Source organism: Sus scrofa, chromosome 8 (genome assembly GCF_000003025.6).
Source record: "Sus scrofa isolate TJ Tabasco breed Duroc chromosome 8, Sscrofa11.1, whole genome shotgun sequence".
Taxonomy (NCBI): domain Eukaryota; kingdom Metazoa; phylum Chordata; class Mammalia; order Artiodactyla; family Suidae; genus Sus; species Sus scrofa.
In genome coordinates this window covers 11,145,763-11,211,301 of record NC_010450.4, presented here as the reverse complement: position 1 = coordinate 11,211,301, position 65,539 = coordinate 11,145,763, and the positions used below count along the sequence as shown (strand labels likewise).

General features: G+C 48.1%; 1 protein-coding gene and 1 pseudogene across 1 annotated transcript; one reads left to right on the top strand and one right to left on the bottom strand.

Moving 5' to 3' along the window:
• On the bottom strand, nucleotides 11,138-11,684 carry LOC100512726 (annotated as a pseudogene).
• Nucleotides 21,985-24,942, top strand: FGFBP1 (fibroblast growth factor binding protein 1). The gene is made up of 2 exons (XM_003128864.4): nucleotides 21,985-22,134; nucleotides 23,845-24,942. Exon 2 carries the CDS (start codon nucleotides 23,865-23,867, stop codon nucleotides 24,576-24,578), a length of 714 nt encoding a protein of 237 aa, XP_003128912.2. The 5' UTR covers nucleotides 21,985-22,134; nucleotides 23,845-23,864; the 3' UTR covers nucleotides 24,579-24,942.

Below are 65,539 nucleotides of genomic sequence, written 5' to 3'. Positions count from 1 at the left end.
ACGCCTGAACCATAGTTACTCCGTTTTGATTTTTAAGTTATTTTATATACGTCGTCAAGAAACAGTATGGACTGACACCAGATGCAGGGACCTCGGTTCAAATGCGGCTCTCCCTTGAGAAGCAACTCAAGCTCCCTTAGCCTCCGTTAAATGAGGAGGGGGTAGCATCCACCTCCCTGGGTGGGTGTGATGGTCATGGTGGCTGGCGCTGAGTAGACTCCATAAAGGGAGCCAGTGTCACCTGCCAGTGACATTGTCAGCTTCCAGCATATAGCAGAGTATGTTTCTTTGTGAGGCAGTGACTTCCTTGTCACTGGGGGTTCAAGAAAGTCTGGTCAAACTATTCTATCCATGAGATGTCATGGAGAGGTGGCTTCATCCAGTTCAAAGAGGAAAGGAAAGGGAAGATGGTGGAGGAGGAAGCGCCAGGCTCTGTCTCCGGGCTGGAAAATGAATCGCACAGGCAGAATCGGGTTGCAGGAAGTATTCTGAAACTCTGGAGTCTACTGAAGGCTGGCACATCCAGGGGAAGGCTTAGAGGATAAATTGTGGTCCCTTTCGGTTAATTAAAAAAAATTTTTTTTTGAAATCAAAGTTTAGTTGATTTACAATGTTCTGTCAATTTCTGCTCTGTAGCAACGTGACCCAGACATACACACACACACACATACATACACACACATATATGTATATACTTATATATGCACATATATATACACAGACATTCAGATGCACAAACATATATATACATATATATATATGCACATATACACACACATATATTTACACATACACTATTTTGGTCAATTTCAATTTGAAGCTCTGTGGTCACCACCCATTCCCCACCCTGGTTTGATGACAGTCAGTCAGTGGTACATGTGCCCCTGGCATGGTTTGCACACAGACTTCGGGGGCCAGGATGGGCATTAAGGACTCCGTCTTTCAGATACTGGAGGTCTGCATTTGGATCCCCGGGCGCTGGCTCTAATCGCGGAGGTGCGGACTTGGAAGGGAAGGGGCTGGTAGCACCCCTCTGAGGACCAGCTGCCCTGACGCGCATGCTGTCTGGCTGAATCTGAGACTCCACAACGCTGACAGCACGGTCTGTCCAGATGCCTTTTCCAGCCAAGTCTTTCAAAGTCCCTTCTCTCTCTGGAGGATGCTGAGAATGAGAAGGAACCAGCAATGTCTGCGGAATGTCGTGTTCATTAACCCCCTGCCAGGGTCCCTTTGCTTCTATACCTGTAAGTGATACAGATGTCCCCAAATATGGCAGAGCTTGGTCTCAAGTGCTGCTGTGGTGTGGCCCACATCTGCCACTTGCACAGAGTGGCAATTCCAGTTACAGGGTTAAATGTCAAAGGCCCCAGAAGCCATAAGCAGCCACAAGATGGCAGCAGAGGACACATGCTGTCTAGTGGCCGGAAAAGGGCAGGGCCCACCCTTAAAGCTGTAAAGGCCTTGGTTTCCTTTCAGAAAGACAGATGAACTACTCTTCCCGTCCCCTTGGCTGTCACCAGCACTGGTGGCTGCTGCCACCCAGTGGACTCCATCAGTTTTTGGCTGGGATGGGCCTTCTGTAAGGATGCGGGCCCAAGCGCCCTCAGGGTTTCCTGGGAGCCTTCTCCAGAAGCCAAAGGCCGTCCCCGGGGAGTAATCCAGGGTGATGCCATGGATCCCTAAGGATATGGCCTTCATCTAGGAGCGCTCATCTGTGGGACCAGGCTTGATGTTCTGGAAAGTTCCATTTCCATTTTTTAAGACACATCTCTTTGCCTTTCCGACTTTGTCTTCAGCTCCTCCAGGGACCAATGCAGGATGGGGAACTCTCTGGACACAACAGTATCTTACAGTCCTCTCTAAGGCATTTGTCTCCACAGGCGCCCAAGATTAGGCCAGGAGCTGCTGTTTTGTTTTGTTTTGTTTTGTTTTAGGGCCACACCTGAGGCATATGGAAGTTCCCAGGCTAGGAGCTGAATCGGAGCTGCAGCTGCTGGCCTACACCACAGTCACAGCAACACGGGATCCAAGCCATGTCTGCAACTTACACCACAGCTCATGGCAATGCTGGATCCTTAACCCACTGGGCGAGGCCAGGGATCGAACCTACATCCTAATCAGGTTCATAACCTGCTGAGTGACAATGGGAACTCCCCAGGAACTGGTTTTTAGGTGGGGTTATTGCTGGGAGCCATGTCTCCTGCGAACCGGTACCCCAAGGGCAGACTCTGGGCAGAAGCCGCCTTCCGCAGCATAGCTCACAGTGTCAGAGAGCTGGCTGTCACCCAGATCCTTGGGGTCTTTGGGGCCCCAGCCTAGGTAGCCTGTGGGACCACCTGCAGCACACCTGCTACCCGGGTTCCCAGGTAAACCTGGCCTGAGGCTCTCCTGGTCACTTTGTACACAAGCTCAGCAAAATACCAGGTTAAGGCACATACGATCTTGTCTCCAAACAGCCCCACTGAGCCTGGGCTTCCTCCCTCGGTTGTGAGGGCTTCAGGGTCAGTTGCTTTTCTTGCACTGTCTCCGGAATCAGTCTTGGAACCTCCGTCCCCAGCGCTTCTAAGACGTGACTTGGTGGCTGGGGCCTGATCGCCTCAGGACTGTTCTGACGTCCCCAACCCCGCTTTGACGTTAGTCAGTCTCTCCGTGAGCTGCTGCCTGTCCCCTGCTCTTCGGAGAGCCTCTGCCTGTGAAAGCATCCGGGCGGTCACCTCCCGGGGGGGCACGTTGGTCCCTCGGCTCGGCTCCAGCGTGGGTGACACACCTTCAGATAGTAAGTGTGTTCAGATGTCCAAAGGATCTTCCGAGCGAGTGGACTTTTGACCCTTTGTGCCAAAGAGACGGAGGAAGAGGCACGAGCCAGGTCCCAGATGAAACACTGCCCAGATGTGTAACGCTGAGCTACAAGCAGACACAAAGTCAGCCGAGGCTGGGGCTGTAGGTGCAACAGCTGAATTTTGTTTGCTATAACCGACCATGGAAACATCCATTTGGGACTTCCGCTGGGGAAAAAGTGAGCTTCCAAGGTGGGAAGCCCCTGAGATTTGGGGCTTTCGTTCCAACAGCAACTGCATTACCCTCCTACGGACTCTGCTGCTTCGCAGGCTCAGGGACTTGTAAGAGATACATGTGCCGAGCTTCGTTTAGGAACGTCAGTAAGTATTTAGCAAACTGACTGAATTAATGGATTTGAACCGATGGCATTGAGCTATATCATCTGTCATATATACTCCTCCTCTTATATTCCGAGGTGCAAAGTTTATTTCAACGTTGGGCCAGTTTGGACACTGGGCCACTTATTGACCCTTTTACCACCCATCCACCGTCTGCAGGAAGGATTTAAGAAATGCCGGAGAAGCGCATTGGGGTCTAACTGCTTTGAGTTTAATGGCTGAGAAATGTGTGAGCATGAAGAATCCCTTGCTGTGTGTCAAGATGCAAATATACACAGTCTTTGGGCTCCACAGTGATGGTAGTTTGTAATGTGCTAAAGAAACCCTCTGGCGTTCCCATCGTGGCTGAGTGGTTAACAAATCCGACTAGGAACCATGAGGTTGCGGGTTCAATCCCTGGCCTCGCTCAGTGGGTTAAGGATCTGGCGTTGCCATGAACTGTGGTGTAGGTCGCAGATGCGGCTCAGATCTGGCGTTGCTGTGGCTGTGGCTTAGGCTGGCAGCTGTAGCTCCAATTAGACCCCTAGCCTGGGAACCTCCATATGTCGTGGGTGCAGCCCTAGACAAGTCACAAGACAGAAAAATAAATAAATAAATAAATAAAAAGAAAAAAGAAAAAGGACCTTTTTTCTGCCGGGCAAGCTCAGGTCTGTGGCCATCCTGGAGGCAGCTGGGTGGTCTTGTGGCTGTTTTTAATATTTTTTATGTTCCCCTGAAGCCCATCAATGCTTTAGAAATCAGAAGAGGAAAAGATTTCATACCTCCTAAAGACAGCAATCATTTGATGCCAAGATACTTTCTTATCCCTCTCCAGCTTCAGAATCACTCACCCTGCACCCACACCTCCCCGGGAGCCTCTGCGGCCTTTCCACCGCTCCTTCCTACCCTCTGCTTCCAAGAGCCGAGCCCAGCCAGGTTGAGAGCTGAAGTCTTTCAGAATTTTCTATATGCAGTTTTAGCTCCTGTTTTTTTTCCCCCAGATTCCTGCACTCACTCCTTTGCTGTCAGGCTTCATTTGGGATTGGGGTGTCACAAAAATATGAAAACCCTTTTCTCTTGGGGAAAGAATACTGTACCCAGACAAGGAGATCTGGGTGCAGCTGAAAGGATGGCATTTCGAGACTTTAGGGAAGTCTCTGAAGTCACTTTTCTCATCTTAATTTTAAGCATAAGTAAGCCACTTCTCATGTGCGGTTGAAAAATCTAATGTAAGAGTACACGACGAAAGCATAACAAGGACACGGTGCTGTGTGGAGGTGTGGTCTGATGATCGCTCAGGTAGAAAAGAGGTCGAAATACTCAAAAAGGAAGGAAAAAACCTCCTTAGATCCCAGCTGGTCCTCCAGGCTAAGATCACCACAAGGCGGCGACATACAGTCGCCGATGCTTCTGAAAACTGGTTCCAGGAGGCTCTGATCACACAAAGGGCTGAATTAACCTGAGCAGAACTCTGAACGATGACATTTTCTTTTTCTTTCTTTCTTTTCTTTCCCTTTTTTTTTTTTTTTTTTTTTTTTTTTTTGCCTTTTTGCCTTTTTGCCATTTCTTGGGCAGCTCCCGTGGCATATGGAGGTTCCCAGGCTAGGGGTCTAATTGGAGCTGTAGCCACCGGCCTACGCTAGAGCCATAGAAACACCAGATCCGAGCCCCATCTGTGACCCACACCACAGCTCACGGCAACGCTGGATCCTCAACCCACTGAGCAAGGCCAGGAACCGAACCCTCAACCCCATGGTTCCTAGTCGGATTCATTAACCACTGCGCCACGACGGGAACTCCTGAACCATGGCATTTCACTGTAAAAGCTGGTTGTTCTAAGTTGACGTCTAAGACAAAGTAAATCCCTGAATTCATTCCGGTGATTGTTTCAAGGAAGCTGAGGAAATGCGACTGACCCCTTTTCTGCGTTGAGATCATTTCAGGTTGAAAGGAGCGGGGAGCTAGTTATGGAACCAAACCTGGCCCCCAGCTGGCCAGCCTCAGAGTCTCTTCCCCAACCCAGCCCCCTCCCCCATCACACTCCGATGACAATGTCGCTCTTGGAGCCTGACTCCCCCATATTTGAAAGGCTGTGTCAGTTCTGAGGTCACAACCCGCATGGGCTGGGGCAGCATCCTTGCACCTGTTACATTACTCTCTCCCAGCCCCAGCGTGGGGGTTTTTACTTCTCTTTGGAAGCGGGCAGCTTGTGTGCTCTCAAGGATTTCTAACTGCTGGTCCCAAAGGGCCCCAAGCAGGGGAGAGGCGGGGAGATGAGGAGGAGGAGGAGAAAGAGCCTCAGGTTTGGAAGACAGACGTTTGAGGGGTACACAGGCCATTACGTTACTACTGTGCCTTGTCCAGAGACGCACACAACATGAAAGTAGTGAGTTATCTTTTTTATTCAGCGGACAGAACTGAGGACTTAAGCCCAGGACTCAACATTTCATATGGTTCTAGAGTTTCCATCGTGACTCAGTGGAAACAAATCTGACTAGCACCAATGAGGACGCAGGTTCAATCCCTGGCCTTGCTCAGTGGGTTAAGGATCCAGCGTTGCCTCGAGCTGTGGCATAGGTCACAGACACATCTCAGATCCTGTGTTGCTGTGGCTGTGGCGTAAGCCAGAGGCTACAGCTCTGATTCGACCCCTAGCCTGGGAACCTCCATATGCCGCAAATGCAGCCCTAAAAAGACAAAACAACAGCAACAACAACAAAAAACCCACTCAGATGGTTCGGAGAGACAGTTCCGTAGAGGAAAGGGGAGCAGCCGGACATACAGGAGTTTTTGCAGCAAGAGACCAGGTAGTAAGAACATCAAAGGATTAGTGTTAATCAGAGAAAACCAGACATCTCAAGTTAAGGAATTGAGCGCTTTTCTATGTTCCAGAAGATGCAAGCGTCTGGACTCCCTGAATTCATTGCTGTTATGTGCACCTCAGCTCTCTGGGGCCAGTGTCCTGTGCTTTATCTGCTGAGTCTCCTCAGGGTTCACCCTCAGGTGGCTGGAACTTGATGGTTTTAACAGCCTTTGTTTACTGATACGGCAGGCAATGTATTTTTTCTTTTTATTGCTGCACTCGCGGGCATATGAAAGTTCCTGGACTAGGGGTCAAATCAGAGCCACCACTGCCGGCCTACACCACTGCCACAGCTGCGACCTGCGCCTCAGCTTGGAGCAACGCTGGATCTTTAGCCCACTGAGCAAGGCCAGGGATCGAACCTACATCCTCATGGACGTCGTATCGGGTTCTTAACCCACTAAGCCACAATGGGAACTCTTAGCAGGCAATATTTTGGTTCTCACAGTAGACAGTGTAGTGGTGAATTAACTGCTTTTCTATTTAAAGGCATAGTTACTGGAGTTCCCGTCATAGTGGAAACGAATCCAACTAGGAACCATGAGGTTGCGGGTTCGATCCCTGGCCTTGCTCAGTGGGTTAGGGATCCAGCGTTGCCATGAGCTGTGGTATAGATTGCAGACATGGCTCGGATCTGGCGTTGCTGTGGCTGTGGTGTAGGCCGGCAGTTATAGCTCCGATTAGACCCCTAGCCTGGGAACCTCCATATGCTGCGGGTGTACCCCTAAAAAAACCCAAAAAGACAAAAAAATAAAAATAAAATAAAGGTGTAATTCCCTGTTGGCAGTGGTTTAGGTTAAATGCACAGATATATTTTTTTTTAATAACCTCAGTGACCTTTTTTAAACTATGGCTTCACCAATCACTAGCTGTCTGGTTTTGGGTAGTCTCTAATTTCCGCTTCTCCTTAATCTGGATGATAATAGCACCTATTTCCTAACCATGGTGCAAGGATTAAGTGTGATTATCCCTGCAAACTGTGTGGAGCAACAACTCAAATGAAGCTACCGTTGTCGAATGAAAAAAAAAAGCACAACCTAAACGTTGAGAATTATGTTCTATCTGGCAGACTTTGGGACTTCGGCCTGGGAGGCACCCTCTCAGATAGCTCCGAGGGACTGCTCTGACGTGGTAAAGGAGGAGCCAGGAGACATCTGAAGCTTTTGCAACAAAAACAAGGTGGTTGCAATTATAACAATAATAATATAATCATAGAAAAAAAACAAAAAACACCATTAAATAAAAGCCAGGGAGTTCCCACTGAGGGTTAAGAATCCTACTGCAGTGGCTCAGATCCCCAGCCCAGTGCAGTGGGTTAAAGGATCCAGCATTGCCCCAGCGTCTGCTCAGATTCAACCTAGGGCCTGGGAACTCCCATATGCTGCTTATGCAGCCAAAAAAAAAAAAAAAAAAAAAAAATTGTAATTTTATTTATTTATTTTTGTCCTTTTGCCTTTTCTAGGGCTGCTCCTGCGGCATATAGAGGTTCCCAGGCTGGGGCGTCTAATTGGAGCTGTAGCTGCCAGCCTATGCCAGAGCCACAGCAACGCAGGATCTGAGCCGACTCTGCGACCTACACCACAGTTCACGGCAACACTGGATCCTTAACCCACTGAGCAAGGCCAGGGATCGAACCCGAAACCTCATGGTTCCTCGTCGGATTTGTTAATCACTGAGCCATGACAGGAACTCCAAGTTTATTGTAATTTAAAAAACAAAAATAAATTAAAACCATGTATCCCAAGTTAATGAATTTACTGCTTTTCTATGTATGTAAGATGGAAGAGTCTGGGCTGATTGAAATCATTCCTTTCATCTTAACTAGCTAAGGCCAGTGCTCCGTTACCCCCCTTCTCCCCATCCTGAGTCCCCTCAGGGTGCACAGTAGGGGGACGGCTACAGTGGCTGACGGTCTGATGGCACAACATCCTTTGTTTACCGATGAGGCAGGCAACCTTTTTCCACCAGACACTCTCACTGTCACATGATTCTTCAAGCACCTTTGTTAGATGTGTGAGTGCTTTGAGGGGAAGGTCTCCCCAGAGCGCAGATGTCCTCAAAGGGTCCTCATCCTTGGAAAGAGAGGGAGCCACTGGTTTGATTGCAGCCTCAGGTGAATTCTAGAATGCTCTCCTGAACACCTCCTCACCTACCTGATCCACACCGTCTCCCGGGCCAGACATTTAACCCCCGGAGTCTCTCCCTGCTGGGAACAGCTCTCCACGTCTTTGAGAGTAGCTGCTCCTCCTCCAAATCCAGCCACGTGTGTCAGGGGACTGGGCTGTTCATCCCAGAGTCCTGAGTCCAACGGCTGGAATGTGACTCGAGCTCATCCCAGTCTCTCCCTGTGGTTTTCTCACCTCAGCCAGAGCCGCTGGCACCCGGGTTCCCCAGCCACGTGGAGAAAAGCATTCTGAAAAAACAAAGCGCAGACGCAGAGAAAACTGAGATGTGATCTAAGAGAGACTGCAGGTGGTTCCTGAGACTCCACCTTTACAGGTCTGAGTGGTTGTCTCCATCACGGTTTTCACACTCTGTATTTTAGGCAGTTTTGACATCTCGAGGAGGCTCAGAGACGCCAGGGAGACGAGACGGCACTTCCCAGGGCTGGTGCTTCTTAAAGATTCTAAACAGCTTAATTCTGGGCATACCTCCCACGGGCGAGCCCATTATCTCACCTTAACACCCCAAGCCAATATACTTTCCTGCCTTACGTCAACCCATGGCCAGGCCCCTGTGTCCCAAGCCCCCCAGAATTATTCACACTGGCTGATCCTAAACGGTTTACTATGCCCCGCCTTTGGGTCATACTGAAATACTTAAAGGGGAAGGGGTTTTTCTCCTGATAAGGGGTCTTGCTCAGCTTTCCCCTCCTTCCTGCCTCCTGACAAAAATCAGGTGCTCCCCCGCTCCCCCGTGGCCACTGTGGCCTGGTGTGCCCCTTCTCTTGGGAAGTGTAAGTAATACGTTATTTAATGGCATTAGCTTCTCCACACCATCACCCAGTCACCTTAATGAATGAAAATCCCAAGGGTAGCTGGACAGTTGGCCCAGCACGCAGGATCGCTCCGTGTGGCACCGAGTGATATGTCTCTAGATTACTCTGGGCACCCTAAGGGGCTGTGCTGTACAGCAGGCTCTACTTGGGGGACATACTGGCTGTTGGAGCGCCGGTGCTTTACCTGCCATGGCCTTGTGCTGTGTCGGCCACATCCTTCCATCATTTTCCAACGTATGGACCTGGGTTCTTGCCTAGCATAGGTAGCGCTATCGCAGGTCTGAGAAGTCCCCAGGGAGAGGTTTCAGAGGCTTTCGGGGCTAACTGGCACCAGAGGCTCCCCCCTCCGGGTAGAATGGAAAGAGGGAGTGGTTACTCTTGGAGTGCGACGTTGAGGATGCTGACTGATCATCTGGCCTGGCAGTACCGTTAGAGCACCACCAGGGGCCGCCACGGAGAGCATTGCGCCCCAGGGGCTGCTCCCCATTTGTAACATCTCTTACTCTGGTGCACCAAGTACCAGGTGCAGGAGAGTGCCCTTCAACAGTCTAGCAGAGGCTGATGTTGACTGTCAGCCCCCAGGGCATCGTCACCCTCTGGAGACATCCATTTGATTGCAGATTTGGACTTGGAAGGGCCCGTCCCTCCTGGGCATTAGGTTAGTGTGCCGTCCCTCTGGAGATCATGGCGTCCCGACTTTAGTGCCGATTTCAGGGCAAATCTTTTGGCTTTTCCTTGCCTTGTGGTTGCCGTGATTTGTCTTCTCATAGGTGGGATAACATCCGTAGAGATGGTGGCCCAATGCTTAATAGAAAAGGATAAGGGGGGAGTTCCCGTTGTGGTGCAGTGGTTAACGAATCCGACTAGGAACCATGAGGTTGAGGGCTCAAACCCTGGCCTTGCTCAGTGGGTTGACAATCCGGTGTTGCTGTGAGCGGTGGTGTAGGTCGCAGACGCGGCTCGGATTCCGCGTTGCTGTGGCTCTGGTGTAGGCTGGCAGCTACAGCTCCGATTCGACCCCTAGCCTGGGAGCCTCTACATGCCGTGGGAGTGGCCCAAGAAATGGCAAAAAGACAAAAAGAAAAGAAAAAAAAAAAAAAAGGATGAGGGGAAGAAGCCTTTGGTTCCTCCCTGCCCCGCCCACCAAGCACCTGACGCAACTTCTCGGCTTATAAGTGGCTGTAAATCTCCTCGCACTGTGCTTGGGTACCCGAGGCTGAGAGCCCCCTGTTACAAGTGAATTGTCAAATAGCAGGACCTGCCCCCATTGCTCTTCTGGACGGAGACCCTAGTCCCTGTGACACGAATTGGGACCCTGAAAAGGGAGGCTGCCACGCACAGCCGAGGCCACTCGGGACCACCAGGAGCTTATCAGGTAAAAACCCAAAGAAAAGAGTGCAGAGAGGCAGATGGGAGAGAAAGAAAGAGAGAAAGAGAAAAAGAAAGAGAAAGAAAGAAAGAAGAAAAAGAAAGAAAGAAAGAAAGAAAGAAAGAAAGAAAGAAAGAAAGAAAGAAAGATGGAAAGAGAAAGAAAAAAAGAAAGGGAGTTCCCGTCTTGGCGCAGTGGTTAACGAATCCGACTAGGAACCATGAGGTTGTGGGTTCGGTCCCTGCCCTTGCTCAGTGGGTTAACGATCTGGCATAGGCCAGTAGCTACAGCTCTGATTGGACCCCTAGCCTGGAAACCTCCATATGCAGCGGGAGCAGCCCAAAGAAACAGCAAAAAGACAAAAAAGAAAAAGAAAAGAAAGAAAGGGAAGAATGAAAGGGAAGAGAGAAAGGAAGAAAAAAGGAAGAAAGATGGCACAGCAGAAACGAATCTGACTAGGAACCATGAGGTTGTGAGTTCCATCCCTGGCCTCACTCAGTGGGTTAAGGATCCGCCGTTGCTGTGAGCTGTGGTGGAGTTCGCAGATGCGGCTCGGATCTGGCATTGCTGTGGTTGTGGCGTGGGCCGGCAGCTGTAGCTCCAATTAGATCTCTAACCCGGGAACCTCCATATGCCGCAGGTGTGGCCCTAAAAAGACCAAAAAAAAAAAAAGGAGGAAAAAAAAGTAAGAAGGAGGAAGTGGCAGGGGAGTAGGAAGGAAGGATTTGGCTTCCTGGAGACATTTCTTTTTCTTTTTTTTTTTTTTTTTTTGTACTAAGTATTTTATTGTATGCTGCTGCCAGTGCATATAAAACAATTACCCTTGTGAAAAAGAAATTCATGAAAATTCAGAGAGGTAGATGTTAAGGACTGACAAGAGTATAAGTTTGTTTTGTATAGTAAGGCACGTGTTATATATAGAGGCTTTTATACAGGCTTCAAATTCAGCTCTCCTTGGAATATTCACTGGTTCATGAAAAGTGGTTTAGAAAACCTGACGCCAAAAAGGAACAGACTTTCTGGGCTCTGAAAGGATTCCTACTTGAAGAGACTCCAGTCAGCAGGGGCTCATGTTGAGCATTTTGCAGACAGAACTGTTTCACATCTGCAGCTGCCTTGGGAGAGCTTCACGCGGTTGAGCCCAGCCTCCAGCCGGAGCTGCTGAACCACTTTCTTCGCGGCGGCGCCGCTGCAGGAACCAGACACGGCGCCCGGGAGCGCCGGGCAGGTCGGCCGTCCGGGAGGGGTCGGCGGCGGCGGGTCCGCGGGGCCAGGCGGCAATGCGCGCGGCTGAGACATTTCATTTTTAAAGATTTTGTTTAAGAAGAAAAAATGGGAATGGGAAAGGACTGATTATAGGCAGACAGGGGTTGTCACAGGGAGAGGCTGCAGCCTAAAGGCGCTGGGCGTCATTTCCTCTTATCAGCCAGACAGAGAAGCTAAAAATTATGGGAGAACTGCTCTGTCGCTGGTGGTTCCTAGAGCCCTGGGGTGAGTGAGAGACGGAATTGTCTACTCAACAACTTGTTTTAATATTTCAGTCCAGGAATTCCCATCGTGACTCAGTGGAAATGAATCTGACTAGTATCCATGAGGACGCAGGTTCGATCCCTGGCCTTGCTCAGTGGGTTAAGGATCTGGCGTTGCTGTGGCTGTGGCATATGCCACAGCTCCTGGATTCAACCCCTGGCCTGGGAACTCCCATATGCTGCAGGTGCTGCCTTAAAAAAAAAAAAAAAAAAAAAAAGCAAGAAAAGGAAAGACTAAAGCATATTAAAAAAAAGAAATTCACTCCAGCAAATAAACTTCTAAAGGAGGTTCTATTTTGTCCTAGGCCTTAATTCAGTTTTATAAATTTACTATCTTGATCCCATCCCATAAGATTTGGAGGCCTGATCAAGGGCACATGCTCTTCTGAAACCCATTAACCAGCCAGACAATGTCCCGGGACCAGAAAATGCCCAGGCAACACAGGACCAATTTGAACCTATTTTTCCCCTGAAAAGAAAAGCTAGTTAAGTGCAACTGTACCCCATACTGTAGACTACTGGGCTCACTACTCCTGGACAAGTAGCTTTCACTGGCTTATAATCCAGAGGACCAAACCCTCCAAATAAGCCATTGTGTCACCCAAATGTGGCAAATGTGAAGACCCACATCGATCTGAGTGAACATCCACTTGGAAAGGCTGTCTAGTCTACCATCCCAGATAACAGCACCCTGACCTAGGACCTCACTGCTCAAGATGACATGGCCCCAGTGACCTGGCCCTTCCCAAGACCTCCCCTTGGGCACAGGACATTTTTTGCTCTTTTTTTTTTTTTTTTTTTTTTTTTTTGGTATTAGATATTCTATCGCGTTACTGAGGTCAGTCTGCTTAGCTCATGATGCTGGAGCTGATACTCTGTGTTCTCCGCCAAGAGGGACACATCTACGCCCCATGCCAAAGAGAAGTCTGGTAGAGGTGGCTACTGTCGCCGTTCTAGAAATTAATGGGGATCACTGCTTTCCCCAGGAGACACTGCCTCCTATCAGTCAAACCCCTCAAGCCCCTAGGTCGAGGCCCACCCGCTCCCCAGTGCTTCTCCCACTTATGCCCCCCACCCCCATCTTGTATTTCCCACCTGACCACCATAACCGGTCCTTAGTTACACATGATACCACTAATCTTTTTTTTTTTTTTAGGGCCGCAGCCGAGGCATGTGGAAGTTTCCAGGCCAGGGGTTGAATCGGAGCTGCAGATGACGGCCTACACCACAGCCTCTGCGATGCCAGATCTGAGCCACATCTGTGACCTACACCGCAGCTCATGGCAATGCCAGATCCTTAACCCACTGAGCGAGGCTGGGGATCGAACCCGCATCCTCATGGATACTAGTTGGATTCGTCTCTGCTGCTCCGCAATGGGAACTGATAGGGCTAACTGACTTACTGGTTTATATTCTCCAACAGCATAGCTGCCAGATCTATCACCTTGAACCAGGATATGTACACAAAGACATTATCGTCCAACTCTTAATGATATTGAAATCCACCAAGGTGTTGTTAGAAACCTCCCCCAATTCCACATCTATTTCCTTGGGTTCTGTCATATAAACAGCAAACCTACCTATGGGCTGGCCAAGAACTCCATATACTCCTACTTGGGTTTCTCCTGTCTACCTTTGTAACAAAATGTTTTCTTTGCTGTTCGGGGCAACTTATGCCCTACCCTCTAAAAGTCCCCATGATTGTTGTACCAAGATTTCCTTAATATGATGTCAAAACATCAGAGATGGGTTAAATTATTTATGTTTCCTATAGTCTGCATTGTATGATGTTTCAGAATCTTGCAGGACCTTATAGACTTGAGGAGAGACTGCTCTTCCCAGGGCAGTTCCTTCTGGATGATAGCAGACAACTTTACTGGGAACAGAGCTCTCGTTTGCAAGTTAAGTGCCTCTTTTATTCAGCTGTCACATATCAAGCCAATATTCCCCTGGCCCCAGATTTATCCAGGGCTGGGTACCAGACAGCTAGGGATCCTACGGCACCCCAGATTTCACTGGAGCTCTTCAGATTGTCCAATCCAAAGCTGTTTATGCTTCTCCATGTGGCCTGGCATGGCGTGACATCCTCCCATCTCTTGGGAAGCGTTATAAATTCTTCTTTCAGTAGCTTTATATCATATAGACACGTAGTAACTTCCATAAATTAAAATCCCAGAAGTACATTTTAAGACAGTGGTCCTCCACAGTCCTTGGCTTCCATGAGTTATAAGAAACTTTTAATAAATTCCCAATTTTGTTTCTGTTGTTTTTTGGGGGGGCGGTTAATTATGATTATTACAATCAGAATAATCATCTTTTTTTACGTCTCAGGGCCGTACCTGCAGCATATAGAAGTTCCCAGGGTAGGGGTCAAATTGGAGCTGCAGCTGCAGGCCTACACCACAGCCACAGCAACGTGGGATCCAAGCCACATCTGAGACCTATGCTGCAGCCAGTGACAATGCTAGATCCTTAACCCACTGAGTGAGGCCAGGGCTCAAACTCGAATCCTCACAGACACCATGTCATGTTCTTAACCCACTGAGCCACAACAGATGCTCCAAAATAATCTTGATAAATACAAAATCCATTTCAATCCAATAAACAGCAGCTCACTGCTTTCCAAGCTTCATGCCTGAGCTTTGGACTAGGGATGTCACTAGCTAGGATGATGACGGGGGCAAGCACGTGAATGAAACAAAACAAGGTGACACCTCAACTGTAATAACGGTGAAGTCTGCGAAAAGGAACGAGAACCCCAAAGAAGGACAACAAGTTCTGCCATAGGCACAGGGAGTCAGATAGAGTATTTGCCGGGGAGATAAGGGCGGACAGGAATTTTAAGCAAAGATAAGAGGTTGGCGGGGCAAAGTGTCCTGAAATAATCTGGCACGTGGGGAAAAGAGTAGATAGTAAGAGACAGCTGGAGCCCAGGGACATGTCTACGTTGTATGGGACGTGACCTTGAAGTTGGCTGGGATCAGGGCAGGAAAGACCTCCTTGTCAGACTCAGCAATTTGGACCTTTTCTGCCAGCAGATGAAAAGCATCAGAGGCGGGAGGCTAGGATGTGTCCTGTCACCATTACGACACCACCACGACAGTCATTAGTGAGCTGTAGGCTGAGCTGACAGCCTCGAAGGCAGGAATCACGTCGTATTCACCTTGCATTCCACACCCTGACGAGTGCTGCCCTCTCCAGAGAGTGGTTACTGAGTAATGATTGAATAAACACCGTTCTTTTCCCTACAGCTGCTGAGTTGTTTCTGAACCGGTTGAAGCCTCTTGAGAAATTTCCTCTGCTGCCTCTGGCTCAGTTAGGTGTCCCCGCCTGGGACATTCCAGCCTTCCCTCCAACATTTCAATTACTCCGGCTGTCATGGATGGTAACCCTGTCATTCCTGACAGCATTTCATTCAATGATCGAGAAAGGTTGGCACGTAAGGTGCTTTATGAGTGCTCTTTGGATGGATGGAGGAATGAGTGCGGGTCAGAAGAGTGACAGATTGAGTGGCAGAATGCATGAGGTCTGGTTGGGGGCCAGCCCTGTTCTTCCTGGAGCCAACCATGTCTTACTCCCACCCCCTCCCTAAGCAGCCCAGAGCAGGCGAGTGTGCTTTGCTGTTTGGGTGTGGGTACCATTTGCCCCAGTGCCATCACAGACCTTTTCAGAGCTGTTTTCTGATGCTTTTCACCTAAACCTCTTCACCTCTGCATGGGACAAAGGCAGCAAATCAAATGCCCACGTGCCCACAAAGGGCAGCTTTTTTTCTCTTCTCCAGATTCCCAGAATGGCTGTGGACACTCTTTGGGTCAAGAGACGGTGGGTTGGAGACATAGGTTAGAGACTGAATATTCCACAGGGAGCATCCCTGAGACCTTCTGCCCCAAGATACAGAGCTGGCAGTTGTGCCTGTGTTTGCAGTCAGTATATGTCATGTACCTGAGAGCGTAGTGGTGCATAGCCAGCTGTGTGCTGTGTAAATTTTATCCCAAAGAAGGAGACATCTTTAAAGGGTGATTAAAATATTTTATTAGAGTTATTTCCTTTAAAAAAAAAAAAAAAGATACGAGGAGTTCCCTAGTGGCTGAGTGGGTTAAGAATCTGGTGTGGTCGCTGCTGTGTCGAGGGTTTGATTCCTGGCCCAGGAACTTCCGCATGCTGCAGGCATGAACAAATAAATAACGAACAAGCAAACAAATAAATAAATATCTTTTTTAAAGATATGAAAAGGCTAGAGATGATCAATGAACTTACCTTGTGTGGAGACTTACTTCTAAAACACTAAAAACATTTTTTAAGAATATATAAGGCTTTGAAACAGCTGTATTAGTTGAGGGAAAAAAACCTCTAAAACCTCTAGTTATCATTATTAGTTCGATCTGTTTAAAATTGCTGAGAGTCTACCAGTTTTAACCTATCACAAAGAGCAATTTCATTTGGTTTAACTTAATACAAAATCCATGAGTCTCTTTTTAGATAGATTCAGAATCAGAACCAAGAGTTGCACATGGCTTCAATCAAAATAGGTTCAATATGATGAGCTGCGATACAAGGCATTCCCTTAAGATAAATAAGCGTTAATATATTTTCCATTTGCATCCATGCAGAGTGCAGGACCTTCAACTCTTTGCTGTCTCTCATTTTTCTAAAGTAAAACTTCAGCACTCTGTATCATTTGATTTGCTGAGCAGAAATTCTGAAATCTCATGGCCAATGAGCATTTTAAATTTGGATTGCAAATACTGTTCCGTGGGTTTAAGATGAATGCTTCTTGGTAGACTAGTTAGATTTTAGCTGATTTTTTTTTTTTGGCCAATTTCCTCATTTTTTGACAACGAATAAGTTTTGAACACACATAATTTGACCCCTGCCCCCTTAATATTGCTTTGATGCAGTGACTAGGCATTTTGTCTGTAGATGAGGTCACTTTTGAAGGAGGAACTAATTTTTGAGCAAGTTTGCCCTGGCAAAATGCCCGGTTAAGTCTCACCTCAGAATGCCGTGGCACCCACTGATGTATCTCTGGCGACAGCACCTGCAGGGGCCAGGCCTCTAGGCCAAGGGACCATAGAGTAATAGCATGCATGAGAATAAAATCAGCTTTTGCACTTCAAAACCATCAGCAACCAGACTGCCTAAGACATGTGTTGAACCACCAACCTTAGCCTGTGGGTGGTTAGTATTTGTGTTCACACTTTTCTATGGCACCCCCAAAGGAAACCTGTTATCCGTCCTTTAAATCTGAAGCAGAGAAGAATGACAGAACCCTCTCTCATCCTGAGAAAAACACCAGACAAATTCCAAATGAAACACATTCTCAAAACACCTGAGCCCCTAAAAAATATCAGGCTTGTCAAAAACAAAGAATGTCTGAGAAACCATCATAGCCAAGAGGAGCCTAAAGACTCATGTCTACTAAATATCACCTGGCATCTCCGATGGGTTCCTGGACAGAAAAGACCAATAGGAGTCGAAAAAATACGTTCATACCAAAGCCAGCACCTGAATGTTTATAGTAGCGTTTTTATAATTGCCAAAATATCGGGGCCACCAAGTGGTCCTTCAGCAGGTGAACAGATAAATAGACTGTGGTACAAACAGGCTGAATATTACTCAGTGCTAAGAAGAAACGAGCTATCAAGCCGCAAAAAGACACACAGGAACCTTAAAATCACGTTACTGAGGGCAAGAAGCCAATCTGAAAAGAATGAATTCTGCATGATTCCAACTCTCTGACCTTCATGAAAGGCAAAGCTATGGAGAAAGTAAAATGATTGGGGAGATCCAGTGGTTGGTGGGAGGGAGGGGTCAAAAGGTGAAGAACAGCGAGAGTTCCCGTCATAGCTCAGTGGTTAACGAAGCTGACTAGGATCCATGAGGACATGGGTTCGATCCCTGGCCTCGCTCAGTGGGTTAAGGATCCAGCATTGCCGTCAGCTGTGGTGTAGGTCGCAGACGTGAGTCGGATCCCACGTTGCTGTGGTTGTGGTGTAGGCCGGCAGCTGTAGCTCCGATTCAACCCCTAGGCTGCCCTCAAAAGACCTAAAAAAAAAAGGAAAAAAGAAAAAAAAAGAACAGGGGATTTTTAGGGCAGTGAAACTGCTTTGTGTGATACTGTAAGGGTGGAAACATTAAATATTTTTCAAAACCCATGGATTACACACCAAGAGTGAACCACCATGAAGACTGCAGACTGGGGTAATTATGATATGTCAGGAAAGGTTCATCAGCAGTAATGGTGGTGCCACTCTAGTGGAGAATTCTGACTGTGTGGGCAGCTGTGTTTCTGAAGGACAGGGGCAATCTGGGAATCTTCTGTACTTTCCACTCAATTTTCCCAGGAACCCAAACCTACTCTTAAAAACAAAGACTATGAATATGTATTTTTAAAAATATTAAATGGCATACCTTTACAAGATACTGAATAGTATTACCTTTACCAAATATTTGCAAAGACAGTTCCCCTGCCCTACAGCTCACCCAAGTTCCCCTATGGTTAACTGTTTGGGTTATGATGCCACATTTATAAAACTGCTGAACCAATATTGCTGTGTGTTTTGCTAAAGTCTGTATTTTGCACCTGTGGTGCAAGCATATCATTTTCCTAAGTATATCGAATTGTGCATTAATGTGTGGACACAGACTTAGCACAAGGCGGGCATGTTGTAAACACTCATTGGGAGTGAATGGTCTCTTTCTCTCCATAAACATCCATGAAAAGGGGGCATGGGGAAAGATCAGGGGACCAATGACAGACACCAGCAGGGAGGAGATGACATTTGAGCTGGATCCTGAAGGAGGAACCCATGTGTGCTGGGGCAAAGGAGGACTGGCAGTGCATTCCACATAAAGGGGACAGCAGGAGCAAAGGCAGGAAGGGGACAAGTCCACCAAGTATTCAGGAAGTGGTGGGTGGGTGACTTAGTGTGGCCAGATTGGAGTGTGTGTGTGTGTGTGTGTGTGTGTGTGTGTGTGTACCCGACTAGAAATGAGTTAGAAATAACAGGCTATGCTAACAGGGAAAGGGTTGCATAGTCTGATCTAAAATCGTCCCCTGTTTGGAAAAGAAAGTTCAGGCAGAAGTTAGGATAAGATCATAGGGAGCCTGAAGTTCCGTGGAAAGCCAATGGGGGAAGTTCCATGTTTTCCCTTCCAGACACTTCTCAGAAAAGATCCTGGAATCCCCATGTTTCCTTCTCAATTTGCTTTGTGTTCTGACCTGCAGTCTTTCTCCAGAAAAAGTCTGGCTGCCCCCTGAGGATCAAGATGATTTTCTCCCTTTGCTGGAGACCACCTTGGTCTATATCTGCTGACAAAGCAGTTTTTGTCTTTCCTGGGTCCAAATAATGCCCCTCCATCCTGATACCACCATGTAAGTGCCTCTTCATGCGGGTCATGGTTCAATAAGGTGGAGGTCAGAACAAAGGGGATGGATCTCAGGGTGAGCATGAGCCAATTTTACAGGAGGCTTGGAGTTTGGGAAAATAGCCTCTTCCTCGAAGGAGGTCATGAAGAATTCCTTTGAACAACTGAGTGAACAAGTCAACCTCGGTCCTCCATAGCTCTGTGACCTTGGAATTCTCAAACAGGTGGAACTTGAATGGAGTCCAACCACGGTTACAATTTTCTGTATCCTTCTTATGGGCCAGGACAATGTTTTAGAAAATTTTCACTTAGATGCCAACCAAATGCCATATACACACATTTGGAAGTTGGGGGGTCTCTTAAAAGTTCATGAAATGTCGTTTCTTTCTTTTCTTTTTTAAGGCTGCACCTGCAGCATATGGAATTTCCCAGGCTAGGGGCTGAATCGGAGCTGCAACTGAGGCCTGTGCCACAGCCATGGCAACACCAGATCTGAGCTGCATCTGCAACTTACGCTGCAGCTTGTGGCAACGCCAGATCCTTAACCCACTGATCGAGGACAGGGATCAAACCCGCATCCTCATGTGGTTCAGCAGGTGAAGAACCCACTATGTCGGGTTCTTCACCTGCTGAACCACAACTCCTGAAATGTCCATTTTTATTTTTTTTAAATGTACGTGTGAAGAAAATTCATTAGGTGTGAAAATATCGAACTCTATGCCAACATGTTTTTGGTCACCTGGCACCGAGTATTGACATCTAGGTATCAGGAACTACCCAGTTTGTCACATGTCCGCCACTCCTTATTGTCGGTTGCCATTTATCATCACTCTTGTGCTATTGTTTTCCTTACAGCTGAGTCAAGAAGAAAATGAAAAATTTCTTGTGCCTGAACGTCGGTGAGAAAAATACAGTCACCCAGTATGGTAAAGACCCCCTCTTTGTGGAAGTGAGTTTTTTAAATAGACTCAATATGAAAACAAACTGTATCTGTTTTTAAAGAATACAACCAAAGGCCATCTTATGAACCAATCTTATCTGCTTCCCCTGATGTTAACAGCTCAGCCTCCTAAATGCTTTAGTATGAAACCCTAAATGAGGTTCTGGTACAGTCAGCTGTCAGTAGATGAACAAATGGAAAGTCAGAGAAGTTATGATCACAGCGAAACAGGAGTCCCCATCACGGCTCAGTGGTTAATGAACCTGACTAGCATCCATGAGGACATGGGTTCGATCTCTAGCCTTGCTCAGTGGGTTAAGGATCCAGAGTTGCTGTAAGTTGTGATGTAGATGGAAGACGTAGCTTGGATCCTGGGTTGCTGTGGCTGTGGTGTAGGCCGGCATCTACAGCCCTGATTCAACCTCTAGCCTGGAAATTTCCATATGCCATGGGTGCAGCCCTAAAAAGAAAAAAAAAAAAAAATCACTCAACAAAAGCTGGGTTCAGCATTCCACTAGGTCATTCTACCAGACTGCCTAGAGAAGGCTGACCTGGGTGAGGCCCCCACCTGTGACTAGAAGGTAAATATTTTCCACAAAAACCCAGATCAGATATTTCCTCCTTTTGGGCCTCTCAGGGCCCAAAGATTCCTCTACACACACAGGACTTTCAGGTGCCTCCGTGAAAACAAGAATTCAGACCCTGAGGTGGTTTCCCCAGCGCAGTCCCTCAGTCACCGAATGTTTATTGAGAGTATCCGGTTAAGAAGAGATCAGACGATGAACCCAGGTCATCTAGGCTTTAAACCCAGGGCCCCTCATCCTCCCAGCCCTGTGATCCTGGACAAGCCCTGAAGACTCCAAGCCCCCATATCCATCTGTAGAGTGGGATGAATTAGAGGTTCGTGTCGGGAGGAGCTATAACCATGTTCTCAAAGGTTTAATTCTTGTCGCAGAAGGAATTCAGAAATGAGACGGAAATGGAGAAAGCAATGTGAGGATTTAAGTGAGAAATACCCCTTTTAAAGAGAAGCAGGCAGAGGGGCGAGCAGCTGCCCTGTGTTTTTCTGATACGCAGGTTATAAGGGGCATCCAGTTGCATGGGTGGGCTATTGACTGGGAAGGTGGGGTTTGGGGGTCTTATTCCTTAATTTTTCATCCCAGCCCCACTTTTCCAAGGGGAGGAGGGATTTTTGTCTTTATTTAGCTTTTATCGGAAGTGTCGTGCCATTGGGGTAAGATAGGTACTTCTTATCTACATAGCTAATTTTATTATGATTTTATTATAATGAGGGCATCATGAGCGACAGGCTACATTCCGATTCGAGCCCTTTTCCACATTTCTTTGTCTGCCTCCAGGGCACTTATTACCCTAAAATGTGTGGTTTCCAATCAGGCTGGAAGTTCCTGCTTTTCTTTGCCCATGGACCCTGCCATTTGCAAGACGTGTGATTTCCTGCCATCTGGCCCCGTGCCCCACTTCTCTGCTCATGCCTAACTATCTGCCTGCTGGAACCATGAGAATGAAGGGAGAGTTTGTGACATGGGCTATTGTTTCTAACTTCCCCCACGGATTTGGCTGCTGGGTCCTTATCCCGAGGCAGAGGGTCTCGGCAAGGCCAGGCTGTCCTCCCCAAGTGGCTGCAGGGGGGCATGGAAAGGGTTGGAAGAAGCTGGTCTAGACCATGGCTCGTCCTGCAGGATTACACCAACAACTTTCCCTGCAGGAACTGGCTCCTTCTGAAGGGGCGTGGCTGGGAGCCGTGTGCATAAAACTCACATGTGTGAGTTGTAAAATCTTCGGTGCTTATATAAAGGTCCGTCCCTGCCTCACCTCGTGGGTAAGGCAGCTGGAAGCCTACGGGTTCACTCTCACATCTGGGACCGCACGGGATCTGCCAGCTCAGAAAGAGGTAAGAGCCTGGCTCTCTTCCCTTTCATGACCTGCCCCCGAGGAATGAGGGGGTCTTTATCTGATAAACTAGCTCCTACCCCAACCTTCATTTTGGGAGCTTGCATTTTGTGACTGTCTTCCCTTTATTCATCCTTGAGGGAGGCCATATGCCCAGGGCGGAACCTCTTTTTAAACAAAAATCTCTGTTTTTTAAAATGGAGCACTGAGGAGTTCCCGTTGTGGCTCAACAAGTGAGGGACCCCACGTTTTTTTCTGGTGTTTGATTCCTGGCCTCACTCAGTGGGTTAAGGATCTGGCATTGGTGCAGGCTGTGCAGTAAGCTGCAGCTTCAACTCTGATTCAACCTCTGACCTGGGAACTTCCATATGCCGCAGGCGTGGCTGTAAAAAGAAAAAAAAAAAAATTAAAATGGAGCCCTGATAATAATGATGATCTTATCATCGGAAACTAAGCCAAGCCAAATCTTGAGTGGTTCATCATGGCTTCTTTCTTTCTTGTCAATAGTTTCTGAAAGGCAGAGCAAGGGGAAGGCAAGAGGCTTTCAGAGAGGGGCAGAGAAGTCCTGGCTGCCTGTCCCCACTTTGTTACTTGCTCGCTATTGAATATTGAACAATTTCATTTGCCAGTCTGAATCTTCGCAGTCATAGCTGTTACCTGGTGGTGAATTACCTCCCAGGCAGGGTTCTGGTGCAGATTTACAAAGGTGAGAAAAGAAAACATGGGCCCAGTGCTCAGCACACAGTAGGTAGCAAAGAGAAGTGCTAATTCTTTCCAGTGTGGCTTTTGTTGCCCACCTGATAAAATCTATGCAGTTTAGTGTAGCAGTTAAGGTCATCCAATTTACTCAATGATTTGTTTTTAAAAGCATTGATTGAGGGCTTTCTCTATGCCCAACCCAGTGAAGGCACTCCCAAATTCACCCCAATTCACTCTGGTTCACTTTGCGGAATCAAATTGCCTGACCTCCCCTCCTCATGCCTTTCCTGAGGCTCTTACTGGAGCCCAAATGCACCTCCTCACAAACCCACCCACCCATCTCAGACTGTCCAAACCTCAGACATGTTTGACCTTGGGTCAAACACCACCATTCATGTCACTTACGATGTCCTTTCTCATGGCGTGGTCATCTGAGTCCATGTAGAGCAGTGAGATGGAAATGCAGCCACTGGGGCTGGAAGAGAGTTGATATGAGCGTCTTTCAACATCTTGATTTCCAGATAAAGGAGCTGAGACCCAGAGGGGGAGAGTGACTTGCCCAAGATCAAACTGGGGACACAGTTGGGACAGACTCCTAGTTAATGCTATTTAGATTTCCCTAAAGAGTTGCCTCTAAGTTTTTCAGATGGGAGACTTTCTTATTCACCTTGAAAAATTCAACCTCGAGTCTAGCACCTGCCTACTAGTAGGGGTTCCATAAAGGCTTCTTGAATGATGACTGACAGGTGACCAAATGCAGGAGTAACTGAGACAGGAGAGGAGGGAGTGAGAGTTAATGGGGTTCAGAGGGTGATGAGGAACAAATGAGAAGTAGGAGGTTTCTGACACTCATGACTCAAGTCAAGCAAAAACGCAAATAGACTGCTTGGCTATTAATTCCAGGAACTAGATAGTTCCTTGATCTCATTGCTAAGCAGGCAGGCCCGTGTCAGTGTAGAGGGAGGGTCATCCTGCAGCCCAGCCCTGACTCACCTTGTCTTTTGTCAAACAGGTTCCCACCAAGCCGAAGCCATGAGGATCCATGGCCTCACCCTGCTCTTCTTCCTCCTTCTGGCTGCTCCCATGCTCTTGGTGGAGGCCAAAAAGGAAGGAAAGAATAGACGTGGCCACAAAGCCAGTGCAGATAAATCGCACGCTCTTGACAATCCCCAGGTTGAGCTGAAAAGCCAGCTGCCCAAGCACCTGCCCAAAGGCAATTTCATCACCCAAGACCAAGCCGACTGCAGATGGGAGGTGACCGAGCATCAGGAGGGCATTGCCCTGAAGGTCGAGTGCACCCGAGAGGACAGCAGGTTTTCCTGTGTCTTCACTGGCAATCCAACCTCTTGCCTGGAGTCGAACAAGAAGAATGTCTATTGGAAACAAATTGGCAGGAACCTGCGCTCTCAGAAAATGATCTGTGGCGACTCCAAGAGTGTCCTGAAGACCAGGGTGTGCAGAAAGAAGTTTCCAGAATCCAATCTCAAGCTGGTGAACTCCACTCTGATTAGGATCAAGAAACCCAGCCAGGAGTTAATGAAGCCCTCTCTCAGGGGGCAGAGCAAGGTCAAAGACACCACCCCCTCCAGTCCAGCACAGACCCAGACCATGGCCATCAAAGATCCCGAGTGTGTGGATGACCCAGACATGGTCCACCAGAGAAAGACGGCCTTGGACTATTGTGGAGAGTCCTGGAGCTCTTTCTGCAAATTCTTCATCGCCATGGTTCAGGGCAGTTCCTGCTAACGAGGTCAAGAGAGAACGGAGTCCATTCGAAGGTGTCAGGTCGCAGCCCTTCCACATGCTGTAAAGATCTCCCGGATCCCTGTTAAAAGGAACATTTGCGCTATGGGAGTGCAGTGGATTATTTAAACAGATTTTGTAATTTTTGTTTTTGTGGTTTTGGCATTTGTTTTCTATTCATTTCCTTAGCTGTGATTGTCAGAGGCTGTTGACCTCTGTCTTTATGTTTTCATGGCCCACAAAGCTACGTTTCTCTGAGCAGTAAGTACCCATCTTGGAGCTGAATGAGTCAGAGGGATGATTTCAGCGCAATGACTTCCTGCTCAAAGAACAAAGACAATAAAGCTCTATGCGTTTTTCAGAAATATGTTGTGTTCAACTGTTGTTTGGCTTCTCTGTGTCTAATTTCAGTGAATGACTAAACAGGAATATATATATATATATATATCAGTGGGAAAAATACCCTGTTTGCCCCCCATCCCAAGTCAGCCTATAGGTGACCTGTTCTGGAATCCCACTCCTCATCCTTTTGTGCTTTGGTCTGTGATGCTTCCTGAACTGATTTGATGCTTCCTGAATTGATGTCAGGTGGGATACTGGAAGCAAAATGGGATAAAGACAATGGTTAGGGGCTCACAGATGGTAAGAGGGGAGGCAGGATTTGAACCCAGTCCACAGGCTGAAGGAATACCTTCCACTGATTCAAACCAGGGATGCCCGTTGCCACATGTGGGACTCAGACCTTGAGGAGCTCATTTCCGGACTCGGGGAGAGGGGCTTGGGTAAGTACAGGGCTTGTGATGAAGACTCCATCACAAGCGGGAAAGGCAGGGGGGAAAACTAGAGAGAAGAGGCAGAAACTTCTGGAAGATGTCAGGTTGAGTTTCACACAAGAGCTGCTATTGGAGCTGAATTTTTGGAGTAGGAAATAGGGCAGAATTGAAATTGGGCACCTTAGGCAGAGGACAGATCCTAAAAGATGGGAGAGATCACATGGGTGGAAGGTGGTGGGATGTTGTTAGTCATTTACATGTTAGTCTGAAAAAGCCAAAAGGGTTTGAATCGAAGGTTTGGGGAGAGAGGAAGGTGTAGCCCCAATGTCATGTCCCAATTCCACAAAGGACAAAAAGTGAGAGCAGATGTGGGTTAAAATATTGCTCTTTGGAGTCTTTCTCGAGTGGGTGGCAGGAAGCGATGGCAGATGAGGGGGAAAGGGGTCTCCTACAGTCACCAGCCTACCAGGACCTACACTGAGGTTGTCAGTGGCCAACCCAGAGTGTGACAGCCTCAGAGTGTGTTTGGATATCATCATCCATCCTCGACACTAATATTTCTCTCTCACTCACTATGCACCAGGCACTGCACTAAGCTCTTTCCATGCAATTTGCATGTTTTCATTCATTTACTCACTCACTGAGCACATAATTTATTGAGCGATGAGTCTGCTGAAGAGACAGCCATGCACCAGAGATGAACGTTCGACTTCCATGGAACGGCCAGGGGGGAAAGCAACTAAAACCCATCAATACACAAATGACAGAGAGGAATTCAAGGAGGAGAAAGGGGCGAAAACGACAGACAGTCACTGGCCTTAGATAATATGGTCAAGGAAGGCCTCTTGGTGACTAAATGCAGTGAGGTCTAACCAGTGAGTCACCCCAGGTAACTCTATGGGGTAAGAGTGTTCTAAACAGAGGAACCAGTTAGTGCAAATGCTCTGAAATTAGTTAATGAGCTCTGAGCTCCCAGTGAGTGCTGGATTCTAAAGGATGAAAACAATGGCAAACAAAAAAGAAAAAAAAATTCCATCCTTCCTACTGTATAGTGCAGGGGACTATATGCTAGCTCTTTTGATAGAACATAATGGAAGGTGACATGAGAAAAAGAAAAAAAATATATATATATATACATGTATTACTGGGTCACTTTGCTGGACGGCAGAAAGTGACACAACATTGTAATCCAACTGTACATTAATAAAAAATTTTAAAAGACTGTAAGGAACATAATTATCATGATTAGTGAAATTGGAAATATGAATTTTGGCTTTGATACTAGCATGGAATTAATGTTAGACTTCTTCATATTGATTCTGTGTGTAATATAATAATATTGTTCTTAGGAAATAAAATAGAGAACATTTGCAGGTTAAAAAATATTATTTCTGAACTATAAATATCTAAATAAAAATACTTCCCAAAATATTAGGTTAAAAAAAAATCTATCCTGCTGGTGCTGACGGCCAATGACTAGATCCTGTGTGAAGGGTTCAAAAACATCAAAGATTGCAGGGCATGGAGTTCCCGTCGTGGTGCAGTGGTTACCGAATCCGACTAGGAACCATGAGGTTGCGGGTTCGGTCCCTGCCCTTGCTCAGTGGGTTAACGATCCAGCGTTGCCGTGAGCTGTGGTGTAGGTTGCAGACGCGGCTCGGATCCTGCGTTGCTGTGGCTCTGGCGTAGGCCGGTGGCTACAGCTCCGATTCAACCCCTAGCCTGGGAACCTCCATATGCCGCGGGAGCGGCCCAAGAAATAGCAACAACAACAACAACAACAAAAGACAAAAAAAAAAAAAAAAAAGATTGCAGGGCAGGGACCGGGACCTGGTCTACGAACCTGAACCCCACTCCCCAGAGAACTGAGCCAACGTCCCAGACCCTCCCTAAGCTCCTCCTGGCCCCACGCGGGGAAGAACACCTGCCCCCGAGCCTCCAGACTGTCAGCTCAGGGGCAAACCCCCCCCCCAATAATCTCAATTCTACAGAGTCCTGTGAAACACGTCCAGGATCATGAAATAACAACTCTGGTCTGGTCGGGTCTGGGTGACAGAAGCATTGCAGAATTGATGAGACCAGACGCAAAGTCTTCTTATGAGCCCCTCCAGCTCCTAAAATGATGGCGCTTCTGGTTCACTCCAGGCCTTTGGCCACTGGCAGAGCTGGGACGAGGTTTGTTTCTAACACGGTGGAGGAGTGACGGGACCTGGGCTGGAGGTCTGCCTCTGAGCCTCTGATTTAACCCTCCAAGCGCCAGTAAGTTCAACAAAGAAGATAGTTTGGGTAAAGCTAACACTGCTGAAAAAAGGAAGAAGGAAGGAGAGAGGGAAGGAGGGAGGGAGAACGGAATGGCTGTCCTGGGGAGGAGAATAATAATAACAGTAACAATAATGATACAAGGCTGTTGATATTATTATTGGATTGCTTAAACCAACCCGACCCAGAAGCTACTCTATTTCCAGACTTGGCAGGTACCTAGGTTAATGAATTCACCTTATTGTGAGATTTTTTTTTTTTAATGGGGAAAAAAATTAAAGCTCTGACAGCTTTAGAGTTGTCGTGAGACTCTCATTGGTCAATAAAGGTACAGCTTCCTGGTGGGTGTTCACCACGACTGACTGGCTGAGGTCCACGCGGCACCGGACTGGCCTGAGGATGGAGCTCAGAACTTCCTTATGGAAGCTCTTAAAAGCAGGGGGCTCTTTTTTCTTTCTTTTTCCCCCTAACGCAAAAGATAACAACAGTTATTGATCACACGTATGTGCCCGTGTCTTTGCCCCGTTCTATTTGAATCCCAACCAGCTCCCCGGGAGGTGTTTTCACCCTCATTTTGTAGATGCGGAACCTGAGGTTCAGAGGCAGGTGGGTCAGAAAGGCTGGGAGAGGCCGAGCCTGGGGGCGGGTGGGGCGGCGGGAAGAGCCTGGTCTGGGGGCCCCCAAGCCCTTACTGCCTCTGCAGCTCAGGCTTCCCTCACTGGATGAGGGGAGAGGGACCGTCGTGGTCTTTCCAGGTGGGCCAAGCTGTAAAGGGGCATCCATCTCTCTCACGTGTACCTCTCCCCCTATGTTCTTGCAAAGAGAAAGTTCCAGAAGCTAAAGCTTCCCTTCGGCCTCAGCCTTTCGCCATTGATGTTTTTAAAACACAGTAAAACATTTAAAACGACAATACAGACTTGGGTGTGTGTATGTGTGTGTGTGTGTGTGGTGTGTGGTGTCCTTAAAAAGACGAGTCCCTGGGTAACAAAACCCAGGAAGCTCTCAGAAGCTCTCAGAAGCGCCGAGGGGTGGAAATTCTGCATCCCTTAAAACTGCTCAGCGATGGGAATGTCTCATGTTCCTCCTAAAACTACATCTTGGCAGAAAGAGGGCCTCTTCCCTCCAGTGGTAACTCGAAACAAAACCAGTGCGGACTTGAACCTCTGCAATCTAGCATATCTCCGCTGGCCGCCTACCCAGCCACCCCTCCCCAGCCTCCCTCCTAAATTGCTCTTGGCAGAACAGGCAAAGGAGGCAACAGTGTTTGGGGCTGACAGCTGCCATGCAAACACAAGGCAGTCTTTGCCGGCGGGGTCAGTTTCCGTAGCACTCAGGAAGTTAGGCCCACTTTGGAATCTCTCACGGTGAGAAGCTCCTAGGGGAAGGCTGTGTGGGGACATGGTGAGTGTGAGGTGGGCTATTCAGGGGGATTTCTTATAGGTGGTTGCACATGGCAGTAATAACACAGCAAAGATGGTTTCCATCTTGTCAAAGGCCATAGCCCCAACCCTGAGGTCACAGCCCAGCACGTAAGAGACCCTCCCTAAATACTGGCTGAGTAAATCAAAGAGGAGAGAGAGTAGGGCAACGGCAGAGATTATGGGCTTCAGAGTAAAAGAAGGCTGGGTTTGAGTTTCTAGTGTGTGACGTGAGACAAAGTGTTTTCTGTCTCGGCCTCAGGTTCCCCATCTGTAAAATGGGTCAAAGACTATCCATCCAATAGGAATTAGATGTAATTAAAATAAAAAACATGGGCCTTATACAAATGGATCTCATTGAGATTTTATATCAGTAAATTGATGAATGAATAAGGCAATTAGCAGAGAGAGGAGGCAAGAAGACAATTTTCTAAGAAGGTTACATGCGACTCAAGATAGGCCACGCCCAGGACCTGACTGTGATGGGGCCTGGCTGTTCCTCATCTCCCCCCAAGACCACCCTCTACCTAGTGACCCTTAAGCATCTCACACTCCTGGCCTGACCAGAAGGATTTTCCGTGGAGTAAGGAGGAAGCTGAAGACAAGGTTGGTCCTTCAGGGCCACCTGTGAGACTTTTTGAACAGCCTGCTAGTTCACATCCCTCGGCCCCTCCTCCTCCTCTCCCTCAGTTCTCCAGCTTGTGGGCTCTGGCGCGGGACTGGAGGTTGGGGTGGGGTGGGGGAGGCTGGTACCATTGGCCTGGAGCCGCAGGGAAGCTGCAGCGTTCAGAAGGCCGGGAAGGGATGATGATGGAGATAAGACCTTTAGGGGTTACATGTGCGTGGAGCATGGCCCGGGAGGTGCCGTGAGGGGGCGCCCTCTCAAAGGTAATGATGGAGGGGCCGACGGGTTGCCTGGCCATCCTAGCAGCACTGGGGTCTTCTGCTTCCACCCCTCCCTCCTCCAGCTTTGCCTGTGCAAGGAGGCAGCGCCTTCAGGTCTGGGGGTCCTAGATGCTCTGGGGCCTTCCCGTGGCGAGGGTGGACCCCACCACAGCGACCCTTAGAACTGGATGCCGGGAGTTCCCTTCATGGCTCAGAGGTTAATGAACCTGACAAAGATCCACGAAGATGGGGGTTCCATCCCTGGCCTCGTTCAGTGGATTAAGGATCCGGTGTTGCCGTGAGCTGTGGTGTAGGTCGCAGATGAGGTTCGAACCCTACGTTGCTGTGGCTGTGGTGTACTGGGTGCTGAGTAGAGCCACTGAGAGGAGATGGGACTCAGTTGCTGGGAGCCCCTGGTGAGCAGAGCATACGCTTGCTTGGGGCTGCCTCTGCTCTCAGGATTTCACTCGACCTGGCACATAGCAACTGCTCAGTAAATGGCAGGGTTGCCAACCTTGGCTTTATGGACAGGTGGGGTTGATATTCGAGGTGCCAGGTGGGTCCTACGCCTCTTAGCTGATTACCAGCATCCTGGCCTCCACCCTCTAGATGCCTGCAGCAACCTCCCCAAGTCGTGACAACCAAAACTATCTCCAGAAGCTGCCACATGTCTTCTGGAGACAAAATCACCCAGCGCAGAACAACTGAACTGGGGGAACTAGCAGCACGTTGTCCACTCCCTTCAGTTTATACAACCACACGCGTTCTGCTAGGGGTGCAGGAGGTGGAGAAAGAGAAGCGGAAAAGCATGAGCCTGTAGGCTGTCCCATCTGCTGCAGTGCGTGGGGCTGAGCAGGTCCCAGAAGATGTGAGTTTGTAGCCACTCCGCTGTCTCTGGCCACCCAGTGTTTAAAGTCACACATTTTATTTCGTTCTCAATGTAACCAGTGACTTTTTCTGCTACTCAACCAAAAGGCCAAAAAGGCAATTTTTTGTTTTTGTTTTTTTCTTTTTAGGGCCTCACCTGCATTATATGGAAATTCCCAGGCGAGGGGTAGAATCGGAGCTGCAGCTGCAGGCCTACACCACGCAGGATCTGAGCCACATCCGTGACCTACACCACAGCTTGGGGCAATGTGGGATCCTTAACTCACTGAGCTTGGCCAGGGATCGAACTCACATCCTCATGAATACTAGTCAGGCTCTTAACCCACTGAACCACAACAGGTATTCCCATAAAGGCAATCCCGACTAAAGGTAATTTTTACAAACCCAGGCACTGACTCTAGAACCTGCCATGTTGCATGTGACTTGGTGGTGGGATTTTTTTCATCAAATACTGCCAGAACTGTCTTCAAAGACAAGTGGCAGCCCCCCCCCCGAGACCAGCTGAAGTGGGGGTCGCTCCTCCGGGTGGGAGGATTCCCAGAGCATCTCAGGCCCCATAAACATCAAGGTGCAGGTCTCCTTCTGCCCCCACTGGCATAAGCATTCTGGAACTGGACACGGGGTTTTCTCTCAGCCGGGTACCTGCAGCCCCGGGGCAGGCTGGATTTGGCGAGCCAAAATCCAAGCACCCAGATGGGCGATCCCAGAATAGACCGCGCTGCTGTCTGGGAAGCTTGAGGCTGGTGCCCCTCAGACTCTGGGAACGAGGCAGAAGCAGGTGTGAAAGTCAGACAGGAAAAACTGGTTATTTATTAGGCACTTCCTGCATGCCAGGCGGTGAGACCCAGCCTTGGTTGCAGGTTAGAATCACCTGGGGGGCTTTAGAAAACTCTGATGTCCAGGCTGCCCCTGGAACGAGGACATCCGTGTGTTGGGGAGCAAGGGGGGGGGCAGTTCAGGGATGGTTCAAGCTCCAAGAGGGATTGACATGTGCAGTGAGGTCCCCTCCGCCGGGGACTCGTCCCAGTGCTTCCCCTGTAGGATCTGATTTCATCCTTGCCACCACCCCATTGTCAAGACTGTCTTACAAATAAGGAGCCCGGGTGCAGGGAGGTTCAGCGCTGGCCCGGGTCAGAGTCTGTATGAGGCAGGCCCTCCATCTCCCCACGTCAGGCAGCCTGCCTCTGGGGGCCACGCTTGCAGGCGTAATTACGGGGAGGTGCCCTCCCTCCATGTAGCAGAAAGAGCAGGGACCGGGGTTTGAACCCTGCTTCTGCCCCCCAGTGCAGTGCTGGGGGCAGCCTGAGCAAGTCATTTTCTTTTTCTTTTTTTTTTTTTTTTTTTTGGCTTCTGTCTTTTTTTTCCAGCCACCCCCGCGGCACATGGAGGTTTCCAGGCTAGGGGGTCTAATCGGAGCTACAGCTACCAACCTGGACCCATTTTCTCCTAAGCCCTGCCTGCCAAGGTTAACAGATAACTGGCATTTTCTAAAAAGAAGCTAAGGTGCGATCCCCCACCTTACATGATGCACGTGTACCTTCGACTGAGGGTAGTGTCCTTTTAAAAAGGGACATTAAGGAGTTCCCGTTGTGGCGCAGTGGTTGACGATCCGACTGGGAACCATGAGGTTGCGGGTTCCATCCCTGCCCTTGCTCAGTAGGTTAATGATCCGGCGTTGCCGTGAGCTGTGGTGTAGGTCGCAGATGCGGCTCAGATCCCGCGTTGCTGTGGCTCTGGCGTAGGCCGGTGGCTACAGCTCCGATTGGACCCCTAGCCTGGGAAACTCCATATGCCACGAGAGCGGCCCAAGAAAATGGCAAAAAGAAAAAAAAAACAAGCAGAAAATGCAGACAAGTGAAAGGAGAAGAGAGCATGATCCCTTCCGTTTTATTTACTTACATGATCATGAACCACAAAAATCATAAACATCTCTGACGATGTTTGTTTCTGGAATACAACATCTTTTTAAGCTTCAATCAATTGCATTGGGAGATATTTTGGAAATTGCAGTAGGACCATCCCACTGTCGGAAAATTAGACTGTTGCCGATTGTTTGTTGTTATAAAGAATGCCATTAGAAAGCATCCTTAAAGAGCAATCTTTTCTTTTTAACATTTAGACTTTCTTTTTTTCTTTAGGATAAATCCCTAGAAAGCAGACTGCAAGGTCCAAGACTTTGCTTTTGAAAGGCACTTTTTATTATTGAGAAATTCAAACATTCATCAGTACAGAGAGGCGTGTAATGAATATTTAAGTTCCCTTCACCCAGATTACACCACTAGCAGCTCACAGCCAATCATGTTTCATCGTCACGCGGCCCCAATTATTCTCTCCCTCGGATTGTTTTGAAGTAAATCCCAGACATCCGTCATTTCATTCATAAATATTTTAACATGCAGCTCTGAGAGATGAGGCAAGAGCAGGCTCGTTTTTAAAGCTTCTGGAACTTATTGCCAAAACTGCCTGCCCCCCAAAATTTTGCAATAATTTCCATCCCCACCAAGAGTGTGAGAATATGGCAGTTTCTTCTCGCTTTTGTTAACTCCAGGTTACACCCTAGTTCAGTGTCCCATCAAGGGGAAAAACATCAAACACAAATCTAAAGCAGAGAGTTCAATAAAGGTGACCTTATTTAATTTTTTTATTTAAATTTTTTTGGCTGTGCCCCTCAAATGTGGATGTTCCTGGGCCAGGGATTGAACCAAACCCAACCTGCTGTGGTGACAATGCCAGATCCTTAACCCACTTCACCACAAGGGAACTCCAGTAGAGGTGGCTTTTTTTTTTTTTTTTGGTAAGATTTTTATTTTTTCTGTTACAGTTGATTTACAATGTTCTGTCAATTTCCACTGTAGAGCACAGAGGGGCTTTTAAATAGGGAACTGGTTACAAAGATACTGGAAAAGCTGAAAGGACAAACAAGGTACCGTGAGGCAGCCCAACAGCCAGAAGCTTCCCACTAACAGTCTTAGGGCTGGAGAGAGAAAGGGAGCAAGTGAAATAACCAGAGCCCAGGGGCCAGAGTACCCACCTGGAGCCAGGACCCCAGAGCCAGGAACCCCTGGAGGAGAACTGGAGTCAGTGATTCATCAAAGAGGAGTTCCCATCATGGCTCAGTGGTAACGGACCCAACTAGTGTCCATGAGGCTGCGGATTCCATCCCTGGCCTGATCAGTGGGTTGGGGATCTGGCTTTGCCATGAGCTATGGTGTAAGTCACAGACATGGCTTGGAACTGGCATTTCTGTGGCTATGGTGTAGGCCAGCTGCTGTAGCTCCAATTCGACCCCTAGCCTGGGAACTTCATATACCATGGTGTGGCCCCAAAAAGACAAAAAAAAAAAAAAAGAAGAAAGAAAGAAAAAAGAAAAAAAGGAAAAAAAAAAAAAAAGAAAAAGAAAAGGAAAGGAAAAAAAAGAAAAGAAATGCCACCACTACTCTGGAAAACAGTATGGAGGTACCTCAGAAAACTAAATATAGAACCCCCATATGACCCAAAAATTCCATTCTTGGGTATATATCCTGACAAAACTTTGCTTGAAAAGACACAGGTACCTGTATGTTCATTGCAACACAATTCGCAAGAGCCAAGACAGGGAAACCACCTAAATGTCCATTGACAGATGAATGGATTAAGAAGATGTGGCATATATACACAATGGAATACTACTCAGCCATTAAAAAGAACAAAATAATGCTATTTGCTGCAACGTGGATGGAACTAGAGACTCTCATATTAAGTGAAGTAAGTCAGAAAGTGAAAGACAAATACTGTATGATAACACGTATATATGGCACAAATGAACCTTTCCGCAGAAAAGAAACTCATGGACTTGGAGAAAAAAACTTGTGGTTGCCAAGGGGGAGGGGGAAGGAGTGGGATGGACTGGGAATTTGGGGTTAATAGATGCAAACTATTGCCTTTGGAATGGATAAGCAATGAGATCCTGCTGTACTGCACTGAGAACTATATCTAGTCACTTATGATGGAGCATGAGGGGGATAATGTGAGAAAAATAAGTGTGACTGGGTCACTTTGCTGTAGAGTAGCAATTTGACAGAACACTGTAAACCAGCTATGATGGACAAAATAAAAATCATTTAAAAAATTAAACTAAGCAATATATCAAAAAGAAAGAAAGAAGGAAAGAAGGAAAGAAAGAAAGAAAGAAAGAAAGAAAGAAAGAAAGAAAGAAAGAAAGAAAGAAAGAAAGAAAGAAAGAAAGGAAGGAAGGAAAGAAGGAAGAAAGAAAGGAAGAAAGAAAGAGAAAAAGAAGAAAGAGAAAAAGAAAGAAAGAGAAAAAAAAGAAAAAAAGAAAGAAAGAAAGAAAGAAAGAAAGAAAAGAAAGAAGGAAGGAAGGAAGGAAAGAAAGAAAGAAAGAAAGAAAGAAAGAAAGAAAGAAAGAAAGAAAGAAAGAAAGAAAAGAAAGAAAGAAAGAAAGAAAGAAAGGAAGGAAAAGAAAGAAAGGCCACCAGACACACAGAGAGGAAGCAATGTCCCAGCTTCTCCCTCCCTCTGCTCCCCTGACCGATCCTAACCTAAGGCCAGTGGACAAGAGATATGCGTTCGCCTGGGCTCCTACCTCCTGCCCCTCCCCACACCAGCAGCACAAAGCAGCCAGGAGAGGATGGGGGCAGGTCTGAGAGCCAAGGTCAGTGACCAGCACTCCAATATCCCAGCTTTAACTTTTCTCTCTAACACCAGAGCTATTCATTGGTTCCCAAATACCTTCAAGTCCTGAGGGAAAGTGTACAAGCGTCAGGTGTAGACTACAGAGCAGGAAGACACGTGCTGTTGGGAGGAATGTGAATAAGTGCTACCCATTTCGATGGGAATTTGTCAATACCTCTGAAAAGTAAAATCACGAGCCTTTAGCCTAATAATTTCCTTTCCGGGAATATAGGCTGCGTATATTTGCATATGACAAAAATGTGTGTGTGTGTATGTGTGTTCATGACAGCATTAACTGTCATAGCAAAACACTGGAAAGAGCGGACATATCTATAGGTCCTGGATAAAAAAACACAAAGGAGTTAGTAATGATTTCTAAGAGACGCACTAAAGAAATAAAGCTTTAAAAAGTAAAAAAATAATTATAATAATAAAAAGTAGCAAGCGGGTATATCATGCTTCCATGTGTTTATAAGCTAATATGTGTGTACAGTTTTTCTCAAATTGTATACAATTGTTCCTCAAATCACTGGCCCTTGGGACAAGGAAACGGGGATCGGACTGGGAGAGAAACCTTTGTACCCTTTGTGTTTTCAAAACTAGTTCCCTGTGCTTCGCGTTACACAGAACCATGGGAAATTGCCAAAGTGGCATCATTTTCGATCCATGAACGAGCAATATCATGTGGCCTGGACTAACATTCTTTTAACAGTGTAGGAAGTAACGAATATTTATAAGATCAGCGGGAAGCGCTATGACATTGACATTTGAAGTTGAAGTTGTCCTTTTCAATGGGATAAAGTGATGGAGAGACACGTCCCCCCACCAGTGTCAGGGATGAGCCGGGTCTCCTCAGAGTTCAGTGGGAAAAGCCTGAGTCACAGCGCATGAGCTCGGTGCTTTCGGGATAATTCTTTACAGCAGGCTTTGTGATGATGACCAAGACAACAGCTCCTTGCCTAAATGAAGGCAGGTGGAGAGGCGGGTGGGGGCTCTGTGCTTTTCCATCAGCTCCAGATGCTGCCAGAGGCGCAGGATAAACCCAGGCCAGGAGGCGGATCCTCCCTCTGCCACTGTTAGAGGATGTGTAGCTTTCGGTTCCCAGAGCTTAAGGACTGTTTGCTTCACTCTGACAAATTAAAAAAAAAATTAAGCAATCTTAACAGCGTCTGATGAAAAACACCCCTAGGCTCTTCACATTCCAGAACCTGGCAGGGACTTGGAGGGCCTCCCACGGATGACTGGGCTTGTTCTGATTCACCAGGAGCGTCTCCTGGGGGTGGGGTGGGGGGGGGTGAGGGCTGCAGCGGGACAGCCGAGCAACAAGAACGGTGGGGACGGCAGGGGTTGTTGGCGCCTTACATGCCTTGTCTCCGAACATCCCTGGCAGGAAGGTATGGTACCTTGTGCCCATTTTCCCAGTGAGAAAAATGAGGCTGCAGAAGCTGGATAACCTAGAACCGAGGTCTATCCCAGTGGTCACCCTGGGTGTGACAAGTGCTGAGGATGACGGCTGGTGACCGAAAAGCTGATGGTGGGCAGGTGCTCTTGGGAGGGCATAGGCTGCTTCAGGGAGGGGAGTGTGGTGGGAGGGGTAGCCAGCAGCACAGCTGGTCAGGTCATTCCCCTGGGTCACACCCTTCCTTGTCCCCATTGCCTTCAGCATACAACCCGAATTCAGTGCAGGTGCAGGAGGAGGTGCTGCGGGCTGTACCACCTGCCTTGTCATCCCCCGCCCCACCCCAGCCCCTGCTAGTTGCCACCACCCGGCCACCTCCCTCCCCAGAGGGCCCTGTGCCCACCCAAGCCTCCTCCTCTGCTGGTGCGTAGCCTCCCTGCCCGGATGGCCCTTCCCCAGCCCCTGCAGGCTGGCTCGGAGACTCCCTTTCTAGTGCTCCTTCCACACTCCCACCCCGGCTTCCTCTCCCTTCCCATTCCTGGTGGCGCAGAGATTCCTTTCCTTTTTTCTTTTTTCTTTTTCTCTTTTTTTTTTTTTTTTTTTTTTTTTTCTTTTTAGAGCTGCACCTGCCGCATATGGAAGTTCCCAGGCTAAAGGGTCAAATCTGAGCTGCAGCTGCCAGTTTACACCACAGCTACAGCAACTTGGGATCTGAGCCACATCTGTGACCTACACCACAGCTCACAGCAATGCCAGATTCTTGATCCACTCACTGAGTGAGGCCAGGAATCGAACCTGCATCCTCATGGATACTAGTCGTGTTCCTTACTGCTGAGCCCCAACGGGAACTCGCAGGGATTGCTTCTCTTGACGACCGTGGCCCTGTGCTTCCCTCAAGTCTGACACCCCTTCTTCCTCTCTCTCTCCCTCTTTCTTTCCTCCTTTCCCTCTTCTTTCCAACTTTTTGCTTCTTCTTCCTTTCAACACCTTTGATTGAGCACTCACTCCATGCCAGTCACTAAACCACACTTAGCGGATGAAAGCTGAAGCTGAGGTCCTTTCTCCATGGAGCTCATTGTCAAGGGCAGTTACTGCTGAGGTTGGTGGGTGGCTTGCCACCAGTCAAGGAATGAGGTGAAGACGAAGGAGATGCTGATATGATGTAAACAGCTATGCTCAGAAGTCTGGATGAGGAGGGAGAGAGGGAGGGTGACACCTCGGAGGACCTCTGCTTGGTGGAGTTTTATGCTCTGAAGGAGGCTTTGAGGAAGAGCTGATAGAGAAGAAGCGGAGAAGAGGGAGAAGCTGATGCTACTTCAGAAGAGGGAAGGTCACTGAGGGAGGCCAGACCTGGAGGGACCAGGAGGGCACAAGGCGAAGCTCTCTCTACTCTACTTATCTGGATACTTATCCAGCCCCCCAAATCCCATTGCTAGGGTGGAAGCTCATCTCTGTTGATACAGGCTGGCACATGGTCATGCCCAACCAACGCTTACTGAGTGAGTGAATGGATGGATGGATGGGTACCATATAAACATTTGTATTGAGTGCTGTAAGATCAGGGCAGCTTGCATGAGATGGCTAAGGTTTAAGACATGCACTCATCCAACAGAACTCCAGATCTCCTGAGCCAGATAATCATCAGCTTGTGAGGAAATCTTTAAGGCTTACTTTATAAGCTACACACCTAAAAACCAAACCGCCAACCACATCAGGCTGGATGAAGGCATCTATGGTGAAAATTGTTGGCTCAGCGTCAGAGAGGTTGGAAACCAATCATCTTTGTGTTTCAATTAATTGGAGATTTTTAATAGCATTGATTTTTTTTTTCTTTTTATGGCTGCACTTGTAGCATATGGAACTTCCCAGGTTAGGGCTTGAATCAGAGCTGCAGGTGCCAGCCTACACCACAGCCACTGCAATGCAGGATCCGAGCTGTGTCTGTAACCTACACTACAGCTCACGGCAACACCAGATCCTTAACCCACTGAGAGGGGCCAGGGATGGAACCCACATCCTCACAGACACTCTGTTGGGTTCTCAATCCACTGAACCATGAACTTCAGCATTGATTTTTAATAGCTCTTTTAAGTCGCCTTAAAGAGGCTACTGTGATTGTCTTGGGGCTGGAAGTATAGTCAGATACTTTCTCATGAGAATTACCCGGTGACCATTCATGAAAGGAGCTGAATTAGAGGTACATGCAATGATGGTTGTGCTTCTTATACGTGGGATGTGATAATACAGGATGTGCGGGGAGGAGGAGGGTGGATGGAATGACCGTTGGGTTGAACATCTCACTTGTCAGCTGGCTGTGAGTTCCCTGAAGCCACCACTTCTGTCTCATTCATCTCACTGGATCACTAGCACGGTCCCCTTGCACATAAATATTAAGTTATTAATAAGAAATCATTCTTGGAGTGCCCATCGTGGCACAGTGGTTAACGAATCTGACTAAGAACCATGAGGTTGCAGGTTGGATCCCTGGCCTTGCTCCCTGGGTTAAGGATCTGGCATTGCCGTGAGCTGTGGTGTAGGTTGCAGACACGGCTCGGATCTCGCGTTGCTGTGGCTCTAGTGTAGGCTGGTGGCTACAGCTCCGATTTGACCCCTAGCCTGGGAACCTCCATATGCCGCGGGAGCTGCCCAAGAAATGGCAAAACAAAAAGAGATTAAAAAAAAAAAAGAAAGAAAGAAATCATTCTCAACTGACTGTTGCCACTTAAGCTACATAATCCCTTCAAAGTTTGTCTTCCTCTGGAAACCCCCCGTGACCCAGAGTCCGGCTGATAACTAGAGAAAGCCCAAGGCACTGGCTCCAATGCCTGGTCCATGGAGGTGCTCTCCTCTGGCTCCCTTCCTGATCATAGGTTCCACCCAGGAGCATTTGCTCCCCTGTTGTTCCTGAGTGGGAGAAGCTTGTGAGTTCCTCCACGATCCCCACATGCATAGGGGAGGAATAAGCCTCAGTGATGTGAACGGACATGCCCAGAGCCACGCATGCAATAAGAGACCAAGCTGGGGCAGGGCCAAGCTCCAGGAGGGATGCGGGAGGCGTGAGACTGGTCAACGCCTCGAGGTATATCTGGTGTCATTAGTGAGATAAGCCACCCACAGTTAACTTCTTGTGGCTGATTAAATATCAGATGCTGATGGAGCCCCAAGGTTGGGAAGGAGGGTGTGGGCAGGATGGTAGGAGGAGGTGGTGGGAGAAGCTGGGACTTGAGCTGGGCTTTTGGAAGGAGAGAGGAGGCGATGGGGACCAGATAGCTGAGCAAGACCTCGGAGGTGAGAACGGCCCTGGTCAATTCAGGGCAAAGAGGAGAGCCAGACTGTGGGAAGGAGACAAGATAACTGACCTAGTCTCTGTCTGTCCCACATGTGTGCCAGTGCTCTTCTTCCTGGTTTATGTCATCTCTTGTGTAAACAGTAGATTTTTGTCATTGCAGTTACCATTTTATAGACGGGGAGCCAGGACTCCTTGGTATATGACAAAAATGGCATCTGAACCAAGTCTAAGGTTTGAGCTTTAGGGCTCTTCACCCTGACCATGTGTCTTCCTGGAGGGGCCACGTGGGGCTGCATGAGGGATGAGCTCCCCCAATAGATCTGGGGAGAGCTTGGTTCTACCCCCGAAGAGCTGAGTGACCTGGGCAGGTGGTGTAGCCTCTTGCCTTCCTCCCCTCCTCCATCAGACAAAGGAGTACAAGACAAAGCTCCTGCTTTTTATTTATTTTTTTAAATATTTATGTATTTGTTTGTTTTTTAGGGCCATACCTGCGGCCTACAGAAGTTGCCAGGCTAGGGGTTGAATCAGAGCTGCAGCTGCCAGCCTACACCACAACCACAGCAACGTGGGATCTGAGCTGCATCTGCAACTGATACCACAGCTCACAGAAACACCGGATCCCCGACCCACTTAACGAGGCCAGGGATCAAACCCACATCCTCCTAGATACTAGTTGGATTCGTTTCCACTGAGCCACAACAGGAACTCCAAGCTCCTGTTTTTTAAATGGGAACAGCAGTTCCTATTATATCCTTGTCTCAGACCAGCCCTGGGGGTTTCCTTTGTGGGGTTCTTACCAGGGTGTGGGTTGGGGTGCCATGGTCACTTTCCCCATGGAAGAGAAGGAGCACAACAAGTGGCTGTTAAAGCTTCCACCCAGTGACACACTCATCTCTGCTTCCTTGATCAATGCAAATCCAGTGGCCACACCAAGTGTCAGGGAGCTGGAAAATGTCATCTTAACCGTGGAGCTGGGTGGGAGAAAACTGGAAAGAGTAATGACGCTACAGACAACTAATGACTGTATCACTCCGGATGTTTCACAAGAGCTTTCTACATACCCACCTCCTCTCCACCTTTAGAGCTCCCTGTGTGACTTTAAACCTTGCAGTGAAAACTGGAGGCAGGATTTGAGGTCATGGGGAGCCTTTAAGATTGCCTAGGAAGGAGTTCCCGTCTCAGTGGTTAACGAATCCGACTAGGAACCATGAGGTTGCAGGTTTGATCCCTGGCCTTGCTCAGTGGGTTAAGGATCCAGCGTTGCCGGGAGCTGTGGTGTCAGTTGCAGACGCGGCTCAGATCCTGCGTTGCCGTGGCTCTGGTGTAGGCTGGTGGCTGCAGCTCCGATTGGACCCCTAGCCTGGGAACCTCCATACGCCGTGGGTGCGGCCCTGGAAAAGGCAAAAAAAAAAAAAAAAAAAAAAAAAAAGATTTCCTAGGAAGAAGGCTAGAAGCACTAAAGTTCTGTAAGTCAGTGGAGGCCGTGATCAAAGCTGTGTTGGAGGCCAGTGACCACGGTGACAGGACACAGGGTGTATTTGCAGTGGGAGACCCTGAAACGATGGCAGCCGTGGAAGAGACACTGGAATAACCCAGGTGTGACCTGGCTTTTGGACACCGGGGGTGGACAGATAAGGCAACTCTACAGAGACATTTTTATGCAGTAAACACTAACCAAGTATCTACTCTGTGCCAAGCACTGTGCCAGGCTCTGGAGGCACAGAGAGGGAAAAGGATGACCTGACGGTGAAGGCACTTCCATCCTGGTGGGTGAGACAGACGTGAACAACTCTCCCTCTTAGGAAACGAATGGAATGAATGAACCTTGACCTTGGATGTGGCCACTAGACTTGCTTTGGCCAAAGAACTAGAATGAACATGTCGCTTGGCTGCCTCTGTTCTCACCTCCACGCCCATCGCAGGGTAAGACTCCACACTTAGTTGGATCCCCCCAAAAGTAAACCATTATGGGGGGTCTGCATCTTAGTGAAGATGTCTTGGAGAGAGAGGCTGGGGAGAGCCCTGCATCCCTCACTGCAATGACAAAATGTATGGGTATCAAGCCCTCCTCCAGGATGCTCTCCTCCTCCAACTGGACTCTGACCACAGCCTGCTTCACCGCCTTGTCCTGACACCCCTCCCCAATACTCCTAAAGTTCTTCCTTTTCTTTCTGCAAAGCGATCGAGTGCTCCCTCTCGGGCGCTCCGAGTCCGCAGTCTGGCACACAGTCCAGCGTGAGGCAGATGATCAGACCTCTTTAGAGCTCATCAAGCAGGTGATGGGGAAAAATCACCAGTTTTCTCTGTCTCAGACCATCACCTTCCCTGACCTGCTCCACAGAGTGGAGAATTGTGGCTTTGGCTAATCTGCTACTTAACCTTTTCTCAGAGATCTCTGAGAAGACAAAGCGGGTCATTCATTCTGTGCCAGGGCTCATCTCACTCTTTGCTCCACACCTTCCATGGTTCCTTTGGCTCTGCCCTGCCATTTAGAGCAGAAACATGTTTGCCTGGGTTCATGGGCATCTCCATTAAACTTGCCAACGGTGGGGATGCATGACTGCTTCTACCTGCCAGTAGTGGGATTCCAGGTGCTGGGAAGAGGAGCCCCTTCTAAGTCCTTCCTACATATTTTTTTCTTTTTGGCCGCATCCATGGCATGTGGAACTTCCCAGACCAGAGATCGAACCTGCACCCCAGCAACAACCAAAGCTGCAGCTGTGATAATGCTGGATCCTTAACCCAAGGCACCACAAGGGAATTCCTGGGTCTCTCCTATTGACCCTTCTCCCCTACAGATGCTCTCTAGAAACTCAGCTCATAATGCCACCACTAAATAGGTAGAATTGGCCTTCTAAATAAAAGTAAATGATGAAGGTTTATAAATGTTCCCTCTAGAATAAGTGTTAGAATGTGTTAGAATACTAACATATATCGTTCGTGTTTTTAAATATATCAATAAACAAAATGCTGGATGAGCGATGTGTTATACTAATGAAACGTGTCCATTTATCAAATGATGCTGAGATCATTTCCTAGTACCTGTTCCCAAAGCGCAACTGCTGGCTGAACTCTGCCTCATCCCTGCACGTCCTGGGGGAGGAAGAGGTCCACATACCTAATGCCTTGAACAGGGCTCCTGTCCTTTCCTGAGTCAGGCTTCTAAAGTTTCCCCAGACCCTAGGGAAGGGCTTGTGGCAAAGCCTTTCCTCCTCTTGGGACGCAGATAGAATTAACAAACCAGGAAGCAAGGCCACCAACCTCTTAGGTCCTTTTCCTGGAAAATGAACGAACAAAAAAACAAAAACCAGGATGGTTACAAGGAAGAAGATGCCCTGCCTGCAGACGTTCTTACACAAAGCTTTCTTGTTGGGGTGGCAGTGCTGGCTGAGTGCTATGTTCCCACTGAGATGGAAGCAAACACCCAACCCTGCTGCTCTACCGCAGATGACCTAAAAGTTGGTACCCTGGTCCAAGGAAGGCATAACAGGACTCAGCTTGCACCTTTGAGATGGCCAACTGCTAGAGGCCAGAGAGCGTGGCCGTCCATTGCAGACTAACTGTCCTGAGCCCATCCTAGAGCTAAGACCACTCCCCACTGTTTAATCAGATTTTTTAAATTTTTCTATATTTTCTGATGCTTTGATATCTTGAGCACTTGCTGCCCCAGGACTAGGCAATTTCTAGAGATAATGAAAGATGCTAAGATTTGCCTGTGAGAGGGCTTCTTTCGAATGTAAGCCAACTCGTCAAAGTCCACACCTCCAGCACATCCCTGCTGGGTTCTCACAGGACTCTTATACTCCAGGCCAGTATCTTCTGCCCTGATGATCATCCCAGGGCCAGGTACCAGACAACTTCGTACTGCGCCTGCCCAGCAGAACCTGCTGAAAATAGACTCTCCAAATTCTAAGCCTGTCTTGCCCATGGCTTCTCACAGAAACCCCAGTACAGGCTCTTGCTGTGTTTTCTGGCTACTCTCTGAGCCTGCTGCCCAGCCCTGGTGCTTCTCCGAGCGTCCTTTATGGTTTGATGTGCCCTCCTCCTCTTCGGAACTGTGGGTAACAAACTGTCTGTTTTCAGTGCAGTCATCTCCCAGTCTGTGGGCCTCCCCAGTCTGAACAATAGCAAAATCTACGTTTTCAAACACCTACCTTGGGAAGAGGGCTGGAAGTGGCACTAGCAGTATTTGAATGTCGCTCAGTTTTGTCTTGCATGGGGACAAAGGGTCAGCGACAAGTGTCAGTCTCTGGGCGTCTTGAAATGTCTGTCTCGCTGGATTAACAGAATCCAAGTAAAGCCCAGGGCAGAGAGGTGAGTCACTGACGATTTGACAGGTCCCGAAACAGAGAATTAGTTAGGGTTTCCACGTGTTCTTGTTTGGTGGTGAAATGTGTCACAGCCAAAGCCTATGTACATTCTTCTCATGAAATTCCATAGCCTTCTTCAAGTGTCTATAACTGTGTCATCCATGTAGAGTGTATGTGTCATCGTCATTTGAAATTGAGTCTGCCGTTGCCACCACTATTGTTTCCATGGCAACGTGCGAGTGTCCCCAGGACCTATCTCAAAAGTCACTGGGATCTGGTGGACAGAAGCCTAGAGAGAAGTCATTGATCTTTCCCAGACCTAGGTTGCAGCATCTGCAAAAGAGTCCTCCCTCTCTGCCCCTCACTGATGTGACAAAAGAGCCAACGTGTTAGACAGAACCAAGGCTTTTATTGCATTTTATATTTGGTTGGTTGATTTGCTACTGGATTAAAAGGAAACAGGTGAACGCAGATAAATTTCCAGTACTAACATTTTAATGTATTGAATATCTTATGTCTGTGCTAAGGACTAAATGAATGAACAAGTCAAAACAAACAAACAAAAAAAATTAAGGTGTCCATAACCCAGGTCAAGGAGCATAAAGATCTGAATTGGAAGACCCCACTCTTCTGTGTCTCCCTTTTATTCTCACACCACTGCCACACTCACAACACTTTGACACCAGCTGTGTGGGTTTCCTCACTCCAAGCAGTTCTGCGACACCAGCTGGGTGTCTTACAATTTAACTCAATCCTGACACTATCTACCTGGCAGGCCTGAGACTGCCCCCTACTGCAGAAGCCGATCCCAAAGGAGTGGGAGTGCAGGTTACCGACAACTTTTGTCCAACTTGGCTACAAATTCAAGATTCCCATGACCCCCTCCCTGGATCCAATAAATTTGCTGGGGAGGGAGTTCCCGTGTGGCACAGTGGAAATGAGTCCAACTAGCATCCACGAGGATGTGGGTTTGATCCCTGGCCTTGATCCTTGGGTCGGGGATCTGGTGTTGCTGTGAGCTGTGATGTAGGTCGCAGACATGGCTCCGATCCCATGTTGCTGTGGCTGTGGTGTGGGCTAGTAGCCATAGCTCTGATTTGACCCCTAGCCTGGGAACTTCCACATGCCAACGGTGTGGCCCTAGAAAGCAAAAAAAATAAAAATAAAAAAAAAATTGCTCGGGAGGCTCACAGAGGTCAGGGAAACACGTACTTATTTACCAGTTTATTACAGGATATGACAAAGGATACAGATGAAGGGATGCATAGGGGGAGATCTGGGAGGGTCCCAGGTGCAGGAGTTTCTGTTTCCATGGAGTTGGGGTGCATCACGTGTCCAGTGTGGAGGTGTTCACTAACCTGGCAACTTTCCAAACCCCGTATTTGGCGATTTTATGGAGGTTTATCAGGTGGGCTTGATTAAGTGTTGACTCCATTTTCAGCCCCTCTCCCCTCTCGGGAGAGTGGAGGTGAGCTTGAAGATCCCAGGCTTCTAATTGTGTCTTTCGGGTGACCAGCCCCCATCCAGAAGCCAACCCAGAGTCACCCCGTTAGTACAAAAGGTAGTCCCATCATCCAGAAAGTTCTACAGGACTTAGGAGCCCTGTGTCAAGAACCAGGGTCAAAGACCTAGTGTTAGAAAAAAAAGATGCTCCTGGTGTTCTTATCCCTTAAGAATTTACAAGTGGCTGGGTAGTACCTATTTTGATGGTTTAAAAGACTTTTCTTTTAAGTTTTTTTTTTTGTTTGTTTTGTTTTGTTTTGTTTTTTGTTTTTGTCTTTTTGCCATTTCTTGGGCCGCTCCCGCGGCATATGGAGGTTCCCAGGCTAGGGGTCTTATCGGAGCTGTAGCTGCCAGCCTACGCCAGAGCCACAGCAACACTGGATCCGAGCCCCATCTGCGACCTACACCACAGCTCACGGCAACACAGGATCGTTAACCCACTGAGCAAGGGCAGGGATCGAACTTGCAACCTCATGGTTCCTAGTCGGATTTGTTAACCACTGTGCCACGACGGGAACTCCTAAAAGACTTTTTGTTTTATTTCTTCCTAGCTTTTAGGAAACCGGAGTAGACTTCCGTCTACTCCTCGGCATGACCAATTTGATCAGCGTCCACGTAATTGGTGAGACCACTCTGCTGTCTAGTATTCTGAGATTTGGTTGTGGAGTCAGAAAGATGAGCTGTGCAAACTTGGGCAAATCTTTCAGCCTTTGTGCTCCTTAATTTCAGTGAACCTACTTCAAAAACCATTCACTGAGGTCTTTACTAAGTACGGGCTCTAGGCTAGGGCACAAAAGAGAGGAGCTTTTGCAGCTAGACAGACCCGAGTTCATACTCCCGCCCACAACCTTCCTAATTGTGTAGCTTCAGGATACCCTTCTCTCCTATTAAACCAGCAACCCGGGATGCATAGCTTCTCCATCACCCCGCTATGGTGGATTAAGCACCTATTATGTAGTAGGTGTCCAGCCCAAGGTAAAGTGGAGACCGAACACAGCAAACCCAGACACAGGCCAGTGCTTACTACGCGCAGACACCGTCATCGGTCTTTGATGTGTGTTAACCCAGTTCATCCTTACAACACAGCAGGTAGGCATTCTCATTATCCCTGTCCCGCAGCCAGGAATTCAGGCCACAGAGAAGTTACACAACTGCCCTACAGTCACACAGCTACTCAGTGGCAAAGCCAGCATTTGAACCCAGGTAAGCTGGGTCTGGAATCCCTGCCCATTGCCCCAGGGCAAATTCAGGCTCTTGGGGTGACCCTCCCGGAACTTCAGCCACAGATTCGAGTCTAGTTTCTGTCACCATTCTCGTCCCCCCCCCATGGTCTTTCTACACAATGGTCAGCCAATGTCCCTCCTTGACTGAAACCTTCCAGAAGTCTCCCACATCTTCTGGGTCAAGACCAAGCTCCCCACCAGAACCTGCCACCAGTCGTGCCCTTGAATGACTTCCACAGGCTCTGATTTTATAAGTCACATCCTCCCCTCAACGACCTCCTCACCGCACTGCAAGCTCTTACCACACGACAGCACCCTGGGACCTTGGCCTTCTGTGCTTTTGCGTATCCTGCTCCCTCTGCCTTCCTCCCCCACCTTCCTCCAGGCCACACCACCTCATTTGCTGATAGAACACTTACTAGGAACGTGCTTCTCCTGCAGAAATGTTTACAAAAACAAAGTAAATCAACGAAAACTCCACAGAACTTTCTGCTGAGATGTATTAATATACATCCAAAGTTATCCATTCATAGGGCACATGCATTTACGAGGGCTGCCTAACAAAGTATCATCGACTGGGGGGCTTAAGAAACAGACATTTATTTTCTCACAGTTTGGTGGCTGGAAGTCCACGATCAAGGTGTTGGCAGGATCAGTTTTTTCTGAGCCCTCCGTCCTTGGCTTGTACTCGCCCGCTCTCTCTGTGTCTACTGTGTGTGTGTGTGTGTGTGTGTGTGTGTGTGTGTGTCTGTATCCAAAACAAATCTTCTCATCTTCTTTTATTTGGGGGGACCATGCCCACAGAATGTGGGCCTTCCCTGGCCAGGGCTTGAACCCACACCACAGCAGTGACCTGAACCCCTGCAGTGATAACACCAGGTCCTTAACCCACTGCACCACAAGGGAACTCCCAATCTCTTCTTACAAAGAGGACAGTCATACTGGATTAGAGTTCACCCACATGACCTCATTAGAACTTAAGAACCACTTTAAAGACCCTCTCTCTAAATAGAGTCACATTTTGAGGTACCAGGGGTTGGACTTCAATATATGGAATTTGGGGGGGGGGGACACTATTTGGCCCATAACACATGGTTGGATAATTTCAGCAGAATACAAAAGACAAAATCAAACCAGAAAGCATTCTTTCAGAGTTCCTGTCGTGGCCCAGTGGTTAACAAACTTGACTAGTACCCCTGAGGATGCAGGTTTGATCCCTGGCCTCGCTCAGTGGGTTAAGAATCTGGTGTTACCGTGAGCTGTGATATAGGTCGAAGATGCAGCTTGGGTGTAAGCCTATGGCTACAACTCAGATTTGACCCCTAGCCTGGGAACCTCCATATGTTGCGGCTGCAACCCTAAAAAGACAAAAAAAAGCGAAAAAAGGAAAGCGTTTTTCCTCTTTCCCATAGTTTTCCTCTCAGGAAACTACTATGAACAATTTCTTGGGATTCCTACCCACTGAATTTATATGCCTAGGCACCCCCTCCTCCATTAAAATCATTGAGAGAAAAGGGAATATAATTTCTACAATTTTCCATCTTGTTTTTTAAAGTAATAATATATCTTGGTTTTCTTTCCATAGCAACACATACAAACTTGCCTCACTCTTTTTTTTTAATCTTCCTTTTTAGGGCCACCCCTGCAGCATATGGAAGTTCCCAGGCTAGGCGTTGAATCGGAACTGCAGCTGCCAGCCTACATCACAGCCACAGCAATGTGGGATCCTTAATGCCCTGAGTGAGGCCAGGGATCGAACCCGCATCCTCAGGGACACGAGTGGGGTTTGTAACCTGCTGAGCCACAACAGGACTCCCCGCCTCACTCTTTATGGGCCGCAGGGCCTCCAGCCCGGCGTGGTACCGACTCTCTTGAATCCAGCCCCTGTGGATTATTTTGGCTGTTTCCTATATTTTCACTTAGGAAACAAATATTACAAACAAAGCTGCAGCGAACGCCATTGTACGTGGATCTGGGCAAACTTTTTTTACTTTTGCCAGTAAATCTGTAGGCTAAATTTTTATCTGGTGTATTCCTGGGGCAAACAGATAGGATTGGAGTAGGCACAGTAGTTGTAGAAGCCCCAATAAAGGACCATAGATAGAGAGGGCAATCTAGGGGACGTTGGGAGATCCCTGTAAGTTAATAAATTGCTCAAAAAAGCCATCAGCACAAGGCAGGCTTGCTTGACTGGCCTCAGGTCATTGGGTGGGGGATGGGATAGGCTGCATTTAGATTCAGACCAAGGGCGGGAGTCTGAGGACCGCCTTTCTGCTGACTTGAATACACACCAAGGCGGAGCTAGTATTCCCAGAAAGGAAGAGGGGGCTTCTCCCACCCCCACTCCCCTTGGCTGATATAATTGCAGCCCACCGGATTCCCGGGGCAGAGGCTCCTTACCTGCCTGCTTGCATCTCTCACAAGCGTCCTATCCTAATAAATCTATTTCTTGCCTATCGCTGTGTCTCTTGCTCCACCCCTTCTGCTCAGAGGCATGAAGAACCTGAACCTCAGTGAGTCCAGACACAGGGTGAGGGATTCTAATTGAAAACCGTGGGTTCAAGACCCATTCTGGGTTTAGGCCGGGTTCCAGTCCCGGCACGTGGGTTCGAGGGCCAGTTCGTGTTCTGTCTGGGTCAGACCGTTCGTGCTGTCCGTTTCAGAAGGACGCCTGCAGCCTTCACGTGACCGGTCGTGCCAGTCTCCAAATCTGAAACGCACGTACCAAGCGTGCTTGAGAAAGGCTACTGTGATGGCTGTTGGCTCATTTTAGAAACAGAGTTTCAAGCCCTTTATAATTCCTCCGCTGACCTCTGACCCGTCCAGGTGAGTTGAACAGCACCTTCTGCCTCAGTTACGGCTGTCAGGCCACCTTCCTGCAGGTATACTGTTCTTCCTTAAGGCCAGAGAAAGCCAGCTTCACGTCTCTACACCCAGCGCCTGGATCAGAGCAGGTGCTCATTAAAGCGTATCCAATTGCTTATCGGCTCTTTCCGCTTTCTTCTCGATCTTATAATCCTGTGAGTCAAGGTTGGGAATGATGTTTGATTCACCTGCCTCTCTAGTCCTGAGCACCGCAGCTGACATGATTGAATATTCAAGAAAAAGTTCTAGAAGGCAGCATGTCCCCAAAGAAGCTAGGTTCCCCATGGTGGGTGAGTTCTGCTTGCCTTGACAGCTGTCCCCATTTGCGCTTAAGGGAGACAGACAGAGGAAGAGGGAATGGGGGCGGGGGATGGGAAGGATGGGGAGACACAGGGAAGGGAGAGAGGGGAGGGGACAGAGTTGGGAGAGGAGAGAGAAAGAGAGGAAGGGAGGAGAGAGGTGAGAGAGAGCAAAGGCACAGGCAGGCAGGTGAGGAATAACAGGTGATCTGACGGCAGAGGCGCAGGCTGTGCTGGGGAGGCTGATGCAGAGGGCGTGTGCATCCAGAAGGATGGCGTGATGGCCAAGGAAGAGAGGTCCTTCGGCTGCTGCAGGGAAGGCTCAAGCCCTATCACAAGGTGTCTTTGGAGGGGTCAGAGCCTGTCAGTGAGAGGGTGGTCATGGAACATACAGGTGGCCTCATCGTCACGGGATGGCCTCCAACCTGGGAAGGTGGGCCATCGGTGTTGACCGAGACCTTGAGGTAGAGAAGTGGTGCCTCTGACAATTCAGCCACCATCAAAAGCAGGGATGGCCCCTCACTTTGCAAGCAGGACTGTGATATTCTGTTTCTTTCTTTCTTTTTTAATGGCTGCACCTGCAGCATGTGGAGGTTCCCAGACTAGGGCTCGAATTGGAGCTGTGGCTATGGCCTATACCACAGCCATGGCACCACTGGATCCAGTCGGCATCCTCCCCCTATGCACTCGGAACCAAGCAGAACTCGCTGGCACACAGTGAATTCAAAACAAAAAGCAACTAGTGTGAGACAAGGCAAAATAAGGCCAAAAAATTCTAAAAATGGCCAATTCTTTTTACTGTGATCTGGGGGCTTCTGGGAGGTCTCTGAGACCCTTTCAGGGGTTTGCAAAGTCAAAGCTATTGTCCTAATACACTAAGACGCCATTTGCCTTTTCACACACACTTCAGGAGTGGACATGGAAGGTTTCTCGAAGCTAGGGTTCTGTCATGACAGGTGGAATGCAGCCGCAGAGAGGAGGAGCCCGCTGGCTTCCAGCCAGGCATGGAAGAGATTGGCGAAAGTGTAAAACAAGGCCATTCTTCTAATTATTTTTTGTGTTGGAAAAACAGAATTATTTCTCACACAAAAAAGTTCCTGTTAACCTGTCCTAGGTTTATTATTGTCTTCAAATAATGGCTTTACATTTTCTTTTTTTTTTTTTTTTTTTTGTTGTTGTTGTTGTTATTGTTGCTATTTCTTGGGCCGCTCCCGCGGCATATGGAGGTTCCCAGGCCAGGGGTTGAATCGGAGCTGTAGCCACCGGCCTACGCCAGAGCCACAGCAACGCGGGATCCGAGCCGCGTCTGCAACCTACACCACAGCTCACGGCAATGCTGGATCATTAACCCACTGAGCAAGGGCAGGGACCGAACCCGCAACCTCATGGTTCCTAGTCGGATTCGTTAACCACTGCGCCACAACGGGAACTCCGGCTTTACATTTTCTTATTTTTGATAGCTAATACAGTAAATTGTAGCAGCTGTAACTCAAGGAAACAAAAGTTGTTGGGGCTCTTGATCATTTTTAAATGTGTAAACAGGTCCCGAGGCCAGATTGTTTGACCAGTAAGCCTGGCAGTCAAGACAGCAGGGACTCGTCCCACTCAGAGGGACTTGGCCAGGACTAGCAGGCCTGGCAGGAGTCCGGGCTCCAGGCAGAGACGGGGGAGGTGGTGATGAATGGGCAGACAATTTGGCAGCGTCTCCCCACTAGCCAAGGAAAGACCCTCCAGGCATAAAGATGGGTGTGAGGCTGACACAGAGCCTTAGAGAGGCCACTCTGTTTCCAGAAGAGTCTGGAGGGGTGGGCAGTGAAGACTTTCTGTCTCACTGATTCAGTGACACAAGGAATTCTAGAGAAGCATGTTTGGATGGAAGGAGAAGGTTTCAATAAGCAGAGGCTGAGGTGCGTGTGGGCTCCTGGTCACCCCCGACGATGTGGGAAATTGGTTTCATGTGTCCAAGGCAATCTGGATAAATGAGATGATGCATAAGAGGTAGGTCTTCAAAGTCCTCTGACAAGGGATGGGGGAGGGAGTGGTGTGGACGGGGAGTTTGGGGCTAGTAGATGCAAACACTTACATTTATTTCTTTCTTTATTCATTCACTTATTTTGCTTTTTAGGGCCACCCCTGTGTGTGGCCTGTGGAGGTTCCCAGGCCAGGGGCTGAATTGGAGCTACAGCGGCCGACCTACACCACAGCCACAACAATGCAGGATCCAAGCCAAGCCTTCGACCTCCACCACAGCTCTTGGCAACTCTGGATTCCTGACCCGCTTGGCAAGGCCAGGGATCGAGCCTCCATCCTCATGGATACTAGTCAGATTCGCCCCACGGCGCCACAACAGGAACTCCCAGACTCTTAGATTTAAAATGGATAAGCAACAAAGCCCTACGGGAGGGCACAGGGAACTATGTCCAATCTCTTGAGACAGAACATGATGGAAGGTAGCATGAGAAAAAGAATGTGTGTGTGTGTGTGTGTGTGTGTGTGTGTGTGTGTGTGTGTGGTAGACTGGGTCACTACACAGTTCAGCAGAAATTGGTACAACATTGTAAAACGACTACACTTTTGTCAGCTTAAAAAAAAAAAAAAAAGCACAATCTGAAAGTTGAGAATTAAGTTTTATCTGGGGCAAAATTAGGACGTAAGCCCCAGAGACAGCATCTCAGGCAGCCCTGAGAAACCGAGCAGGGAGCTGGGATGTATAGTTTTTGTAACAAATGAGCAGAGAGCAGGAACCAAAGAGGTTTTGTGCTCACGGAAATCATTCCTTTGACTTGCGCCTCGGCCCGTCTCCCGAGGAGGTTTCCCTGCCCTCGGGGCTCACTGGCTCTGGCCCTTGGAAGTGACTGCCTTTGCAGATGACCCGGCCATCCTTTGTTTTGTCCACGTAACTACAGCCCAGGCTGCAGCAACTCAACTCGCTCGGAAGCACCGCCCCAGAGAGGAAAGGCGGATGTCAGGATAGACGCGATACAGGTGAAAAGTGCAGCCAGGCATGCGTGTCACAGACGGTCGCTGCTGGTCTCCTGAAGGTGCCTGCTCGTCACAGGCATCGGTCATCTTTGCAGGATTTTAGTGTTTTCCTAGATCTGAGGAGATGCAAGAATTGGGCTCATAAAATCTTCTCCTAAAAATATCTGACTCTCTGAAGACCTGTTCTGCCCATTTTCCCACCGCACAAAGCGCCTCTCTCCTGAGCTCCACGCAGGGGATGCTGCGGGTCGGCAGCTGCCTCGGCTCATGATTCCCTCCCTGCAGAGGCGGATGGCAAGTGATGGCAAGTACCAGATTCCAGTTCACACCGTAATACAAAAATGTTTAAATCAAAAAAGTTCTTATCCCAAGAAAATAAAAAAGGCACTGTGTGTGATGGTGGATGTTAAGGAGATAATTTTGGTGACTGTTTTGCAGTGTAGACGTATATTGAGTCACTATGTTTACATCTGAGATGAATATAATGTTCTATGTTCATTATTTTTCACTTAAAAAGAGACGATGCTTTATTGACAGAAAGGTTGGCCTGGAGCCTTTTTGTTTGTTTGCTTTTGTTTTTATCTTTTTAGGGCCACACCTGGGACATATGGAGATTCCCAAGCTAGGGGTGGTATCGGAGCTACAGCTGCCGGCCTACACCACAGCCACAGCAACATGGGATCCAAGCCACATCTACGACATACACCACAGCAAGGCCGGATCTTTAACCCACTGATGAGACCAGGGATTGAACCCACATCCTCATGGATACCAGGTGGGTTCATTTCTGCTTCGCCACAACGGGAACTCCCCTGGAGCCATTCTTTGCAAAGTAAAAAAGGACAGGATAGTGGCTCAGTTCCTTTGGAGGCAAAGGCTATAGATTTTAAGTGTGACTTTGCCACTTACTGACTGCAGCAGGTGTGCTGTTCTGAACATCTCTGGTGCTCAGTTTCCCCATCTATCAAATGGGAAAGAAAATAACCCCTGCTTCTTCGGATCCTTGTGAGAATCCACTGTGTATGGAAAGCACTCAACACAGAGGCCAATAAATCACATTTTTTTATGGGTCAGAGGTGTGTTGGGGTGTGTTCCTTTGGAGGTGACCATCTTTGAGTCAGGAAACTTTTATCATTCTTTCTAAACTCACATTCTTTCTCTCACCCAAGGCAGAGTGACTCACCCACTTGGCAGCAGCTGGAGCTTGGTGGCTCACACACTTGCCTATCCACCCCTGGGAAAGGGAACCTGGCCAGGGGCAGCACACACCTTGGGCTGAGAGCCCCGCCCCGCCCCGCCCCGCCGCCTGATGTCTCCCCACGCGCACCAGCCAATCAGCGTGCCGCCACCCTGGCCTGTTACCTGGCTGGCACCTGCCGCATCTGGCAGGATGCAGGAGGTCTTTCTTGCAGACCCTGCCCCCACGTGCACTCTCTTGCCAGCTTCCTGGGAGCGCTGACTTCCGCCTTTGCAGTCCTGTCGCCCGACCCCCTCCTTTTGAAGGCACCCTCCCCTTGAAAGTCTGGAACCTTACTAATGAAAGGGGGGGATGGGTGGGAGAGGAAGGGGGCCACCTGCAGCAAGGCATTTCTTACAAGGTTGGCCTGGAGCCAGCTTTTTTACCTTCTCTTCTGAAGACTCAAACTGGCTTTTCCCGATTCGCCAGTAAAGATTGTCACAGAGAGGCTGAGAGGGACTGGACCGAGGAGGAAATGGAAGGAGGGAGTGGTGGACCGAGGGCAGGAGCCGGAACTGCAGTCCACCCCCACCCAGTTCCACAGCGAGTTGCCATAGAGCCAGGAGCGTCCTCTCACTGCGAGATGCTCCTTTAAGCTGACGCCAGGGGAAGACCTGATGGCTCTGTTCCCTTGAGTACTTACAAAACGGCAAACTCCCTGCAAAACGCATTTTACATTTTTACCTCATTTAATCTTCTGCCTGGAGGTTTCTTCCATTGCCCCTAATTTGCAGATGCGGAAATTGAGATCCAGGGAGAGTGGTTTATTTTATTTTATTTTTTTGTCTTTTTGCCTTTTCTAGGGTTGCTCCCTCGGCATATGGAGGTTCCCAGGCTAGGGGTCCAATCGGAGCAGTAGCCACTGGCCCACGCCACTGCCTCAGCAGCGCGGGATCCGAGCCGCGTCTGCGACCCACACCACAGCTCACAGCAACGCCAGATCCTTAACCCACTGAGCAAGGCTAGGGATCGAACCTGCAACCTCATGGTTCCTAGTCGGGCTCATTAAGCACTGTGCCATGACGGGAACTCCAGGAGAGTGGTTTAAACAACTCATAAGTGACAGAGCCAGAAAGCAAAGCTTCTGGTGTAATCACTGGTATTTCCACCTGTCTTGCTGTGTGATGACATCCAGCGGAGAGCAGTTATGGAACACAGTAGCTTCCTGGGCAGAGGGAAAAACAGGGCAAAAGAAAACACCATGCAGATGGTAACTGCCCAGCACGTCTGGTCTTCACAGCAGCCCATCAGAAAATCCCATGATTCACGTATTCATTCATTTAACATGTATGCACTGAGTCTTTCTATGAGCCAGGCACCATACTAAGGCAATGCCACCGTGTCAGCCATAAATCCCTGCCCTCCTGGAGCTGACACTCTAGTGGGACCTGGGGAGAGAAGGCAATAAACAATAAATCAAAGAATATAATTAATGGTATAGTAAAATATGTGCTATGGGGAAAAGGAGAGCATGATAAGGGGGGTTGAGAGTCCAGGAGAAGCGCGAGTAAGTTGCAATGATAAATCGGGTTTTCAGGGTAGGCTTTGTCCAGAAGATAGCGAGGAGGGGACGAGCTTGCTGCTGTCTTAGGAAAGCGTTTTCTAGGCAGAGGATGTGGCCTGTGCAATGGTTCTGAGGCTGGAGTGTAACTGGAGCAACTAGGAAGGTAGAAGGGCTGGAAAGGAGGGACAGAGTGAGCAATGGGGAGAAAGTGGTAGGAGGTGCAGAACTGAGGAGGTGGGGGTGGGGTATGTCCTGCAGGATCTTGGAGATAGGGATGGAGTTGGCACAGGTAGTTGTAGAGGTCCCAGTAAGGGACCTTAGTTAGAGAGGGGAACTTAGGGGGCTTAGGGAGGTCCCTGTGAGTTAATAATTGCTCCAAAAAGCCATCAGCCCAAGGCAGGCTTGCTTGCCTAGTGGAGGCCTGAGAATGGCCTCAGGTCATTGGGTGGGGGATGGGGTGAGGCCTGCGTTCAGGTTCAGACCAAGGGCAGGAGTTTGAGGACCTCCCTTCTGCTGATTTGAACACACACCTTACTGGATACCAAGGCGGAACTACTGCTCTATGAAGGAGGAGGAGTCGTCTTTTCTGACCCCCACTCCCCTTGGATGATAAAACCCATGTAGCGCACTGGATCCTCGGGGCAGAGCCTCCTTGCCTGCCTGCTTGCATCTCTCACAAGCATCCTAGCTTCATAAATCTCTCTTTTGCCTATCACTTTGTCTCTCGCTAAATTCCTTCTGTGCAGAGGCATGAAGAACCTCAGTAAGTCTAGACGTTGGGTGAGTGATTCTAATTTAAAACCTGGGTTTGGGTTCCAGTCTGGGTTTTGGCTGGGTTCAAGTCCTGGCATGTGGGTTCAAGTCCCAGTCTGTGTTCCAGCTAGGTTCAGGCCGTGAACGCTGTCTGTTCCATTGGAGGTCAGTATGAAGTCTGGCTTTCACGCTAGATGCCATCGCAGGTCTTCCAAGGAATGATATGATGCCACTTCCACCTGAGCAGGCTCACTCTACCACTGTGGCAAGGTGAGCACGCAGGGAGTCATGGGTAGAGGCAGAGTACCAGGTAAGAGGCATTCACAGCAATCCAGGGGTGAGGGCATGGTGGCCAAGGTCCAGGGTGGGAGCACTGAAGGTGGAGGGAAGGACCTCGATGTTTGGACCTACTTTGAAGAGAGTCGGTAGGATTTGGTGATGGCCCAGACGTGAGTTATGAACAAGAGGAGTCAAGGGTGACTGAAAAGTTTGACCACGTAGAAAGAACAGAGTTCCACCGAGGCAAGAGATGCTGTGAAGAATGGTGGTGGTGGAGACCAGGCCACTTGTGTGTCTCTGCAACTGTGCAGTCAACTGTTAAGACCCAACCGCATTTGGGGGTTTTCCCTGAGCTCCAGCACCCTGTTTTGTCGTGTTATGTGTTCACCCCACCTCATGCCCCCAGTTTCCTTTCTACCACTGCTGCCTGGTAAGTTTCTACTTATCTTTTAAATCTTGCGTAAATAGCACCCTTCAAAGAATCCTGTGTTGGCACCAAGTGCCTGGTGTCAATCTCTCAACCCCTAGAGTCTATGCCACCCAGTATGACACTTGATAATCTGCTGTCATCTACTTCCTTGAGGTTTCCTTGTCATCTGTTTGAGGTTGTCATCTACTACTTCCTTGAAGTTTGCTAGCGATTCTTCTCAAAAGGTCAGTGCTCATGGTTTATCTCTTGTATCTCACAGGGTGCGGAACACACAAGCTTGCCTCTTGATGGGTCTTGATCAGAGCTTATTGACTGAGTGTGGGGAATGACCGCCAGCAAGGTGATTGGCCGTGTCAGATTTGGGATCATGGAGTTAGCATGTCTCTAGTCCTAAGACCCCATTGTCAGATGAGACACTTGGCTTCCTGAGAGGCTAAGTAACAGGTCTGAGGTCTTTTAGGGAATTAGAGAGCCAGGACTAGGCTATAGTTGCTCTGATTTTTCTTCCATACTCATAAAGCTGGGCCTGAAGCAACTGGCATCTTTTAAAATAGATCCCAAGATGAACCTTTAATTGCTTAAGATCAGGTACAGAAGCAGGTGCTTTGAAACAGACACTCTCACCCTCTCTGGGTGGTAGTCAGATTGTTGCCACGTCTTTGTAAAGCCGTTTGCCAGTCTCTAATCAATTGGTATATGCATGAGCCCTTTAACCCAGCCAATCCATTTCTAGAAATATGTCCTAGACTCAGATAGGCAGGAAATGATGTGTCTGCAAGATTAGTTATTACAGTAGGGTTTGTAGTAGCAAAATCTGGAAACAGCCTAAAAGTGTGTTCATTGGGAAGTGTCAAGAAAAATCACCATGCAGTGTCAACTGCAAGGTGTACAGTTGTGAAAAGAAATAAATCTTGCGAAGGAGATGTCATGCTCTGATATGAAATCAAATCCAAGGGGAAACGGCAAAGTAAGGAACAGTGTGTGTGCCAGAGGGTTACATTTGTATAAAAGAAATATTGGACATTCTACATAAATATGTGTGAACGTATATAATATGTTTCTGGAAGGGTGCACAAAAAACTGACAGCAATTCTTTCAGAGGAGAACTAGGGAGAGAGGCTTATCTTTTTTACTTTGTACTCACTTCTATTTTTCCATTTTTATTACCTTTTTTTTTTTTTTTTTTTTTTTTTTTGTCTATTTGCTATTTCTTTGGGCAGCTCCTGTGGCATATGGAGGTTCCCAGGCTAGGGGTCCAATTGGGGCTCTAGCACCGGCCTACGCCAGAGCCACAGCAACGCGGGATCCAAGCCGCATCTGCAACCTACACCACAGCTCACGGCAACGCCGGATCCTTAACCCACTGAGCAAGGGCAGGGATCGAACCCGCAACCTCATAGTTCCTAGTCGGATTCGTTAACCACTGCACCATGACAGGAACTCCTCCATTTTTATTACCTTTTTAACTAAAAAATTAATAAAATATATTCCTATAATTGAAGTACTAAACATTGCAAAAAAAAAAAAAAAAGAAGAAGAAGAGTTTGCAAGGAGAACTTGCTGTTCCTCCTTTTTTTTGCAGGTGACCTGGATGCATAAATCTGCTCTCTGATAAGGGAGGAAATCTGTTAGCAACATTCCCTGAGGAAGCACTGTTTTTCATTCTTTTTTTTTTTTTTTCCTGCTTTTTGGGTTTTTTTAGGGCCGCACCCTTGGCATATGGAGGTTCCCAAGCTAGGGGTCAAATAGGAGATGTAGCTGCCGGCCTACACCACAGCCACAGCAACGCGGGATCCAGGCTGCGTCTGCTGCCTACACCAAAGCTCACGGCAACACTGGATCCTTAACCCACTGAGCGAGGCCAGGGATCAAACATGGGTCCTCATGGATACTAGTCGGGTTTGTAACGGATGAGCCACAACAGAACTCCCTACATGCTGGTGACTGTTGATAAATTGGGAAATGGCTCTGCTGCCTAGGTGTCCTTGAGATGCCAGACCTCAGCAGAGGATCCAGAAAACCAGCACCCACCTGTGGTCTCTAACCTGTGTCCTGAAAGGTGGGGTGGAGAAAGTTTGGGCAAATGTGATTTACCCACTTTTATGGGAGGAAAGGGGACCTAATGTGGCAGCCACTGGCTCTAATCTAATCACGCAGAATCGCTGGAGTGGGGCTCTGGCAGCCACATTTTTAATTTCACCGCCGTCTTCTCCCCCCTCCCCTGCCAGGTGGTTCTGAGGCACACAGCTTTGCCAATTGCTTCCCGCTGCAATTTGAATTTACACACCCTGAAACTTAGCTTCACTAGGAGAGGGACCATTTTCTTTCTTTCTTTTTTTTTTTTTTTGAGTTTTTTTGTTTGTTTTTTGTTTTTTGTTTCCTTTTTAGGGCTTCACTGGTGGCAGACGGAAGTTCCCAGGCTACAGATCGAATCAGAGCAGCAGTTGCTGGCCTACACCACAGCCACAGCACCTACACCACAGCTCATGCTAATACTGGATCCCTGACCCACTGAGCGAGGCCAGGGATTGAACTCAAATCCTCATGGGTATTAGTTGGATTTGTTTCCACTGCACCACAGCGGGAAATCCAAGAACAGTTTTCTAATGAGATTTTTTTCTTTCTTTTTTTGGCTGCACCCGCAGCATATGGAAGCTTCGGGACCAGGGACTGAATCCAAGCTGCAGCTGTGACCTATGCCAAAACTGTAGCAACACCGGATCTTAATCCACTGAGCTAGGCCAGGGATTGAATCCATGCCTCAGCAGTGACCTGAGCTGCCACAGAGACAACCCGGATCCCTGATCTACTGCACTGTATTAGTGGGAACTCCCCTAATGGGACTCTTGATATGATGACACGTACCTATGAAGTTGTGGTTGCCAGGATGCTGACTCCCCAAAGATGTTCATGTTCTTTTTTTTTTGTCTTTTTGCTATTTCTTTGGGCCGCTCCCGCGGCATATGGAGGTTCCCAGGCTAGGGGTTGAATCGGAGCTGTAGCCACCGGCCTACGCCAGAGCCACAGCAACGCAGGATCCGAGCCGCATCTGCAACCTACACCACAGCTCACGGCAACGCCAGATCGTTAACCCACTGAGCAAGGGCAGGGACCGAACCCGCGACCTCATGGTTCCTAGTCGGATTCGTTAACCACTGCGCCACGACGGGAACTCCAGATGTTCATGTTCTAATTTCTGACTTCCGATCTCCAGAACTGTAAGATGATAAATCTGTGCTGTTTTGAGTCCCAAGTTTGGAACCACGTGTTACATCAGCAATAAGAAACTAAGACTTAAGTATTCTGGGCAAGAGCGCTCAAGATGCACTTAATCAAATGTCTCTACTGCATCAGATTGCGGGGAATCCAGAGGCTAAAGGAACAAGTCAAATGACACGAAGAGGAAAACCAAAGTAAAAATGTAGCATATTCTTAAAGACAACTGACCTAGATTATTTTTAAAAGCACTGTTAAGGATAAGAACTCTGGGAGGGGCTTCTTTGGATTAAAATAGACCAAAAAATATATATATATATGACCAAAAAGCAAGAGGTAATACTTGATTAAATCTTGATTCAAAAAAAAAAAAAGAGGAGAGAATAAATTATAAAATACATTCTTTAGACAACTGGAAAAATTTTAATATTTTAATTTTTTCTTATTTATGATGATTACTATTTATTATAGTCCATACATTAGACTGGATTCTAAAATTATTGTTAATAGTCTTAGGTGTGATCATGGAATTATGGTTGGTAGAATATTCCTGTAAAATACTTGCTGGAATATTTAAAAGTAAGTATCATAGAGTTTGCAGCTTAATTTCAAATAGTTTTGGGGGAAAAAAAAGGACAGAAGGAAAGGACAAAGGGTGTGTAAGGAAAGAGAGACAGAAAAGAAAGGTAAAGAGAAAGAAATAATATAAACATAACAAAACGTTAATTCCTCTTCAATCTAGGTGGACGGTTTCTGCATGCAATTATTTTATTGTGTGTTTTTTCAATATCCTTGTATTTGAAGATGTTCATAATAAAACCTGAGGTGAGTAGAAATCTGAGGTCATGGAGAATTTGAAGATAGAAGAACAGATCCTGAATCACCTGTTCTAGAGAAGACTGCAGATGGATTGATCCTTGTGTATTGCATTTTGGTGTCTTCCACTTGCATGGAAAGATGCCAAAATTTACTTATTTTTATTTTTTATTTTTTGTCTTTTCTTTTAGGGCTGCACCTGTGGCATATAGAAATTCCCAGGTAGGTGTTGAATCGGAGCTGCAGCCACCAGCTTACGCCACAGCCATAGCAACACAGGATCTGAGCTGTGTCTTCGACCTACACCGCAGCTCACAGCAATGCCAGATCCTTAACCTCCTGAACGAGGCCAGGGATTGAACCTGTGTCCTCATGGATACTAGTAAGGTTCATTACCACTGAGCCGTGACAGAAACTCCTATTTTTATTTGTACATATTTATCAAACAGGCATTGTGTCTCCTCTTTCTAGGTCCTGATTTAAGACACAGGATAATCACAGGAAGAGAACTCCTCCCAGGGAAAGGAACCCTCAGACTGAAGTTTTGTGTTGACCCCTGGGCAAGTGGAGAGCCTGGAGTGGGAAAGACCCACCTCTGGGAGGGGGCAAGTCAAGCCAGAAGAGAGCTTTGCAGCTCTGCCTGCCTTGGCCAAAGGGAAAGGAAGGAGTGGGAAAGACTTCTTGACCCTCATCTCAACAACCATGGAATGCAGTGCTGGAAAGCTGGCTTTGCTCCTTTCCAGCCCTCACCAAGCAGGACGCTTGACCCAAGGACCATCCATCTATCAGAGGCAGGCAAAAGCCTTCATTCCTCAATTCAACCAATGTTTGATGAGCCCCTGCTATATGTCAGGAGACAGTCTAGTTGCTCCGGGTTCAGAGTGGAGAAAGCAAAATTCCTACTGAAGGAATTTATAGTCTTTTTGAGGATGGGGATGGTAAATAAATTTAAAAGTAAATATAATAATGTCAAGCAGTGATAAATGCTGCAAAGACGCAAAGCAGAGTAGGGTGTAGAGAACTTGGGTGATCGGAATGGACTCCTGGGAAGTTGACTTCTGAGCAGAGACCAGAGTGAAGTAAGGGAACGTGCCGCTTGGATATCTGGGGAGGAAGAAAGAGATGAGCAGAGTCTCTGGTGGAGAATGTTCTTGGTGTGTTCAAGCAAAGGGATGATGTGGCTGGAATGGAAGGTGGCAGGAAAAGAGGCAGTGGGATGATGCTGATGTTGATGCTGATGCTGATGCTGATGTTGATGCTGATGCTGATGTTGATGCTGGTGCTGGTGCTGCTGCTGCTGATGATGATGACAATGCTGATGCTGATGCTGATGATAGTTTGGTTTTCTTCCGTGGACCCTGACACAAAGCTCCTAAAATCTTTGGAATTTCCTGATAGAGATGATAGGAGTTTCTTTTGTTATTAATAACAAGCCCCTTTCAGTGAACCAGACCTGGGTTTAAGCTAATGAAGTGACTCTTGGAACATCCCTAGTTGGTTTCAGGATGGGGGCTGGCTGCCGAGGAACCAACACATAATTAAACTGTTGGAACTTTCAGCCCCACTCCCCATAACAGGGAGGAGAAAAGAACTGGAGAATGAGTTCAATCACCAAAGGCCAGTGGTTTAATCAAGCATGTCTATATGATGAAAGCTCCATAAAACCCCTAACCAATGGGATTAAGGGAGCTTCCAAGTTGGTAAACACATCTATGGGCTGGGTAGGTGGCACCCCCAACTATGTAGGACAGAGTCTCCTGCGTTTGGTACCCTTTTGGACCTGGCCCTATATACCTTTTCAAGTGGCTGGTCATTGTGTCTCTAGGGGAGGAAAAAGTTTTCTCCCTCCTTCTTAGGGGCCCTTTCAGGCTGAGTCTGAAAATTAAGCAGACAAAGACAGGAGAAAAGCGTATCTACTTTACTGAACTTTTACATGTACACAGGCGCCTTTACAGGAGAATGAAGACTGGGAAGCCCTTATACCTTTAGACCAAAAAACTTAATGCATTTGTGAAGAATCGACAGAGCAGGAAGGTTTGCTAGGGGAGGTGTAAATGGTGAGGAATTAACAAGTGTGTTTATCAGTCTTTTCTGCCCTTAATTTCCTGCCTCGGGCAAGGATGTCTCTCTTCCTCCTAGTACCTGGAGGGTACCTGTCACCTGGGAGATTTATCTCCTGCTTTCAGGGGAGAAAGGAAAGTGGAGGGAGGTCAGCGTGACCTTCCTGCTTCTGCTGGTTTATTAAACTCTAGTTTAAGATGGCAATGTGCCATGTTTTGGGGTAGTATACCCTGAACTGCAAAATGTCCTCTATAATTAGCTCTAATAATAAGTAGGGCATTTTTCTGAGTTGGGAGGGTCCTTCTAGCAAATCATCGAAGCTGGTGGGAGGGGTTACGGGAACCCCCCACCTTGTAGACAAGTTGGACAGAATGTGGGTAACCTGGGGTCGGAATCTTGTACTTGGCACCTGAAGCGGGGGTGGGGCTCCTGTGAGACTGAGCATTTAGACTTATGGGACCAGAGACTAACAGTGTCAGAACTGAAGTGATTTGCAGGACACCCTGTGGGTGTTCAGAGAGTTGGAGTACTGGTTGATGTGAGAATAAAACCTCCACGCATTTGGATCCGTAAAAATAGACCCTTGAATATTCAGGGATTGATCTTGCAAACACTTTCTTCTCTGTTTCAATCTTGGAAAAGAGCCAATGGCCGTTTGCCCTCATGTGGGAAGGATACAAATGTATGTATGCTTTACTGCCAAGGGTTATCTGAATTTACCAGCCTACTGTCATCATTTGGACAGAAGGACTTGGACCCGATGCAAGTCCCAACTGTAATCACATACATTATATTGATGACATGGTGAGAGCATCAGAAACCTAGCAAGCTGGGACTGGCTTGAAATCAGTGACTCACATAACAAACCGAGGTGGGTGAGTCTATCCAGCAAAGATCCGAGGGACCACCCACCCAGTGAAATTCTTGAGAATAGTTTGGGCAGGGGACACCTAGGACATTCCACAGCAACTGGAAATAAACTGCTGTTATTACCCACCTCTAGGATCAAACTAGGAGCCCAGCGTTTGGTTGGGTGATGCGGATTTGGGGGAATACTTATTTGGGGGAATACATCTTCCACATCTGGAGATATTGCTAGTTCCTAGCCATCTAACGCCCTGAAAGAAAGCTGTGTTTGAGTTGGGGGCTGAACAAAAGTAGGCTATGTCTCTATTACAAAAAGTGTTAGCTCTCTCAGTGCCTTTGAACTAAGATGCTTGCAAAATTCTCTAGATAGCTTCAGGATGGGGGCTCGTGGTCAGAGGAAGCGGGTGTGTGATTAGAGAGTTGGAACCTTCAGCCCTTTACTTCTGGGGAGGGGAAAGGATCTTGAGATTGAGTTCAGTTACCCATGGCCAAGGATCTAATCAGTCAAACCTCTCTAAACCCCCCCCCCAACCTTGGGGATTGGAGAGCTTCCAAGCTGGCAAACACATCCACATGCTGGGAGGGTGGTGCACCCCGCTCCGTGGGACAGACCTCCCTGTCCTCGGAACCCCCTAACCTTGCCCTCTGCACCTCTTCGTGTTCACTTGTATCCTTTATGATTCACTGGAATGGTAAGCAGAGAATTTTCCTGCGTTGTGTGAGTCATAGAAGCAAATTGTGGAACCAAGGGGAAGTGGTTGTGGGAACTCTTGACTTTACGGCCAAATCGATCAAGTGGGTGGGAAACCCGGGGACCTGGGCCTTGCTGAGTGGCAGCTGAAGTAAGCGCGGCCCCGTGGGCTGAGCCCTTAAATGTGTGGAGTCTGAGACTAACACTGGGGGGTTAGCATCAGAATCTAGCTGAATCGCAGGGCACCCAATTGGACGTTCAAGAGTTGGTTGGTTGGTTAGAGAAAAATCAAAAACATTTGAGGCCCTTGGAGAGAGTACCCAGGAGCCAGATTGTGCGGAACCCT

Coding starts and splice junctions, on each gene's coding strand:
- FGFBP1 (XM_003128864.4), top strand. CDS start 23,865: ATGAGGATCCATGGCCTCACCCTGCTCTTCTTCCTCCTTCTGGCTGCT.